The 71700-nt window shown below is 33.3% G+C and overlaps 7 protein-coding genes across 12 annotated transcripts in view; 4 read left to right on the forward strand and 3 right to left on the reverse strand.

The window, feature by feature from the left end:
- LOC132055299 (uncharacterized) overlaps positions 1 to 274 on the reverse strand; it is a 6699-nt gene extending 6425 nt beyond the window's left edge. Inside the window, exon 1 of the mRNA XM_059447036.1 lies at positions 1 to 274. This exon is cut by the window's left edge and continues 31 nt beyond it. The gene's annotated coding sequence lies outside the window, so the exon portion shown is untranslated.
- Positions 275 to 10519: 10245 nt separating this feature from the next.
- LOC132055300 (uncharacterized) lies at positions 10520 to 18129 on the forward strand. Its single transcript, XM_059447037.1, has 13 exons — positions 10520 to 11238; positions 12395 to 12547; positions 12664 to 12876; positions 12959 to 13048; positions 13218 to 13334; positions 14023 to 14292; positions 14742 to 14898; positions 15125 to 15202; positions 16162 to 16262; positions 16375 to 16545; positions 16705 to 16779; positions 17046 to 17153; positions 17670 to 18129. The coding sequence occupies exons 1-13, from the start codon at positions 10864 to 10866 to the stop codon at positions 17988 to 17990; spliced, it is 2229 nt and encodes a 742-aa protein (XP_059303020.1). The 5' UTR covers positions 10520 to 10863; the 3' UTR covers positions 17991 to 18129.
- Positions 18130 to 21198: 3069 nt separating this feature from the next.
- LOC132055301 (sm-like protein LSM1B) lies at positions 21199 to 24980 on the forward strand. Its single transcript, XM_059447038.1, has 5 exons — positions 21199 to 21569; positions 23210 to 23278; positions 23356 to 23471; positions 23562 to 23624; positions 24524 to 24980. The coding sequence occupies exons 1-5, from the start codon at positions 21509 to 21511 to the stop codon at positions 24599 to 24601; spliced, it is 387 nt and encodes a 128-aa protein (XP_059303021.1). The 5' UTR covers positions 21199 to 21508; the 3' UTR covers positions 24602 to 24980.
- A 2130-nt stretch (positions 24981 to 27110) lies between these two features.
- On the forward strand, positions 27111 to 31239 carry LOC132055302 (uncharacterized). Its single transcript, XM_059447039.1, has 5 exons — positions 27111 to 27310; positions 28209 to 29127; positions 29548 to 29643; positions 30223 to 30359; positions 30800 to 31239. Exons 1-5 carry the CDS (start codon positions 27111 to 27113, stop codon positions 30966 to 30968), a joined length of 1521 nt encoding a protein of 506 aa, XP_059303022.1. The 3' UTR covers positions 30969 to 31239.
- Positions 31240 to 32346: 1107 nt separating this feature from the next.
- LOC132055303 (exocyst complex component EXO70A1-like) lies at positions 32347 to 37450 on the reverse strand. Of its 5 annotated transcripts, none has more exons than XR_009414555.1 (4): positions 36811 to 37450; positions 35889 to 36103; positions 34207 to 35678; positions 32347 to 32690 (listed from the first exon to the last, which is right to left on the reverse strand). XR_009414555.1 is itself a non-coding variant. In XM_059447041.1 (3 exons), the coding sequence occupies exons 1-3, from the start codon at positions 37205 to 37207 to the stop codon at positions 34395 to 34397; spliced, it is 1896 nt and encodes a 631-aa protein (XP_059303024.1). In that variant the 5' UTR covers positions 37208 to 37450; the 3' UTR covers positions 34054 to 34394. The 5 variants fall into 5 exon arrangements, 1 of the variants encoding a protein (XP_059303024.1); XR_009414553.1 differs by having other exon boundaries at positions 34174 to 35678; XR_009414554.1 differs by lacking the exon at positions 32347 to 32690 and adding an exon at positions 32749 to 33400 and having other exon boundaries at positions 34174 to 35678.
- Positions 37451 to 49330: 11880 nt separating this feature from the next.
- LOC132055304 (pollen receptor-like kinase 3) lies at positions 49331 to 53286 on the reverse strand. Its single transcript, XM_059447042.1, has 2 exons — positions 51255 to 53286; positions 49331 to 50414 (listed from the first exon to the last, which is right to left on the reverse strand). The coding sequence occupies exons 1-2, from the start codon at positions 52555 to 52557 to the stop codon at positions 49702 to 49704; spliced, it is 2016 nt and encodes a 671-aa protein (XP_059303025.1). The 5' UTR covers positions 52558 to 53286; the 3' UTR covers positions 49331 to 49701.
- A 16340-nt stretch (positions 53287 to 69626) lies between these two features.
- LOC132055305 (protein TIFY 10c-like) overlaps positions 69627 to 71700 on the forward strand; it is a 2898-nt gene continuing 824 nt past the window's right edge. The window contains exons 1-3 of one of the 2 annotated variants that reach the window (XM_059447044.1): positions 69627 to 70120; positions 70802 to 70952; positions 71217 to 71671. In XM_059447044.1, the coding sequence (XP_059303027.1) occupies positions 70015 to 70120; positions 70802 to 70952; positions 71217 to 71671 (712 nt within the window). In that variant the 5' untranslated portion in view covers positions 69627 to 70014. Of the gene's footprint in view, positions 70139 to 70801; positions 70953 to 71216; positions 71672 to 71700 lie in introns of both variants that reach the window. The other variant, XM_059447043.1, reaches the window with a different exon arrangement.

Here is a 71700-nt window from a genome sequence, read left to right on the forward strand (position 1 = left end):
CTGGAACTATTATGGATTTTGATTTTGATTTTGCGTAAATAAACTGGAACATTTTTATTTTTTCGGATTATTAAAAACTTGGGACTTTTTGCGCATTGGTTTTATTTAAATCTGGACACGTGGATTTTGGGGGAATTAAAATACGCCCAAACAGGCTAAATAAACCGACTCAACCAAGGAGTTGGTTGACAATGGGAACGGATTCGGAAAGTAATTATTTGGGATGCATATCGAATAATTAAATCATATTTCTAAATAGAAAAAATTAGTTGTGTTTGGATAATACTTAGCATTGTGTTTGGATTAGGATTTGTTTTTGGCCAGAGTTTGGTTTAATTAGAACTAAAAAGATTTAGATGTACGCGATCAACATGTCAAGTTCAGACAGTCCTCGTAATATTATGCATTTATAAATTTAATTATGTATAAATATTGATCGATAAAAATATACCCGCTATATTGAACAAAAAACACTCAACAAACATAATTACTTATATCGATTTCAGCTTATTGTTAAGGAAAGTGGCTAACTTATGTACGTAATTGGCGCTTGAGAGCGTGTGCAAAAACAATTTCAATTTTTTGGGTCGGAAGTATCTAATATGAATACTTTATGATATAGACATGTCATAGTTCGAGTGTTTAAATGAAATTTAATGAGAAATCTTAGGGTTGTCGATTTAATTGGCCTTATACCATCGAAGAATAATTTGTTTCAAGTAAAACATTTATAAACTAAGAGCACGTTTGGTTGGGCTTATGTCAAAGTCAAAAGCAGTTAGGAATTCTAACTTATTACTTTTGGCTTATTTTTGTTATTTTGGCTTAAAAATGAGTGCTTAAAAGCACTTTTTTTATCTTATCCAAACACTATAAAAGTGCTTAAAAGCACCTAAAATAAGCCAATCCAAAACAGCCTCTAACTTGGACAATTCTAAAACTGAAATCTTAATATAATAGATGGGGGTTACATGTGAGGCACATTAGACTAGTAAACAGAAATATTCATAATTTTTTTTAATACGAGAATCCGCCACATAAATTCTAAAAATGAGACAACAATACTAAGAGCCTGTTTACTTATTTTAAGTGTTTTTAAGCCGAAATAGCTTTAAGCACTTCCGAAGTGTTTGGGTAAAATATAAAAATGCTTTTAAACACTTATTTTTAAGCCAAAATAACAAAAATAAGCTAAAAGTCATAAGTTAGAATCCTTAACTTATGACTTTTGGCTTATAAGTCATAAGCCCATCCAAATAGGCTCTAAATAAGCCGGTAGGGACATTAGCGGAAGTTTGAAGGGAAAAGGACATTGAGAGGCTACCAACAAAAACAAAAGGCCCCATTTTAAGTAAATGACCCGAAATAACCCCTAAGTCCAAAATAAAGACAAGCACTAGCCAACTTTCTCCCATGTTTCATCCGCCTCTCACGTTCTCCTCTATGTTTCTTTGACTGATGACGGAAGTGCGACGGAACGCGGCCTCCTTCACAAGTTTCGAGGCGGCGGACAACTCCGCCGTGGTCACCGGAGCATCTCTGTTATTCGCTAATGCCATTGACGAATAAGACGACGTCGTATCCATTCAAATCACACAGATCTGACCGTGTTTATGTTTTTCGGTGTTGCTCAGCCTTTTTGTTGTAGAAGCAACGCCATGGTCCTTATTCTCCCACTGGCGACCTTGTTTTTACTAGTTCATGTCGATATACGGTTGTTGGATACAGATTAGGCCGATCAACGGGTCTGGTCTAAACTTAAAGTGGGCCGAACCTACTTCTTCTACTTTTTCTTACACGGATTTCCCTTCAAAAGCAAGCACTGGTCTTTAATTTTTGGCCCTCAAATTGGTGGTCTTTAATTTTTGTCTTTCGCCTGATACCCCAAGGTTCTGGGTTCAAACCCCAGCTCAGTAAAAAAAAAAAAAAAAGGAATTTTACAAGGCAGAGGTTTGAATTCGCAAGGCAGAATTTTGCATGTAAGGTAGAGTTTTGGCAGAATTTTGCCTTCAAAATTCTGTCTTGTAAATCCAAACGCTACCTTGCGAATTTTTTTATTTATTTTTGACTGAGCGAGAGTTCAAAACCGAAACCAAGAGATTTTTAGCAAGAGATAAAAGTTAAAGATTTCAAATTTGAGCGACAAAAATTAGAGATCACCCCAAAATAAGGACATTCGTGCGAATTGCCCCTTCTTCTAAGACGGAATAGGGCCCAACATAAGTGGATCATCAACTGGGCCTAAGTGGGTTGGAGAGACCAACCATCTAGGAAGAAATGGTCAAATAGCCACTTTCTGCGCGGTTAGTAAAATTTTCGTCACCATTTCAAAACTAACCAACATTTATCCACTTTTTAATGCAAAAAAAGATATTTGGACAAACATATATTTATCAAAAAATAAAAATGCGCTGTGGTTCGAAAATTTTACTAGTGAAACTCCATCACGTTGTGTTGTGGTATAAAAATTCCCTACAAGTGAAACTCCAATACATTATTTTAACTCTTCTGATTGAGAAATAGTTCCGTTGATGCTTAACTTGTGTGAATTTTAGAGATAGAAGGCTTTATTATCATTTTCTTCACAAACCTTTTTTCCTTGATCATAGCTTGGAAAAAGGCTACTTTCCTAAACAAACTCAGAATTTTTTTTAGCGCCATGTGGCTCTTTCCATCAGGTGGTGTGATATTTTTCAGGCTAATATCTACAGTTGGGCTAATTTGGAGAGAAAGTCAAGTCATTCGTGGTCCAGTGTCCCAAATGTCAAATGCAGCAATTAACCATAAGATAACCAGCTAGCTGGACTTAAGCCCTTCATATATCGTTTCAGGCCCCAACGGTTTCCTTTGTGTTATAATTAGTTGACAATTTTTTTTTTGGGTACAACGTTAGTTGACAATTGAATGCTACGATATTCTACTTTAATTTAATTATTTTTTTTGACAACAAAGCAAATGATATTTCATTTGTTTTAATTTACGTGAACTTATCTGATTGGGATGAAGTTTAAAAAATAAAATAAGACTTTAAAAATGTTGGTTTAAAACATGTTATGCCCCAAACCATATTTGTGGAATCACATTGAGTCTGTTGTTGTAGTTATTGTCGAATTTAAACATGTCATATCATTTGTGTGGTCATAAAACTTTTGAAATTTGTAGTCTGAAAGATACTGTAACGTTTATGTGGTTCTAAAAGCTTCTCTTTAATAATAACATTAAAAGTTTAAATAAAAGTATTTTTAAATTTAGAAAGTAAATATTCATTATAAATTAAACTAAAAAAAATATGTAAACATAAATTTCTTGAAACCTTATCTCAAAATCAATTTAAGTGACTGGGAACTTTTTCACAATATATATATATATATATATATATATGAAGGATGTTTGGTTTTAATTTTTTTTTTTTTTTTTTGAGTTAGAAATTTGCAGTAACGTGGGATCCACTGAAGGAGATATGATAGATCTTATTTTGAGGTTTTCCATTATCGGCATTAGCTTTCCTCATTGCTCAAATGTAAATCTGTCAAACGGGTTGAACCAGCCCGGAATTGGCACCGGTTTGCCCAACCAGCCGGTTGGGGTGGAAAAAAGGGTCTATGGCCAACGATTACCAGTTAACCAGGGCCAGTTAGCCGGTTGAGTTTTTACAATTCGTAACCGGCCCGGTTTGATTTCAAAAAATCGGTTAGCCGGTTGGGTTCTAAGTATATAACTTTTTATTTTATAACTTAAATATAGTATATTATAAGTATATTGTAGGTATATATGTTTAAGTTATATGTATTATAACTTAAATTTTATATTTACTAATAACTCATGAGTATTATAAAATTCAAGATTGTATATTTATAAATATATATAGTTACAACTTTCTATTTTATAATTTAAGTAGATGTATATTATAAGTATATTCTAGGTATAAGTAATATAAACTTGAAGCTACTTCGGATTGTTTCAAAATATCCAACTCCACCAATACTTTGTTTGTATAATTGCAAAATATAAAATTGAAACTTGAAGAAAACTTTATAGTGTAAAATTGAGAGAAATTGTAATTTTAAAGTGGCTAGTTGTTGCAAAATAGCTATAAATTGAGAGAAAGTGTAGAGAGAATTGGTGTGAATAAAAATAAAATAGAGAGAGGTTTATATAGTAGTGGGGAGGGGTTAAAGTGTTAAAAATAAAAGTTTGAGGGTGGTGGGGGGCCAAAAAATCAGATTTTGGCTGTTTCCAACGGCCATTTCTACAAATTGGTCCGTTGGGCAACAGCCCAATAATGGCTAGTTTTGGCTGAATTAAAAAAAAATATTATTATTCGGTCGGTTGGTCAACAAGCTGGGCTGGTTGACCAGTCCACCGATTTCAATTTTGTCAATCCGTAACCGGCCCGTCTCAAACAGTGCCGTCAACCAAGAATCGAGAATCTGGGTCCGAATCCGTGACCAATTTAATTGGTTTCTGTCACCGGTTACAATCGGTTCAACCATCCCGATTGACAGGCTTACTCAAATGCATTGTTTTTGTTTGCACATGGTTCCACCAGAAAAAGGAAAAAAAAAAAAAAAACAGAGATTCCAATGCAAAAATTTGCATCTGTAATGCTGTAAAATTCACATGAACAATGCCCTATGACAATTTATGTAGGAACTTTTGGATGAGCTTTGAGCATTGAACCTTAGGACATGTTTAGATGGCACAGTTAGACGTACTAATTTTCACATCACAAACGTGAGTTTCATGATAATTTAATACCTTTTTTGCGCGGATTGCCCTTCATTTGGGGTGGTCTTTACTTTTTGTCCTTTAAATTGGCGGTCTTTAAGTTTTGCCCCTTAAATTGGTGGTCTTTAACTTTTGCCTTCGGTCTTTGCAAATTCTGCAAAATTCTACCCATCCAGAATTTGGGCCTTAAGGCAGACTTTGAATGGACAGAATTCTGAATTGCGAATAGCAGAATTTGCAAAGGCAGAGGGCAAAAATTAAAGACCGCCCCCAGCGAAAGGAAATCCTGCAAATTGCCCATTTAATACGGTTCAGCTTAGGAGGAAGGCCCGAATATATTTCAAGAGGATTCTTTTAGATACTGATTTAAATGTTAGTGTGGAGAGTAGTGTGGATGCTTGATTAAGATTTAGTAGGCGTCTAGCCAAATTTTTTTTCACTTTTTTTAGAATTTTGGAGTTGGAGTTGGAGTTGTGTTTGGCCATAGTTTTTTAAATTGTATTTTTTTTGTTGAAGTGTACTTGTTTTGTTTGTGAAAAAAGTAAAAAACTTGAAAAATAAGTTTTTTTTGTATTTTAAATTCCAAATACAACTTCAGGTTGTATTTAGAATTTTCATGACCAAATGCTGATTTCGAGAAAAATGAAAAAAATTTCTGAAAAAAAGTGAATAATTCTTATGGCCAAACGGGTCCTTAAACTCATCCAAGGATTTATATGATTGATCAACACATGAACAGGGCAAACATTTTTGCTGGGTCAAATATAACCTTCTTGAGATTAGTGGTTCTCCCTCATCATACGTTATGCTTAGTTTAAACTTTAATATAATGGGGACAAATAGATACTGCCGGTCCCTCAATAATGTTGATTATCAATTCACATTAGCCACGCTGAGACCACATGATTTCAACTACTACCACTCCTATTAATTATTTAATCAACTAAATGGTACCACATGCGGTCCCCACGTCACCTCCCTTTTTATTTTAATTTTCTGCATGGTCCACTTTCCTTATTCCACATTTCACACATTTATTTTTTGCTTTCCGTCAACATGACTTTTAGTAGGCGTTGCCGTGCGTTTTCAAACTATAGTTTAAAATTATGACCCCAAATTAACATTTGGATATATATTTTTATTCATGATTTTAAATTCCAAATCATTCAAAAAGGCATAATTTGAAATTTAAAATTATGATTTTAACTTTTTTAAATATAAAATTTAACTTATAAGTTTATATTTATAAAAAAAGATCCATAAATTGATAGATATTTTTAATAATTACCTCCATCAATCATTTACCAATCTCATTAACTTTCGCCAATCTTTATTTATGTCTACCAACCTTTAATTTATGTGAGAGGATTATATTAAAGAGTAGTTACATTACTATTTATGTAAAGTTTTCATTTTTATTGAACTAAAGTTTGATTAATTGATGTTATATTTTTTAGAAAGGCCTTCTAGTAGTGTATTAATTTTGTTATGAATTATGACTTGTTCATTTGATAAGATTGTATAAGAATTGAGAATGTTTTGATAGTTTTCACAATTTGTGAGATTTTTATGTCTATAAGAGAAAATACAACTTAAAATATTCAAATTACATGTCTAAATATGATTTGAAACCATAATTTGAAACCATGTCCAAACGGGGCCTTACTGATGATGATTTGATCTGTCCATTAATGGGTAAATTTGTTCTTTTCGATTTGTTTCGTTTTCGTGAATGTTGCTTGTTTGGAGTAAGACACTTTTGGATATCTGGCACCATTTGATCTCACCGTAAATTTTCTTCGAAACTTTTCATCCAATGGCCCATACTTTCTTGGTAGATTAGGTTACAGAATGACAAACGTTAGTGCTAGGCTAGTCCCACTCAATCCCATTTAGTGATAGGCAAGCCCAACTAGCCTGTCCCAATTGATCCTACTGTCTGGTGACCACTAATATTATGTTCTCCGAGTATCTTGTTCATGAAGAGCTCATGTTCATAGAAAAAAGAAGAAAAATCAGTTTAAACCCTTTAATACATACAATATAACATAATAAGAATCAAGTATTCTTTCTGATTAATTTTTTATGTTTTATTTTGCCTTTTTATAACGGAAATTTACTTATACAATATATATATATTATACTGGCGTAGTCTTTGCAATACTAATTAATAACAGTCATACTCAAACCATGCATCAGGTATTATATTGCCACGAAAAATTGACTGCAATTATTGTAGATTTCTTCTATTAAATTTCTTAATTTTTAATTTTCAACTAGTTATAAAATACGCATGCGCTTTAGAGAGTTTGATTCTTTGTAGGTTATGAATTCATTAAAAATGTATTAGATTTAAATATTTTATTTCCTTTTATAACATAAAAGGTTTAGAAAAAAACATTTTAAGTGTAATTATTATTTATAACAACTAAATAAAATCTAAACATTAATGCTATTATGAACAAAGAGACAGATTCAAGATTTAAAATTTATAAATTTGATTCTAGTCGTTTAAAATTATTGAGTTTTAAATTAATAATTTATATATATACAATAATTTTTTTAATATAAATACAAGTTTTCAACCAAAACTTATTCGGTTGAACGAAGCACTATCTCTGCCCCTATTTATGAATAAATATATAGCAATTATTTGATATAGCACCTAAAAAATATCCGAATAAATGACATGAGTTCAGAAAGATCTAGTCGCATTAAGTTCTCCAGTAACATATCCTATCAGGTAATTTATATTCACCAGCATGATATGACTACTTGCGCCATTTATTACGGTGGTCGGTGGGTGAGAAAAGAACCTCCAATAATTTGAAGATGTTGGCAGACATTAAAATGGAAGTAGTCTAGATCTTACTATTTCCTTTATTTGACCCCGATGAATATGCTTATCTTTAATCACACGTACAAAGGCCGCTTTCACACAATTAGAAGTTTATCCATTCAACAGAAAAATGCTTGTCCTTTTCTGGTTAGTCGCCCAAGACAATTTTTAATTTTTAATTATTTTTTTTACACATTAGTCGCTTTGATGTTGAATAATTTTTTAGCATGAAATTTCGATCACAAAAAATAACATAGTGCTTGATTTGTAACGTAAGACAAAAATAATAGTTGCTTAACTAATATACCCCCTTCATCCCAATTTATGTGACACAATTTGATTTGACACGAAATTTTAGAAAGAAAGAAAAACTTTTGGAATGTGTGGTCAAAATAAGTCTTATATAAATATGTGGCTGTAAATTATCTCATAAAGTTAAATTATTTTCAAATATAGAAAGATGATATTCTTTTAGAGACAGATAAAAAAAGAAATGGCGCCACATAAATTGGGACAGAGGGAATACTATTTAATTGACGATATTAAATAATATTTGCATAATTATGTCAGAACACGTGTGTGTGCGTACACACACACACACTAGCAATATATGCTGGTGCGATGAACGGGCCGAACATGTCTATTCACTTTAATTAGCCATTCTTTAAGGTTTGTATTTTGAAAATAACTTTTAAAAACATTCTAATTGTTATTATATATAGCAACATATACAAAATGCATTTTATGTACCATCACTTTAGTTATAATTAGAAAATGGAGTTTAAAAATTAAAAACATATGATGGAATAAAGTTTTTGAGATGGAAAGAGTCAAACTTTTTCCTCATTGTTATGACAATTGTTCATCGATGTGAAAAAGAAAATTAGTAAGAATAAGAGGGAAAATTAATATTTTGATTCTAGAATTTTTCTTTTAAATTTTTTAATATCTTATATGTATACAGACAGGTTGATATCCCTCTCAATTAACTAACTATTCAGATCCAAACATAAGAACCATTGTTGTATGTATTGGATTTTTTAAAAGAAAAACTAATAAAATATTTTTATTAAATTAATTAAAAAATATATTATAATTTTTTATATTAACAATTATAGATAAAAAGAATTGCTACAAAAAAATCAAAATTAAAAAAATATATTTTATATCGTAAATCACCAAATTTTAATTTCGAAATGAAATTATAAAGTAATACATTTTATCTCTGTGCCATATTCCTTTTATTTGGGTGTTCATATGCCCTGTTAGACCATTTATTGTTGTAATTCTTATAATGGTGGAACAAGAACAACACATATACTGCCAAAAAAAAAAAAGAGAGAGAGAGAAAGAAGAGTTGCAATCAAACACTCAATTGTAGTTTGAGAATGGATAAGGCTCAAATGGCAAACTTCAGAATTAGGAAGGCAAGAAGAAGATGAAGGACAAACATAAGAGGAGGCTGAGAAGATGCAAGCAGGAAAAGAAGGAAGGAAGCAATCATAAGCAAAGAAAGGAGCGTGAACTTTTGTATAAAATATTTTGTTGGGCTATTGGTAGCACCTTCATTAGGAATGTGGTGCAAGTCCACTGTAAAATGTTCTTGTATTATAGTTATGATGTCCCTTAAGTGAAAAAAAAAATAAAAAATTGTAGTTGTACAAAGAGGATTGGGCTTGAGTGACTTACTTTTTATCAAGGCTTTCATTGAGTTGTAAATAGAATGAATCCGAAAGAACCGCAAACCACTATATGTACCTTTTGTGGCTCTTTGACTCATAGACAGTAAAAAAGATTTATCGCAAACAATTAAAAGATCCGTTCTACCTAAAAGAAGGAAATTTCAGCTTTTCTTAGGATTTGGTACTTTGGTGATTATGGAGTATACATGGGAGATCACGCATAAAGCACATCTACAGGGTAGGCAACATAGCTGCAGATGGCTTAGCAAAGCAAGGTTGCATGATGCAGACCTTTAAAGGCAATAAAATCTATGATTTTCCTCCATCTTTCGTATTAACAACTTTTGAGAACGGCTACTTGGCAAATGGCAACTAGTTAACCAAGAGACTACAAGCAATGTAATCGTGCGTAGCATTAATTTATCTTTAGGACCCAAAAAAAGTTCACTTTCAAATCTTGTTGATAATGCAATATCTTCTGGGGTATACTCTCCCATCATATGAAATATTGATTATGTCTGTTAAACGCCAAGGCACGTCAGAGTTTAGGAATTACCACGACATTACAAGATACAAGCAAACAATGATATGTGTTTAATTAATATGCACACGTGTATACATGAGAAGAGTATAAATATTCAGTACTATGACATATGTTCACGCGGGATAAAAAAATAATTAGTTGGTTAAAGTGTATAATTATATAGCTTTTTTGGTACAAGCATTCATTGCTGTGTTAGTTCCTCTTGGACACTTATATATAATAGAAATATATTACTTTTTGCAATGTAGAATATAAAATAGAAATATGTATATTAATTATGTGGAAAAAATACAATTTAAATATAAAATTTCTCTCAATCTCTTCGTTGTTAGTTTCCTTATTACAATTCAACCATCCGAAAGATATTTGTAATATTTTCAACACATTTTCCTCTCATTTGATTATATCTTTTATAAAAAAATTCACTTGATGTTTATATCAAGTTTGTTTTATAAGCATACGTTAGTATTACTTTATCATGATATGTTTTATGTATTTTTAACTGTAATTTGTAACTGCTAAAATTAATACCAGCCCAACTTCTATAACCTACATTAAAATATGCTACGTTTACCTGTAATTAGTGAACATGCTTAACTTGTCTTCTTAAAGTTGACCACCAGGATTCCATATGTCTTAATCAAGTCCTGCTTTTTTTCACAATTATTTGTACCTTTTATTCAACATAGAGCTGATAAGAAAATTGAATTCATCCAACTATCATCTTCCACATATGACATATCTTAATCTCCATTAATGCAGTACTAGACTTTCTACATAGCCTTCTGTTCTGTTTTTTTTCCTTAAAGATTTTTATGTTAGGTATTTTAACAGTTATGAAGGTGAAATGAATAGTTGTTACTTTTCTAATAAGTCATCATAACACTACATTTTGTTGGCTATAGCCTATACATAGGTGTCTATTCTTACTTACGAAAATTCTGATCGTCCACCTGTTCAGTTCACGTACTTACTGCTACGCTGATGAGTTAATTTATTCTATCCGGACAGGATATATTTCATAAACTTGCATACATTGTGGGAATAATTTCTTTTACTCGCCGGAAAAGATGGCTGATGGCTTTGCAACGTCGGTAGAAATGGGACTACAGTTAACTAAACGAATATACTACGGTAAAATTCCACCGAAGCCGTTAGTAATGGAGAAAAAATCATCTGCGACGCTACCGACGGGACCTATGGTGTACGCTGTAGTTAAGGACCCTACGATTGTGGATAATCCTGATATTCCGAGTTATCAACCGTACGTTCATGGTCGTTGTGATCCACCAGCGATGATTCCACTTGAAATGCAGGGAATTGGAATGGAAGTTGATTGTTATATGGATACTGCTTTTGTAACGGTCAACGGTACTTGGCGCCTACACTGTGTTTCTTCTAGTAGATATTGTGATTGTCGAATCGCTGTACCAATGGGAGAACAGGTTTTGTACCTATTGTTTATTTGCTGTTTCTTTTCTGGAAATTGTTCTGTTTCTCTTTCGACGAACGTTGAACTTTTGAATTTGAAGTTCGATAATTTAAGTGTAAGTTGAAGTCACTGACGAAACGAAGAGTCGATGACTGACTTCCCAAATTCCAAAAGTGAATGAATTTGGTTCTGGTTCCATCGAAAGCTCCTTTTTCATTTTTTTTTTCTGTAAAAATATGGCGCCTGACCTAACTCAATCTCAAAAGCTAGTTCGGAGGACTGCTCAAGTCTATATAAGCAAATTACCGGTCAATTCCCCAACAATGTGGGACTCTAACCCACTCTTAACATTTTCATGGTAAATAGCACAACTGGAGCTAGGATTTCAACTTTGTTGGTTCTGGATTTTAAAATGAAGACTTCAAGTTAACTGGGTTCTAAATTTAGTATGTTACATATTTAATGAATTGCTTAATACGAGTAACTCTTTGAGCAAAAACTACTGAGTTCAGCTGAACTGATAATTGGGCTTATACCTCCGCCCTTGGCAAATAAAGCTAGCTACGAGTTTCCACTGTAGAGTTAATGATGGGTGGAAAAAATATCAACAACATTACTCTTGTGTGCAGGAAGCAAGAAACGAGCATTTAAGGAATATACAGTATTTTCTTCTCTTGCCCCCTTTCCTTTTTTATGTCTTTAAATGGCTTACTAATTACTACCTTGGTCGGGCATTTTAATTCTGAAAGTTAGGTTGTTTGATTGCATTAGCTAATTGCCAAAAGAAGAAGAACAAAACTGACTGTCACTTTGTCGAGCATTTTCTGTTTAGCATGTAGACATTAATTTGACGGTATTTAATGTTTGTAGTTACCTACTAAGATTTTTCTTGCCATAGAGTGAGGTTTTCTAAAGTAAACTAATTGACTGGCTGAATGTGGTGTACACCAGGAATTTCTTTTTGGTCAGAATCAAGTTTGCCATGAACCAAAGTGGTCTATTAATATATTACTAGGGTTTTTTTGTGTCACCTTTCGAATTATGGGCATTGAGATAGAGTTTAAGTATTTATTAGTCTAGCATATGCTGCTGCTATTGCATAGTAGATTCTTCTTTATTCCATGTTTGTCATTCTGTAGTTCTCAAAAAGAGAATCATTTGTCTAACAGGGTTCAGTTCTAGGTGTGGAAATTGAAACACCATCAAGATCGTATTCTACCCTGTTGATTGAATCAAATGACACCAAAGATGCTAGTTTAATAGCCAATGCTAAAGATGGCTTCTTACTAAAACGCCAGATATACACATTAAAGGTCCCTCAGGTGACTACCATCTCACACTGGCAAATTGATTGTATCTCTCTTGCTTTGACTCTCTTCTTCATTCCTGTTGAGTTTCAAGAAAGGGGCTATAATTGTCTACTTTTGGATCTTTCAAGGTTGCTGGAGGTTCTATTCTTTCCATTAAAGTGCGTTGGTCACAGAAAATACTGTATCAAGATGGTCAATTTTCCTTAAATATACCTTTCAGTTTCCCGTGGTATGTCAATCCAGTTGGAAATCTATTGTGTAAGAAAGAGAGGATTCGGTTGAACGTGAACTCTGGTATGGGGACAGAGATTTTATGCGAAAGTTCTAGTCATCCTTTCAAGGTAAACCCTTTTCAATATATCTAGTCATGAATATAACAATTGATTACTGTTTTTTTCAAACCCCTTTTGTTTTTCTTCCCAGGAAACAAGACGTTTGGTTGGTAGTTTAGGTTTTTTATACGAGAGTGATGTTCGGGCATGGTCAATGAATGACTTGAGTTTCTCGTACAAAGTAAGACCACCACCTTGGTTCACTTTTTGGCTTCCTTTTACTTCTTTCCTTGCCCTCAGTTGGACCTGCTTATGAAGTACTCTTTATTGTTATTGTTCATTTCTTTTTCTTCATTGTTTATTTTGATGAGCTTCACAAATCGTCATTAATAGATGCTAATTATATTCAGGTCCATTCAAGTGAGATCCTTGGGACAGTGCTTCTGAACTCTCCGTCTATGCTTGATTTTGATCAGAGAGAAATGTGTTGCTTCTATCTTTACCCACCGACTGTCAATACGAGGAAGGTTTGTTAGTCTTGTTACTTAATAGTTTGAACCCGATCTAGGTTTTGATCAAAATGTAATTTTGACCTGTGATCCTTGAACTCTAAAAATGTTTATGTTTTGTTACACTACGTGTTCAACTTAGTGTTGTTCTTGATTATTCCCATATTAATCTAACATCCAGCCAAACCAGGTTAAGCCTGCCAAACCCGAAAACAACAACAACATACCCAGTGTGTGATCCCACAAGTGGGGTTTGGGGAGGGTGGGGTGTACGCAGACCTTACCCCTACTTTGTGTGAAGGATCCTTTTGTTAACCCTTTGTTTCTGTGGGCTTCATCACTGAAAAACTATGTTTTATAGGACATCTAAACTACCCTATGATCATGTCTACTTTTGCATGTGTCAATATACGAATGCAACTTTTGCCTTCAGTTTTGCAGCTTGAACTTAAAGCTCAAGCTCAACTCTGCCTCTCATCTTACTATACGTAGTATGTTTCTCTTGTCATCTTGGCTCTGTCTCTATTATCCCTTCTCTGCAAAGCGCTTTTGGGGTTTTAGAGTATGACTCATGCACGATTTTGATCGGTCTTCTCTCTCTCCCCGTCATTTAATTTTATTATATACATTTAGAATTTATTTACTTGTTTGCTATCCCTCCTGGGTACTTAAATGGCATATGTACTTCCTTTTTGTTGATTTTTAGGTGTTCAGGAAGGAAGTAGTATATGTTGTTGATATTAGTGCGAGCATGCAAGGGAGGCCTCTTGAGAATGTTAAGGCTGCACTACTGGCTGCCCTCTCTAAACTCAGTCCAGCAGATGCTTTTAACATCATAGCTTTCAACGGGAAAAGCTTATTGTTCTCAACGTCCTTGGTGCCGTCAGGGAAGGAGTCAATTGGAAAGGCAATTCAATGGATTGACCAAAATTTTGTAGCTGAGGGAAGTATTGACATTTCCCTGCCTCTGAACCAGGTTAGAAATGTGAAATTTCTTTAATATGGACTGGTATGATACTGCCTAGTATTAAAGCAGAATTACGTAGAACTTCTATTTTGGTCCTTGTCGACTTAGTTACAAAAACTTTTTCTTCTTCCTGTTATTTTGACCTCTGACTATGTCTAGAAGATACATGTACAGAAAAAATTGAATAATAAGTTGCACGCGGATGATGCATCATTAGGTCATTTCTTAATACTCATTTGATGCAGCGGCTTAGAATGGGACTTTTGCAAGTAGCTCTAACTATTTGACTGTTCTATTCCTTCTATTTTCAAAGTCAATGTCCAATTTTTCATTTCAACAGACATGTAGAATTATGTTGATTTACTTGATAAAAAAATTGCGGTAACATTTTGATTTCACATTTTTTGGCACATTTAAGTAAGTCTCATAATATGTCCTTGCAAATTCATCCAAGTCAGGCAATAGAGATGCTATCGGAAAATGGTGATTCAATTGCTCTTGTTTTTCTAATCACCGATGGGTCTGTTGGAGATGAAAGAGAAATTTGCCAAGCCGTAAGGGGACGGTTGATGAAGAGAGGTTTGAATGCTCCGCGAATTTCGACTTTTGGCATTGGTAGGTTTGTTTTCCTCTTACATTTCTAAATGAATTTCTCTCCCATGCTTCAGTAGAAATCCTCAACACTATCTTCATGTGCTTAATTATACATCAGTTGGGTCTTTTTATTGTCAGACAATAAGGTTGCTTTACTTGATTGTTCCATCACAGATAACTAACTTTGCACTTGTGCATTCTTTATGCCCCTTTCTTGTGCTCACCTCATGTGTTTATGTCCTCTCAGGTTTATACTGTAATCACTACTTCTTGCAAATGCTTGCTCAAATCGGGAGAGGTTACTACGATGCTGCATATGATTTAGGTGCGCTTAATTCTACAATTATGCATCTTAGTATTTCTGTTTATCTATAGTAGTTAATGCTCCTTTCTTTCCGGACTGTTCTACCATGACTTTCTCGCTTTTGTTATTCCTTGTTTTCATATTGTTTTTGATATGCTTGGCCCTGTTTGACCTTTTGTCTTGTTTTCCTCTCTTGAGCCGAGGGTCTTTCGGAAACAGCCGCCCTACCTTTTAAGGTGGGGGTTAGGTCTGCGTACACTCTACCCTCCCTAGACCCCACATGGTGGGATTCTACTGGGCTTGTTGTTGTTGTTGTTGTATTAGTATTTCTGTTTACTACGACGCAAGTGCATGTAGCTGGAAAGATTTTATTTTTCTGCCCGAGTTTCAACAAACCTACTTCTAGAAACTCTCTGACAGTTACTGAGCTGTTGTAAAATGCCATTCATAGATTTGATTACATTTGAGGTTTTTTTTTTTTTTCAATTTAGGATAACAAACTTTAAAAGGAAACAACTACGAATGGGATTACTTTCGTCTTTTAAATGCTCATTTGGCTAAAAACATTGTCAAAAACTGCTAAAATGTTGCTGATGAAAGACCAAGCCATAACGTTGAAATATCAACAAGCATGCATATGTTGAGAATATCACAAGGAGCTTTGCGTGGCATGAAGATCAACTCTAAATATAATAATAATAAGAAGATAGAAGAAAAACACTCTGTAGCTTCTTTCTTAGAAGAAAAACACTCTGTAGCTTCTTTCTTCACTAATCCCATCTTAGATATCTCAACATGTTGATGGAGTATTCGTTCTCCTTATGTTGTGGTCTTAGAAAGATGCTTTGAGATAGCTGCATGTTATCTTCAACGGCCCAGAAAGTTATTATTGTTAACTTTTATTTAACACAATATCAGATTGGAATTTTTTTGAATTGCGAGTTATGATTTTAGCTCTTCACATCAATTTCCATGAACAGATTCAATCGGTTCTCGGCTGGAAAGACTACTTAATGACACATCATCAGTTATTTTAGCAGACCTGAGAATCGAAGCTCTAGAAAATCTTGATTCGTTTGAGGTATATACACCTTCGGATTCTTTAACCAGAGGAGAGAAAAGCACGTACACAGAAGTATAAATAGCTAATTTTCCCACTTATCTGACAGTTCTAATCAATGTTCTTATTGCAGCTATATCCATGTTATCTGCCAGACCTGTTATCTTCTAGACCACTGATTGTCTCTGGCAGATTCATTGGGACCTGCCCTGATTCTGTTAAAGTTAGCGGCACGTTAGCAGATTCGACCAATTTTGAGGTTGATGTCAAAGTACAAAAAGCAAAGGACTTTCCTTTGGAAAGAGTATGGTTTTCCCTCTTGTATTCCTTACAGAAATGCTAATTAATCAAACAGATAACACATTTGTATTTTTCTTGCCTCTGCATGCTTACATTAACCTTGCTGGAAATGTACAAATCTGCAACCTTCCACCATTTAACTTATGCTTGGTTCCTTACGCAGGTTTTTGCAAGGAGACAAATTGAAACATTAACTGCCAATGCCTGGTTTTCCGGAAGCAAGCAACTAGAGGAGATGGTATGTTCTAATGAATCTTGAGTTCTTATTGTGCTGCGTAATGAAGTTTGACAAATTATTAGTGATTGCATATCCTTGCAAACATTAAGAATTTGATATTCGTTATAGGCCAGTCTTTGGGAGTTCTTGTGTATTTCTCTATTCTTTTGGTGCTTTTGATCCTAATGCTGCAACATCTTTGCACTATTGTTACTTCTGCTAGTAATTATCATGATTACTTTTTCTTTATGGTAATTAAATTCACTAAACTATAATTCTGCTTCTAGGTTGTGAAATTGAGCTTGCAAACAGGGGTGCCTTCAGAGTACACCAACTTAGTTTTGGTTGAAAATAAAAAGGAGAAGCAGACCTCTAAATTAGAGGCAGTAGATGAGGTATGTTTAACACTATCCATCTTCTGTGATTAGTGATTCATGATTCGTGTGCATCACTTCCTAAAAGTAAAATTGTGAAGCAAAACATGCATATCAGATAAAGATTTGGATTCTGAGGATCAAAAGCTCATTATATGCTTTTGGATGTTTGAAATGTATAATGACTTGTACACGTTCTAGAAACTCTCTTGAACTCAATTGAATTGGCATAATCTCCTGATTAACTTATCTGCACAACCAGTTTACATTATCCATGGACAACTAAAGTTAATAAGGATGCTTCTATATTGTAGAATAAGCGGAGATAAACTACGCTCCGTTCATAAGTTATTTTGACCAGTATGAGGTAATTATATATCTGAACAGACGTGTAAATATAAACTAGCATTCTTGTACTACTGAAACTGCCAGAATGCATTTCTTAAACTGCAGTAATGCATTCTTTTTAGCTTACATGTGGACTTAGTTAATGAAAATAAAAGCTCTCACATTGATTGATAACAAATGGATATGCAGAAGGCCTCTGATCACTTGAATGTCAAGAAGATCATATACCTTCGAGCACTCGGTGTTGGTTTTGGTAACTTGAAGGCCACTGTAGACAATCTTCCTGTGGAAGCAGCAGAACCAAAGTTGCATGAAACTTCAGAAATGGTATTCGCTGCGGCTTCAAGCTTATGTGGCAAACTATGTGATTGCTGCTGTTGCATGTGTTTCATACAGTTCTGTTCTCGGGTTAATGATCGATGTGCTGTTACGTTAGGACAACTCTGTGCAGCGCTTGCTTGTTTTGAGTGTATTAATTTTTGTTTTGAAGTCTGTGGAGAATGCAACTAATATATCAGCAACTGCACAACCACATATGTATCAGAAATGTGACTCTGGCATTACTTTTATGTATAGCTGTATATATCTATTTCATTCCAGATGTAGCAAACTACTTGTAATAGAGTAATAGAGGAAACAAATTATACAAGCTGGAGTACTCACTTTACCAAAGGCAATTCGCTGGAATGCCCTTATTTTGGGGTGGTCATTAATTTTTGCAAATTTAATTGATGCTCTTTAATTTTTGCCCTTGAACTCCTTGATTTCGGGTTTGAACTCCCACTTAGTTAAAATTTTTTTTTTTTTTTTTTGCAAGATAGAGTTTGAATTCGCAAGGCAGAGTTTTGGCAGAGATTTGCCTGCAAAAGTTTGCTACCTTCAGGCCGAGTTTGAATTCAGGTAGAGTTTTTGCCTTCAAGCATGCAAAACACTGCTATACTTGAAGACAAAATTCTGTCTTAAGGCCTAACTTTGCTACAAAATTCTGACTTGCGAAATTTTTTTTTTAATTTTTTTTTATTGAGTCGGGATTCAAACTCTAAACCTCACGGTATTAGTCGAAAGGGACAAAAATTAAAGGACACCAATTTCAGAGGCAAAAATTAAAGACCAGTGCATTTGAAGGGCGCTCTGCACAAAAAAAAAAAAAAGATCTTTTATTGTCTTGTTGGAGTATAATCTTTGTCCATGGACCAGCCGACATATGGATTTTACTTGCATAAAATGACAATGTAAGTAATTTTGTACTCTTAACCTATTACAGTTGTTTTTTACACTATAAGGTCGTTTGGTGCATGGTATAAGTTGGGATATCCCGTGTAATTTTTTATATATGTTTGATAGAAAATTATCTGTATGCCAAACAAAGTATAAAATAAATCTCATGATATAAATTTTGTGATATACCTTCTTATACCACTTATCCTGGGACTATTTTATACCATCTAGGAGATGATATAAAATAGTCCCAAGATATGGGATAAATTAGTTCCGAGATTATAATCTCGGGATAATTTTGGCCATGCACCAAAATGTATTCTTACCTTTTGTATCTAGCTACATGTCATAAAAGATCAAACCTCGCAATACTGAAGTTCTTTTTATTAATACCAACGACATATTTTTATCCATAGTGAAAGAAGGTCTGAATAGCTCATATGCACGACAGGCACAGTTTCATGTTTGTGTAGCTTATTTGAAAATTAAGTGTTCAACTTTATTGTAAAATGAAATCTGTCGTTGACCAACATTCGTATATTTCTAAATGCAAGTGATTAATTTTGAAAGAAATATCCAATAATTACTTGTCTAGACCGGTGTTTTAAAAGGTTGGGGCGTAAGGCGAGGCGTTTTACGTTGCCTCAGCGTACGGTTCGGGCGGCTATTTTATAAAATTTAAACCATATCAATTTTTCGGTTTTTTGATTTTGTAGAACCAAAATTAGATTTTTGGAAACCGACCCATCATGTCGGTTTCTCTTCGGTATCGGCACGGTTCGGTTAATTTTCATTTTTTTTTTTTTAAACATCATGTTATAGTCACTAGTAAAAGGTAAAGCCATAATATCATGCATATTTCTATAGGACTTTGGGACAAACTCTTTAGACATATTTACCATTTAAAGGGGATGAATCAAGAAAACATGAAAGACGACAAGAATAAAGATTGACCTTGCTATTTTATGATAGTGTACGATACTGTTAAACAAGGACAAAAAGTATAATTTAGATGACACGAGGGGGCAAAATTTAATCAAGATAGGACTCGAGAACGGAGCCTACTAAGATTAAGTATCCAATAAGATAAATTTAAAATCATAGGAGAAGAAAGATATCTAATAATTTGTAGCTTTCTATCCAAGATCGTCGGCATACCTTGTAGCTCATAAGCTAATTACTACTCGAGACGGTAGAGCTAATTTAATTTTAACAGGAGTAGTATAATAGATTTCAACGTTGGAACTTTAGGTATTAATTATGTTGTCGGTTTGTAGTCGTTTTCATCATCCCGAACCCAAGACAAAATATTTAATATTTTATTATTATATAGATTATATTTTACACATATAAACTTATTTGGTACGGTTCCGTATTTTTTTCGATTTATTTTTATAAAATTAAAAATCAACCTAATTATTCGGTACGGTTATTAATTTATATAAAAACCGTCAGTTTTGTTAAAAAAAATCTTAAAATTGGTTCGGTACGGTACGGTTTGTTCGGTTGGGTCGGTTTTTTGAAAACCATTGACACCCCTAGCGAGGCGTAAGCCTCATGAGTATTTAAATTTTTAGTATTTTATAAAATAATATAATTACAATAAATGTTTTTAAATAGGTAAATTTGCATAAAAATTGAAGAAAACTATAAATAAGTGAAAGTATATATAGATATGTTCCATCCCCACAAAAAACTAATCAAAACAACTTATTAGATGCTACTTACAAGCACAAGTGACTATTCGTTACTTTTTTTGAGATAGTAGAAAAAAAGATAAAGAATGGGAAATAGCATAATTTAGGGCATCTAGCAATTAAAAAAAAAAGGTCTTGACTTTTATATTTAATGGTTCAGTTCCTTTTTAAAATATAGGAATTATTATAAGTTGACATTTGAGAATCTGAGTATTATATTAAGTACTTATTTAACAAATTTCATTTTAATTTTGAAAAAGTTTTATGGGCTTATGCCCCAACACAAACTTGTCTCACACGCCCAGGCGTACGCCCCAAATTGTCGGGCATACGCCTTTTGAGACATTCACCTTCCACAATCGCCGCGGGGCGTTTTTGATGCGCTTCGCTCCCGAGCTCGCCCCGAAAACGCCTTTTAAAACACTGGTCTAGACAAATAAATCAGTTTCACTATTTAAATCTTATTTTTCTATATGTGCCAAGTATAAGGTACAATCCACCGAAGAAAATATAAGTCACATAGAATTTACTTCAAATGAACATTATTAAATTCACTAATTAGATTATTATTTTATTCATATATTTAGTCAATACACTTGTGTTGAAATATTTATGTGACAATGTAGTAAGCAATGCAATACAATACAAAACAAAACAAAACAAAGCAAGTCCAGTTTGATTGATTAAAAGAAAAGAAAAGAAAAGGAAAAGAACGGAATAATGTAAAAGGGAGAGGTCACACAAGAAATACGATCATATTTTAAGGGGTTAAATATAAATAACTTTGCAAGAGAAGGCCCTGGCACTTTTTAATTTAGTACTCAGCAGGTCGAATGACTCTTGAAATTGTATGCGCCTTTGCCCCAAATTTGGGGATTGGCCAAATTTAGGGTTTCTCTCGATTAAGCAGCTAAAAGTCAACAAATTCTTTTGGGTTTAGGTTTTTTCTAATTCTTCATTTAGTGGTAGTAGAATTAGGATTTTTAATTTATATTATATGTTCTCAGTGAAGCTCTGTTTGGGCACTATAAAGAGGGTAATCTGAGCTACCAATGCAAATTGAATTGAAATCTGAATTTTTTTGGTTATTTTTGGGATACTGAAATCACATCAATGTCTTGGGCAAGTCCAGAAGATATCTATACCTCTACTTCTCTGGCAAGCTATCTTGACAGTCAGTTTTTCTTCTTCTTTTTTTCTTTTTTAATCAATTATATGGATCAAGTTGTATATGTTATTACAATTTTGTACTTGTTGTGTTAAAATTTTTGTTCTTGCTAAATCGTGGTACTGATCTTGCAAGGTTCGTTTAGGCTGTTTAGTATTGGGATGTTTTCCTGATATTTATTAATCAAACACATATCATTGTTTGCTTGTATCTTGTAATGTCGTGGTAATTCATGAACTGTGATGTGCCTTAGCGTTAAACAGACATAATCAATATTTCATACGAGGGGAGAGTATACATTATCTACAAGATTTGGAAGTGAACTTTTGGGTCCAAAAGATAAATTAATGCTACGTACTATTATTACATTGCTTGAAGTCTCTTGGTTAACTAGTTCCGAAGTAGTCGTTCTCAAAAGTTGTTAATACGGAAGATGGAGGAAAATCATAGATTTTTAAGCCTTCAAGGGTCTCCATCATGCAACCTTGCGTTGCTAAGCCATCTGCAACCATGTTGCCTACCCTGTAGATATGCTTTATGCGTGATCTCCCATGTATACTCCATAATCACCAAAGTACCAAATCCTAAGTAAATTTGAAATTTCCTTCTTTGAGGTAGAACGGATCTTTTAATTGTTTACGATACATCTTTTCTACTGTCTATGAGTCAAAGAGCCACAAAAGGTACATAGTGGTTTGCATTTCTTTCGGATTTAGTCTATTGACAACTCAATGAAAGCCTTGATAAAAGAAAGTCATTCAAGCCCAATCTTCTTGTACAATTGAGTGTTTGATTGCAACTCTTTTTTCTCTCAAGCCCTTTGTATAAACGAGTTTCTTTTCTTCTTCTTCTTCTTTTTTTTTTTTTGGGAAAAAAAAGTTGCACTCAAGCACTCAATTATACAAGGGGCTTGAGAAAAAAAGGTTGCACTCAACAACTATACAAGGGGCTTGTGCTTGAAAAACAGCTTAACAATCACATTTTAGTAAGGGTTGTTGAGGGTAATCTTGAGATTTGTGTAAATTGTAGAAATAAGTGGTTTGCAATTGGTTTTTTGCATCCAAAGGTATGATGTAGTGGCCAATGAAGTGTGTGTAAATCTTGAAGTCTAGGGCTCAAAGCCCAACAGAAACAAAAAACACTAGGTGATTTCTTTCAATGTATCTAAGCTTTAGTGAGTAGATTTTCCTGATACCTGTGTTGGTGGGAGGTAGCAGGTATCTGGTGGAATAGTTGAGGTGAGGGCAAGCTGGACCAGACACCACCATTATAAAAAAGAATGATTTTGACCCTTTTTTCTTGTGCTGCTCATGTGTTCGCATCTTGGCTGCTTGAATGGTAGAAACCACAATCATTATACAATTATTGTAGGTTTATGTGATCCGTAAGCTATGATACCTCCTATTCTACGTTAGAGGCATGTTCCTGTAAACTGAAGAATTAGTTGTTTCTGTCTCTGCAGCAATTAGTTAATTAATGGAATGCTATAATACTTGGGGTGCTAGTTAATTAAAAAAATAATTGGCGTGCTGAACTTTTTTTATGTAAGTCCGTGTGTTCATAGATTAATAGCAATTACTAAACCTGTTTATAGGTTTACTGGCTCTATTTCTTGATTTTCTGAGTTGACTTAATATCTTTCACAGAGAAGCTTCTTGTGCTGCTGCGAGACGGGCGAAAGCTTTTAGGAACACTTTGTTCTTTTGACCAATTTGGTAGGTGTCTCCTGTCATTACTTTTTGTTTAACGGCAGCAGTTAACCAGCTGACAAAAATTCCATCTGTTATTGTAGCTAATGCTGTTCTTCAAGGTGCATGTGAGCGTGCTATTGTTGGTGATCTATATTGTGATATCCCATTAGGTCTTTATATTATACGTGGGGAAAATGTTGTGTTAATTGGTGAACTGGTATGTCTTGTTTTCTCTCAATACATAACTTTTTTGCTATCCCATAATCTTATACCCTTTGGTTTATACAATGTTGTTATGATTGGTCAGGACGTAGATAAGGAGGAACTTCCTCCCCATATGACACGTGTTTCAGAAGCTGAGATACGAAGGGTAAGATCCTGTTATTATTAGTTCCACTATGCTTAATGGACTTGTGGCAGGCACATGACTTGTGTAGTGTGGGATGTGAGGCAACTTATGTATAGAAGAGACTATATCTGAAAATTGGTGAAAATTTAGAAGAAAAAAAAAAACTGAAAGTGTTTTGCCAGGTTTTGGAAATTTAGGGATGAGGGGGAGTGGAATAGATAAAGATGAAGGTATTATGCCAAGTTGCATAAAGGATAGCTTTTACATGCCCCTTTATTAATGAAATTACCCTTGGTAAAAAAGAAAAGGATAATTGAAAGTAGGGGATTTGCCTTCTGGGTCGAGCTTGTCGCACATGGCTTGCCTAGTGCGGTTTATCTCTCTTGTGTGGTTTGTGGGCTATTGCACAGGAGCGGGGTTTATCTTGTGCGCACCTAAAGGGTAGCGGCTGGGGTTCCCTAAAAAAAAAAAAAGAAAAAAAAAGGATAAGCTTTTACGTGAAGTACAGTATGTAGCCTTTTCCCCTTTGCAACACAAAGAAAGAAATTATAAAGCTGAAAAAAACCCAGGAATCCTCCTTAATAGAATGCAAGTTGTATATAACTTATATCCTTTGTGTGTGCCTGTTTTCATATTTTTTTCAAAGAGGAAACATGTCCATCTTTCTAGTTTATAAATCTGTTCTTTCAAGTGCAAAATCATGGTTAAGATGAAGCTAACCATTTTTAAATTGTTGATCAGTTTGTCATAGATAAGACAAGATGTTATTAGTTCATATAAGACTAGTACACATTATAGAATATAGGAACCGGACCAATTTATTTGATGCTTCTTGTGTATTGTCATCATTGTATATGCTATATTCCTTTTTGAGACTTCTGATTTATTACTAATAATGCATATCATCTATACATCATCAGGCGCAGAAAGCAGAAAGGGACGCCACAGATCTTAAAGGCTCGATGAGAAAGAGAATGGAATTCCTTGATATGGATTGAGGTTTCGTGTTGCTTGTATTGGAGATTTTGCTTGGGATAATGCCATGCCCTCTGCAAATATTATCGCCGTTGCTCTGCGGTTTTCTGGGATTCCTCTTTTCTCTTTGGCTTGTGCTCTCTGTTACATAATAGTGTTCATTGTAACATCTGCACCGTAATTGGATTTTTCTTTTATGGTTATATGTTTGAGTAAGTGTGAGCTGGTATTTCACCTGGTGATGGATCATAAAGATGGTAAAACAAGTCTTGAGTTCTTCCAGTTTCTTTTTTATGCTAGCTGGAGGAACTTTAGTTTTGTGGTACTGTATATGCTGTGAGAAGGGAATTTTAGCATTTGCCTTTTCAGATAACAATTACTGCTACGTAGTTTTGTTATTTACGTGTAAGCTCATTGCTCAAATCTGATACTCAAAAGGTAGAGGTAAGGTTTGTATGCACCGTACCCTCTTAGACCCCAGTTGTTGGATTACACTGGGTGGTGGGTATGTTGTTGCTCAAATCTTATACTCTTTATTTTTAGGTAATGGTGGTTTATACTGTTTTGGCACGATCAAATTTGTGGTAAATTATTGAAAAAATTAGTGTAAATTCGGCTCGTCCTAAAGCAACAACATAGAGCTGTCATTTACTCTGAAGTTGGCAATTCCAAGTGCAAGTTCAATAGAGATTGTACGATTATTGTTTGGTATGAGAAGAAAGTTGAGTGAAAGGTGTAACTTGGGGACTTGTGATCATGTGTACGAGCAAGAAACAATTGCCAATTGCCAGTAGCCCAGTAGTACTGAAGAAGCATCAACCGACAGAGCCGACAACGACTGTGTTTATCTTTTACTAGTATAAATTAGGGATGTTCATGGTTCGGTTTGGGTCGGTTATTGGTTAAAACCATAACTAAACCAATTTAGTCGGTTTTTAAATATCTAAAATCATAACCAAACCAAGTAAAATAATAACCACCGGTTTGGTTATTGTCGGTTTGGTTCGGTTTGGTTCGATTTTTCAATTTATGACTAGCAATGATAATTCAAATATTCTCTCTCTACATTCTTCAAATTTCTTATAAGCTTTTTTCCTCCAATACAGGGCGAACTTTTCTTGCGTATTGAGGGAAAGACATGCGTGATGGCAATGTAAAATGAAAAAGAGATAGTAGGGTTTTTACTTTTTACCCATATGCTTTGACTTATTAGAGTTGAGGCTTGGATTGTTGGACTTGACATATTCTTTTAAGACATTTTTTAAAAATACGTAGACCAAAAATTAAATTAATAATTAAAAGGTATAAAATATCTTTAATTATTTATGAAAAGTTAATATTATACATATAAATAATTATAAATTTTATGTATATAATTATCGGTTTGGTTCGGTTATTTATTCGGTTATTTTTTACTATAACCATAACCAAACCAAATATTATCGGTTTTTCAAATTTAAAACCAAATCAAATCAAACCAAACCAAATGTCGATTTTTATTCGGTTTGGTTAAATTTTCGTTTGATTTTGATTTTAACTTAAAATCGTAACAATGCTAGTATAAATAACAATTTAAACTAATCTAGGCAGTAAACTGGAGTACGGGACAAGTGACAATTAATATTGATGATGATAGTGACTTCGATACGGAGGTAAACTGAGGGTAGTTTGGTTCGTCTTTTAAGAGAGTTAATTCGTGTATAAAATTCAGTATAGTAGAGTACATTGTTTGGTTGGTGTTTTAAGGAGCGTCGGTCTTTGCATAAAATCTTGCATAACATAATGTAATGTTTGGTTAGGATTTTACTTCTCTTTATGCATAATACCTGCATAAGTTAATCAATAAATTTATATTTAATTTTATGTGAAACAAAATACAGAATCAGTATTGTCTGTGCTTGGATCGAATTAATAAAATGAACAAAGGTACACTAATTACTTATGATTTAAAACCTTTTCAATTCCTAAATTATACTAGGTATGTATAATGAACAAAACATCCAATAAAAAGTAATTATTAGATCACTAATTTATGCATTACAAACCTCACATTATTATCTTTTATAAAATTAATCTTTTTGTTACTAATTCATGAATGATTAATCCCTTAGTTTGGCTTTCATCCAAACGACCCCTTAATTATATCAAACAGATAAGGATGAGCTGAGCCTCTTTTTTCACCTTTTTCTCTATTTTTTTTTTCTCACGTTCCTTATTTTTAAGGTACACATGCCAGCTATAGACATAGAAATTCAATTTTATACTACTACAGTAGAGAATCTGCCGCCGCGGTATAATAATTTATTTTCTGATTTTTTTAATAATATAAATTAAAAATAAAATAAAATATCTTGTTGCATTTAAATGGTAACTGAAAATAAAGAATCATTTGATGGGCGTAAACATTACACAAGCTATACCTGAATTAAAGGAATATTTATTTAGGAGTGAATAAAACGTAGTCGCTGGTGGGTCTGTGGAGCAAGAGCAGCAGATCTACTGAGCATTTGCACTGATCTGTGAATTGGGCAAATGTGGTCAATTGAAGCATTAGGAGTAGTATTCCTTGTATGGTTGCTCCATGTCAGTGAAGCTTCAGTGCATGACTACAGTGGGGAGAAATTCGTGAGCAAGGGCAATGCTTTTGTAGTCCATGGAGGTAGCGAAGGAATTTACTCCTCTCTTCCTAACCTCACTCAATCATCTCCTTCTAACACCGACTCTTTCATTCGGTAATAATTACTCTCTCCACTCATTTTTTAGATCTATCATATGACGAATAGTTCAATGTATGTAGACGTAAAAACTGCTAGTACTAGTTAGTAATATTCACCATCTTATGTTACTATCCACTTCTTCATCCGGTAATTTACGATGCAATATATCGAGATCTGTTGTCATGTCATTTTTCTTTAACTATCTATGTCGTATAACTCTATGTTTTAAGGTTAAATTGCAAGGATCAGAGATTTTTACTTAGATAGTAAAGCTACTAGTGTTGTTCTGCTTAATTCGGGTATGTGTAAGTTACCTAGTAGGATTGCGAAAGTATAAAATGTACTGCTACAATTGAAGGTAAATTTACATTGGATTTCTGCTGCTAAAAACATAGCTAGCTCAACCATCAATGTTTATCTGCTCAATTTGGATTTGTGTAGTTACCTAGTTAGTAATATTCTCTAAGTAGGATGTGATGCATCACGAAAAAGCCTAATTTTTAGCGCTACTATCAAAGTGGTGTCGTCTTTTATTTTCTGCTGCTAAATGCAATTGTAGCTCAACCATCAATGTCAAATTCTTTTTGTTAATTCAGATTTTATGTATGAAAAAATCCATAGTTGGGTGAAAGTGGATAAATGAATTGTGATCATATTAAGTAGTTCGTAGGCCGAATACAACAAGATGGATATTGAGCATGGATTATTTTTAAAAAAAACACTTTTGTGCTGCTTCTTCTTTTCTTTTTAAAAAAAAAAGAAAATTCATGCTCAATGAAAATTAATGAGCTTGTTCGTGCTCTTATGCATTTTCTGGTTCATGCCAGACTCTGGAAATGAATATGATTGTTCATGTTTTTACTCAGTTGCGTGTAGGGGTCTGTAGATTTCTGACCTTTCTCATATTTAACAGGTTCGAAAAGATTGTATTTCGGAGGCCAAAAGAATTCTCAAACTTTAGCTCAGACCCAATTCATGCAATTGTTTTTGAGGTGGATGATCGAGAGACAATTGGGGGCTCTGCCTATGGTGGCCAAAGAGCTGTTTGTTGCACAGCAGATCTTGCAAAACTTGGAGTTTGTACACAAGGGCAAATCATTCACCGTCCATCTGCTAATAATCCCGGATGGCCTAAAGTTTTTAGTGCCTCATTCAGCAATGATGGGGTTGATGTAGCATTGCAGTCAAGATCAATCCCGATTACAAAAACTGGGATGTATAATGTGTACTTTATTCACTGTGAACCAAATCTTAAGGAAATTACTGTTGAAGGGAAAACCATATGGAAGAATCCTACTGGTTACTTACCTGGTAGAATGGCTCCTCTTATGAACTTCTATGGGTTCATGTCTCTTGCATTCGTGTTACTTGGGATCTTTTGGTTTTCGCAGTATGCAAGATTCTGGAGAGAAATTATTCCTTTACAAAATTGTATTACACTCGTTATAACACTGGGCATGCTTGAAATGGCATTTTGGTACTTTGACTATGCTGAATTCAATGAAACTGGAGTCAGGCCCACTGGTACCACTGTATGGGCTGTGACTTTTGGTACAGTGAAGCGCACAGTTTCACGTTTGGTCATTCTGATGGTCTCTATGGGCTATGGTGTCGTTAGACCTACCCTAGGTGGTCTCACCTCAAAGGTCCTTTTGCTTGGAGGAACATTCTTTGTGGCTTCTGAAGTGCTTGAACTGGTAGAAAATGTTGGTGCTGTCAGTGATTTATCAGGAAAAGCAAGGTTATTTTTTGTAATTCCTGTGGCATGCTTGGATGCTTTCTTTATCCTTTGGATATTCACCTCCCTGTCGGCAACTTTGAACAAGCTTCAGGTACATTGGCGACTTCTGTTTTTCACTTTGATTCCATTTGCTAGTTTAGAGAAGGTTTTTGTTTCTGTACTTCTTACTAGCTTCAGGTCTTACTGCGTGAGCAGAGATCTATAGGTGATAGAAGTTCACATTCTTACCATCTGTGTTGATATTAATACACTTCTGGCTGTTAAGCTAAGTAGCTCTATGTTATATTGCATATTATTGCAATCATGAAGTTCGTTCGAAAAGGTGTAGTACTGGTGGCTTTTTGTTGGGTGTAGTGCCTAATTCTTGCAATAAAGGAAAGCTTTTCTCCTTTCCTTCTCTTGGGGCGTTTGGGGCTGGGGTTGATCATGATATGATGTCATTCGGTTATTAGTATAATTCAATTTAAGCTCCATTAGTGCTAATTCAGTTGCTGGATTTGGGATCTGACAGGCTAGAAGGTTGTTGGCCAAATTAGACATTTATCGCAAGTTCACAAATGCATTGGCTGTCGCTGTTATTGTATCTGTTGGATGGACGTGCTACGAGGTAATTTTCAATTTCTAAATGATGTGGCTGGTTCTTTAGTTAAGTTACTTTTGTCAAATATCTTTGTTGCCTGTTCGAAGAGTCCGACTTAATAAAGGGAACCTGTTATAAGGACCTTATTGTCAACTGGTCTGCTTGAAGTGAACAGGGTGACTTTTGTAGAATTACTTAACATCAAACAGAGAAACATGTATAATCCACCAAATTTGGCCTGCAATGCAATTCTCTGGAGAGGGCACCTAAATTTCCAATAAATTTGGAAAGTAAAAGCATAACTAGGCCCTTCAATGTTGAGTTGCAATCACTCTGTTATTCACGTTCATTTTCATATGTTTTAGGCCAGGTGAATGTGTCAAAGCATCATAAATCAAATTGTTTTTCTCCTTGAATTCTTTTTAGCTAGTCAAGAAAGAAGCCTTGACAATCTATAGATTCTTAGTTTGCCATTTGCCTCAACTCCATGTGGTACCTTCGAGAGAAAGGATACCTACTAGAAATTAAGTGTAATCACGTCTATAGATTCTTAGTTTGCCATTTGCCTCAACCCAATAACCATTTTTTTTTTTACCCTTTTGGCAGCTATACTTCAAGTCCACTGATGTGTACAATGAGCGATGGCAAAATGCCTGGATTATTCCTGCCTTCTGGCAAGTGCTATCTTTCTCTCTCCTTTGCATCATCTGCGCTCTTTGGGCGCCATCTCAAAACTCCATGAGGTATTACCCAGCTTCTATCTTATTATGCACATATATGCATTTTACAGAGTTCTCACAGCCTGGTAGAATAATTATGATAAAAGCTCTTGATGTACTATTTGTTACACTTCTAGTTCCAATCATTTCATCATATCTGCCTCTGAACGTGGTATCCATGCCAAGTGTTGACTTAATCAGTGTGTAATTTGGTGCCGCTTTATATTTTTGGGTTTCTTAGAAACAAGAAAATGGGATCCAAACCTTCATTGTTTATCTTTTCCTGTACTATTCTGTTCAAACATCTCATAGCATCTTTCTATTTTCATCACTATAAGAAGTCAAAATATCCAAATGGCGAGTCTTACTTACGGTAATAGCTGGCTATAATGGCTTTATTTTTGGCAATATTCATTCTATTGCTCAACACTAACTGGTTTATTTTATACGCATACACATAACAGATACGCCTACTCCGATGACGGTGAAGAGTTCGACAAGGACGTTACATTGACGCTCATAAAGCCCTCTCCTCTGCTGCCAAAGGATGTTAGAAGCCAACCTGAAGTGAGGCCAACACTGGGTAACAATGAGTTATCTAATGGTGATGAAGTAGAAGACAAGACAGAGTAAAGCAAGACACAATATTTGGTAGTATGGTAAAGAAAGGTACCGTCAGTTGGGTAAATTGTTGTTAGAATCATGTAATCGGTGTTGTCTGTATAAAAAGTAAGAAGGTTAATCAGGAGAAGGCCATTAGTTAAAACGAATTTGTAGTTGTTGTTCCTTAAAAGTCACGTTCGTTAATCTTATAAGATGTTACATCCATGGTACAATTAATTAGATAATAGCTTGTCTATCTTCCAATTATATTCTTATATTTAAAGAGGTAATACTTCCCCTACTTGTGGACCAAAACCAAATATTAACTCTTTTTTTCCTCCTGTATCATCAAAATGGCTTCAATAAATTGGAAATTTCACTTATGGTCGACGTCTGGCGGGTCCCTGATTTGGGAATCAAAAGAGATATTCTAGATCTTGGATGTTGATTTTGACTTGGATTTGCTTGTTGATATTAAGCCTCGACGGTCCCATTTGCATCTTTTATTGATTTTTTGGTACTAGACTAGGAATTAGCCCTTGAAGGTAACATAACTACGTGGCAAAGAGATATCCAGGAATCAGCTATGATTTTTCATTGGAGTCTCAAAACATAAAAAATTACCTGAGCTTGGTGTTCATATTAAAACTATATTAACTTATTATAGTTGAGTGATACAGCTCAAGGTACGTTTTTTTTTTAAATTGAGGCTGGGGGAAGGGGATTACAAAGTGGAGAATCAAATCTTCACCAACAAAGTGAAATTCAGGTAGAACCAACTATGCATCACAAGGTCATGTACAGTGGATAGCCTTCAGTTATTTCACTTTATATGGTCACTTGTTTTTGCTGTCTAAGTTAGCATACTTTCTGTTACTGGCACTCGTTATTGATTTTCGGTGATCATGCAAAAACCTCCTCAGGAGTACCAGAAATTGATACCAACTTTTTTTCGTCGTTGTTAACAAATTGCTTGCTAAATTCGCCGTCCTTGGAATCCATAGCTTACTCTTTTCTTTTTTAAACATTACAACAATTTTGTTGTAGCGTGAAAGAACAGAGAGAATATAAGACCAACAATGTTATATGTGAGTGAATGTTGAGCCGTTAAGTCGTTCATTTACAAGATAAGTGTAACAGAGATGCAGAAATTAAGATGCTATGTGGTTATTACGAGATAAAATAATATTAAAGATAATTACATTCACCAGAAAGTGCAAGTAGCACATATCAAGGATAATACGACAGAAGGTTGCTTGAAATGGTTTGGTTATATAGGCGTCAATATCCGGTTGCATTGTTTAGTATATGTGAAGCTATGGTGAGTGAAAATGTTAAAAGATAAGATAGACCTAAAATCACATGAAAGGAAGTTATCTCGAAAGACCTGTAATCTTTTAGAATTTATGGAATAAAAAGATCTATATAGGCGTAGACCAATCAGTTGGAAATATGTTCAGTCATGTTAGTAAAGATCTATACTAGTTGGGTATAGTGGCGTGATTGTTTTGTTGTTATACCCCTAAAGTCCAAAGGTTATACAGAAAGGCACACCCCTTATTATGGTTTCTTTTTTACTTCCTTTGGGTCCATTGTGACCCTTGGAGCTCATTCAATAATGGAACATGCAGGCTCTTTTCTAAGCAGACAAATAAGGACCCACGAGAATTGAAAAGTAGGAAGAGATGTCAAATAGATGGCAGATGAAGCATCACACTAGTTGAACTTCCAAATTTAAAAGATCCAGTTTTCCTGCGTTGAAAAAGACACAAATTAGGTCTCTATCACTTTTAAATTCAAGTCAGAGGAATAGACAACACCCACACTCAATCTTCCTATTTTCTGTTGAGACAGAAGAATGAACATTGAACATGGCACTGAGACAGAAGAATGAACATTCAACATGGCACGAGAATTATTAGTTTGAAGAATCTTTCGTAGTTAACTCATCATAAATGAGAAGGGTCATTTTACCAAGTACTTTAAAGAGGCAATATCAGCCAAAGTGGAAAAGAAAGAAATGGATCTTTGTAACAGATACCCAAGTTTTGCAGTATTCAATCTACAAATGACAATTGAATATAATCGAAATTAAACATCTTGATCTGAAAAAAATCCGACATTTCTTGCCATTAGGTAAGAATAAAAGAAAATTTCTACAGTGGACACAGATTACCACATTTGAGGATACACAAGGATTCAAGATCCTACAGGGATCTACCAACAAGCTAGCATGTACAATGAATAGCTAAGAAAATGAATTGTGTCTCCACAAAAAGATTCTGCACCCTTGACTTAGTTCTTTTTCCTTTATATAATACATTATATGTTGGAAATGGATAATTAGAACGGGGAGTACATGGTGAGTGAAGAGGTAGCAAGAAGATGTGTAACATTGGAAGGCACACCTTGTAAGTTTTGACCCTCAGATACAGCAGACTTCAAAGTTTCAAACAGAAGGCCTGTCGAGATGAAACATTTGGAGGACAGACAACAAGGATTGCATGAATCTGTTGCCTTTTATCTACCGGATTAATGAGATGCTCCTTGTCGCTTGTAAGCACAGATTAGCCACTTCTATCATGCCAGTGTAGCAAATGGGGAGTTTTTTCTAGCTTACAAGAACAACATTCATGATATATGTCCAGTTCAAACATTCCATGATTGAGAAAATCATGTCAACGAAACTAATTATTACAGTAGCTTTTACCCAAGACAGCTAAATAAGCACCACTGCACCAGTCGTCTTAGCTGAGAAAATAAAATAAGTACGAACTAACAGTAAACACTACCAAGGAATCAGCAATGTCATATATCAATCAGTGAGACAACTATTCATGCCCCACGAATTTCCAGCGTAAAAAATTGAAAATGCACGGAGAGTTGTTTCATTTCACTTAGAAAGAAAAGACTTGCAGACAATTAGAAGACAGCATTAAGCAGCTATTGCTCAATTTCAAGTCTTTAAAATCGTAAGACCATGATTTTATTTATCTTTGAGTAAGAAGTTCTATCACATTCTTGATTTAGGATAAACATAGAAGAGGATATTCCCACGGACAAAATCCTTAACACTGAAAAAGTCATGCAAGATAAACTAAATTCTGGACTCAAGTTAACAAAATCATGATTATGATAAAATTTTCAAGAAAGTGAACCAATACAACAATTCAGATATGGACAAATTGAAACAAACTCTAAAAGTATGGAAGGAATACAACAACAGCATGCTTACAGGGCGGAGCACCCAGAGGCAGGAGGCACTGACCCTTCTTGATAGATACAGCTGATCTTCCCGAAGTTTTCAGCAGCCCATCACCCTGGAATACTACAAATGAAAGCACAAACTCGAGAAACACCAGAATGCCATAACCTCAGCCCCTGAATGACTCTATTAAAAAAAAAAAAAAATTCAAAGAATATCCTAAAGTACTAATTCTTGAAACTAATGTTCTTTCACTGAGATCTTCTCCTCAAGTGCTGTGACACAGCGTACCCCTCAAAGAAATCCAGGACAGCATTCTCTAAGTCCTCCACAGTATACTTGATATAGTTTTCTGGATGCCTTCCGCTTTCTATATGGCTCCTGAACCGTCCAAGAAATGATCTATAGGCAGGAATCAACTTTTCGGATATGGAAATACGCAGCTCCTCCCTGAGCTGTGTATCTGGTATCAACCATGTGGACTGAGTCCTGTGAACCTCTTCAAACAAGGCGTTGAACGACTTGAACCGCTCTCTCAATGCGCTCTTGGACACCCCTGATGAAAAACTGCCACTCACATGTAATCCCTCATCTCTCAAACAATGCAAAACCCTCACCCAGGTTGCTCTCTGGTAACAGGTAGCAGCTATCCTGAATTTCCCCGTTAATTTTCTTACGTAATTATCCGCAATCATTTCCCCCAACTCAGGTGACCCTTTAATCTTCTGAACAATATAATGCACATTGTTCATCATGAATAAATGAGCTAAAGAGTTATCTCTATAGTGCTTAGCCTTACCTTCCAAATTGAACTGCAAAATGACAATAATCCAAATCAAATGAAGCGCTAATGGAGTCTGCCCTTCTAGCTCCCCGAAATCCATATCAGGGGTATTAGGATCATTTGAGTACCTTGCTCCCGTCGATGGCTGTGAAACAATCAATTCACCCATTGTCTGCTTATAGTCCGAAATTAGACTTATATAGTTCATGACATACCTAGTTAAGGGATGAATCGTCCCTCCAGGGACGGGAACTTTCGAAGGTTCACGAAGCACTGCATTCTCGAATTCCGATAATATCCCTCTAGCAGCCTCCCCTAACCTAGACAATATCTCTACTGCTTGAACTCTAATAGATTCTGAAGATTTTGACTCGAAAACAACTTCAATATCAGGGAGTAAATCCGATAAAGCATCATGAAGATCCAATATCTTAAACAACTTCTCAGGCGATCGCCTGCTAATGCTAATAGCTTCTGCGAAATTGAACAGCTGTATTGCTGGTCCTTTAATAGTCTCCATAAAGCAAGCATCATCAGTCGCCGTGCCCAAATCCTCGAAGATTTGCTCACATAGTTTCTTCTCGCTAGCAAAAAGCATGCGAACACATACTTTTGCAGCTCGTATCCATCTTCGGATCTTCGTTTCCAGTGTCTCCCAATCAAGTCTCTGGATATCTCCAATGCTCAGCTTCTCTATTCCAAGCTTTCGGAAGCTCGAATCCACGGCGGACTTCCGTACACTACCGTATACCTGCAAGAGCGTCTCAAAAAAATTAGTGGCTAAGGCCAACTTTTTAATCTGAGTCCTCAAATATATACACATACACCAAAAAATCAGTATTTGCCTATTTGTTTTTGTTTTTTCGTACTTGTTGTTTCAATGCAGCATTCTTAAATTGTTTGGGCTTCAAAATTTCGGAAGCCTAAAGCAAAGGCTTCACTAGCCTCACCCTTGAATTACCTGAATACACTCTCGGAGATATCCAGCAGAAATCATTCGCTCGGCGATACTTCGGAGATCATCTATTGCTTCGGACGGCATAAGATCAACTTCGCGGATACTATTAGTAGATCGATAGCTGCTAGTGCTACTCTCTTGATGATCCAACTCCTTAGTGAACGAATCATCGTCAGTGGAAGTCAGAGATGGATCCAGGATTTGAAGTTTATAGCTTCCTACAGTAGTCTCAAATTAATTTACAATAATAACTGAGTTCACAATCAAATGTTTATAAAATTGAGATAATGGTCAAAAACCATCTAAACTATCACTATTTCGTGAGTTTCCGACCTGAACAATCAGGTCCGTGAGTTTCTTACCTCAACTATCACCGCCTATTTATCAAACACACCTCAACTATCAGTTGTTCAATTTTTCTACGTGGATCCTTGAGATAGGAAAAGTGAACAACTTTCGTGCCTAAACTATCACCTACTCCCTCCGTCCCAAAAAGATTGTCTTTCTTTCCTCATTAGTTTATCCCAAAAAAATTGACACATTTCTATATTTAGAAACAATTTGACTTTATGAGATGATTTATAGTCAAACAAATATTTAAGGCTTATTTTGAACCACACATTTCAAAAGCCATCCTTTATTTTTTAAACTCCGTGTCAAGTCAAACTAAGACAATTTTTTTAGGACGAAGGGAGTACTATTTATCAAAACACAATTCAACTAGCAAAAAGTAAACAACTGATAGTTGAGATGTGTTTAGACAAATAGTTGTTAATAGTTCATGTAGCAAACTCGCACAGCTGATAGTTCAGGTAGGAAACTATTAGTGATAGTTCAGGTGTGTTTTTGACTAAAATTTTAATTGAAATTTTGAATACATATACAGAGTAGGAGCAAAAGTTACTAGGTTCTCAGGAACTGGTACCTGAAGAACTGGATCTGCCCTTGGTAGGAGTTTCATTGTAATCTTCTTCAGGCAAATTGAATTCACCAGAGTTGACTGAAGAAGGAGTAGGATCAATTAACGAATCAGCTTCAATTGCACTTGTATGAGCAATAAGTATATTACGAAACTCATCTTCAAGTCTAGCCATAGCGATCTGGATCGCACTATTTGCTTTATCATGATCGTTGGATAATGTTGTAGACTCCATTGACCGTTGGATTTCATCAACGGCTTGTAAATAACGATCGATCTCGTTACGATCGCCGTTAAATATCATTTTTTCTCTTGCTTCTTCTGATACTGTTGAGTCCCATCGGAGAATTATTTTTTCAGCTGATTCGAATGCTATTACTGTGTCGTTTTCTGGTGGTTCCATTGATAAGAATTTTATCCAATTTTAGAAATATGTGAAAAGGAACAAAAAGGATTTTAGCTTTTTGGTGAAGAAGATGCAGAGAACTGTAATGATGAAGAATCAAAAATGGAACCCCGAGAATTTTATCATATGAGTATTAATTTATTAGTTTCAGGCAGGGGTAATAATAGAAGATTAGTTACTGTACTGTTGTTACTATTTCTCGGGTTAAAAGTTTAACTTAGGTGTTTTGTCTGAATTTAGACTAAACTCGACTTCATTGCGAATGGATCTTTGAAAATTCCAATAGCTCAACTTATGTTTAATTGATAACAGCACATATGGTATTTCGATTATTGATAAATTCTTATTTTATACATTTGATCTTCAATAAATTGAAATTGTTTTTTTGGCTCCTTTATTTAGTAAATATATTATATTTAAAAAATTTAAGAAATATATTTTTATCATCTATGGAGTAAAGAGAAAATTTTAACATAACACGTGAATAATTAAATGGTGGAACAATTGGTATCTATTGTAAATTTGTGAATTTTCACAAACCAATAGTTTAAAAGTACATGGTTCAATTAATTTAAGATCAAATGTATTTTGTCAAATATCGCAACGACTAAAATCAAAATTTATCAACAATGGAAAGACCAAAAATGTTAGTATTAACCATCTTATATTTTGTTTTTTCTTATTTTTATCTCAACGTAATAGTATGGTTGAACCTTTATTTAATTTGTCATCTATTCTATGTCAGATTAATAGTTATTTAAAGTACGACGAATTCATCTCGTAATATGGATGTTTGTGATTTTAAATAACAGATGTAAACAGCTACTATTAATTATCAATTGTATTCTAATTACTACATGCAAAATAAGAGGTAAAACAAAATGAAACAGAGTAGTTGAGTTTATCAGATAGTCAATAAGTTGAAAATTTCACCAAATTTTACGAATAAAATTAAGTGATTCATATAAGCTAGTAGTAACACATTGTATCTGGTTGACTTAATTTTGAAAAATTTGAGAAGGTAGCAATTTGTTGACCTGAAGTTACAAATATGCGATTAATTCAATGTGTTATTTTGAAAAATATGTGACTAATTTTGTCATAAACCAGTCCAAGTTGCGTGCCTTTTGTGTACGACTGGTACTACCCATATATCATGAAGAAGTAAGGGCGTGAATGAAGGGGAAAAGCCTACATTCCTATTAAGTAATTGTATTGACCTAAAATAATTGGCAACTGGCAATACACGTAGAAAGGCAAAAGGCAAAAGCCAAAATTAATTAATGAGAGTAAATTAAACCATGAGCAATTTAATGAAGTCAACTTTCTACGTACGGACTGTGTAGCATTCACGTGCGTGCATGCTCGCACGTTAAACAATTCTTTCACATAAAAACACAAATGATAATGGCGGATTTAGCTATGGCTTCAACATAATTCAGTGTTTCAGATCTCTCAATATAGAAAAACTAAAATTCTAACCTTCATGTCGAAATCTCTAGGCCAAGAGATCTTGATGGTCTCAAGTAAACAGTTTCTATGGAATGCAGGCCTCCCAAAATAACTCATTTAACGTTTATTTTAAATCTATTATTGATTATATATGGACTTTAGGCACACTAAATCAAAACAAGTTTGGCTGGCCTATGAATTAAGTCTATATATTGGGATTACTTGGGCACACATCTCGTTGAGCTGCTTCAGCAAACACCCATTTCAGTTGATTAATTTTAGGATAAGGAAGCACTCGCTGGTGTACGTGCATGTGTGATGGAGTGAGTGAGACAATTATGAAAGCTGGAATTCATTTTTTTGTTCGTGTGAAATGGAAGCAATATTATTTAAAATGCATATGGTGTAAAAAAAGAGGAATCTAGCTAGCTAGCTAGTTCTATGTGCTTGGGTGCACTCACTTCTCCATTCAATGATTCAAATTATGTGTGCAGCAAATTAAAAGCTGTTCCTTAGCTGGCAAACAATCTATGCAAAGCAAGTCAGGATCACACGAGTGCTGCAATAAACAATTTGGAGTAAGAAATTATAAATCAATCACCTCAAAATGTGTGTCCTAATATGAGTATAACTTTATTACTAGTAACGTCAAGTAGAATAGTTTAATGGATCAATTTTTGAACTCCTAAATTTGTACATTGTTGTGGTGTTCAGCTCAAAAAACAGCTCATACGTTTACAAAAACCAACCTGTTTGGCTCTGTATTCAGACAGGTTCTGGAAACAACTAGTTGCACTTTCTAAGTGTTTCCAATGTGCATTCACAAATTAATATGTGTGATGTAATGCCTTCATTACAAAAAGTGTGATATTGTTGTTTGCCAGACTAGAAAAAACCTTGGCGTGTGGACATTTTTGGTTCTTTCATCTCCAGCTGTAATGTGTAATTCACATATCATCAGTGAGGCCCCGATTCAACCAACCGTACATACACATACATCGCCAATGGGAGATCCACCCATTTCACTAATCTGTTAGGGGTCGTTTGGCGGTAGGACGGATAAGGATAATAATCTTGAGATAAACTGTGAGATTATTTTATATGTGTTAGGATGAAACTTTTGTTTTGATATAAGTAATTTCGGCTTATTGATGCTAATTGTGTATGTTTAAAGAGAGTAATAACTTTTAAGTGGTTAACTTGTCTACATAATGAGTGCGTGAGAATACGCGCAAAAGTTTTTCCAAAATTTTGAGTCAGAAGTGTCTAATACGAAAGACTTTATCATGTATCGGAATAGACACTTATTAAAACAAGTTTTTAAATCAAATTTACTGGCAAGTTTAACAAACGGTGTATTCTGCCTTGAATTTATCATGTTTTAATTGTGATAACTACTAATGACTACCCCTTGCAAAACATTACTTCTATATATAAGTGTCAATAGGTTTTTTTTTTTTTTTTGTAGTCCTCACATCCTATAAGTACCGTATAGGAATCTTACATGTGGGTGTTGTGAATTATCCTTGTATATTTTCATTTTTTCATTTTTGTCTCATTCATTACTAAAGGCCACTTCCCATATGGGCTTTTATAATTGGTGTGTTGTGTAACTTTTTTAAAAATATCTTCTTGGTGCTTATTAGATTATTCTTCTAATCCATATTATATGGTGGTTTTAATTTGTATATTTAGTTTAAAATAAATAATTATTTATATAACTAAGCAAATATTATTATTATTTTTTTAAAATTACCCGTATTTCCGATAAGTGAATTGTTACATAAGTAATAAATATTAAATTGATAGCATTTAATTAAAGATATTTTAGTCTAGGGGTGAGTGATTTTTTAAAGGGTGTGATCAAACTAAAAACATCATATAATATGAACTGGGGAAGTACCTAAACATCATATAATATGAACCGGGGAAGTACCTTGTAAATTATTTGTTCTTAAACTGGTATAATTTAGGTAACTTTGGCGCCAAATTTTCTTTTTCAACTGAAGCATTTATTAGGTCTTGTTTTACATTTAAACATATCTTACATAATATATTCCTCACCAACATTTCCTCTCTATTATTTTAAACTTCCAAAGTTTTACTTCTTTAGTGCAATCACATATGCTTACAAATACAAAAAGTAAAATTTATTGAATGGTGTTGTATATTATTGAAGATGAAGGTAGCATTATCAGTCAAAATTGAATTAGCTTTATAATCATGTTTGATTAACTAGGAGCTAATCCTTTTAAGCATAAAGTGTATATGAAGAATTAAATTAATTCTTAAGAAGTGATCCTTTTAAGCATAAAATAAATTACGTACGACCCTTTGATATTTGCTAATTTTCATACCAAACTTGCTTTCTCATAAATTATTTGTTTGTTAAAAATTATCCAATTATATGACGAAGAAACTTTAATAAATATGAATGGAGAAGATATGTTTAACCTGCAATTACATTAAATTAATTATGTAGTAAACATATGTGACACAAATTATAATTATTTGATAAAAGTTACGTGCTATTCTTATATTTTGAGGGCCTACTGCAACTAGTTATTCTACTATATAATAAGTGTGAGCCCATGGACGACCAAGGGCAAATCCGTCATTTAGCTCAAGGGCAAAGAGATATTTAGCTTTTCTCAACATAAAAATTCCAGAAGAATCTTTCCACTTCTTTTATCTTTTTGTTCCAACTATGGAGAAAATGGGTTGGACTTCGTACTTCTTTTTCTCCAAACTTTCAACGATCGCTCTTCGACTTCATCTTCTCAACTGGATGTGCAATTTTAGGTTAGTTTTTGTCTCAATCTTTGCCCTAATCAGATTTTTCAATTTCATAGCTAATGTTATTCTACCTAACTCTCTCTTCAGTGTTCGTCCGAATTCATTTCATTCCTTTTGTTTCTCAATTTCGTCCTTAATCTCTTGCAGAATCTGCTTTTGCCTTGATTAATACTACTTTGATTGACTTTTCTATATAGGAAATATCTCATAGAGATTTTATAGATTCAAAATTTAGTCAGGTGTAGTCTCTGCAACAACCAATGATGGGTTTTCTTTTTCGGATTTTATGGTAGTGATATGTGTGTGATTTATTTATTATATTTGTTTCAATTTTGTTTTCATGCCATTTATAGCATTTGGAATGCTGGAACATACATTTTCACATTAAGAGCTCGACTATTTTCCTTAACATTCAACAAGCTAGACACATGTAAAGCTTATATATCAAACCAAGAAAGATTCTGGTTTTGTTTGCATACCTCCTCTGGACCTCTGGTGGTTGTATTCTCTTATGTTTCTCTTTGTTCTTGATTCGCTTGATGTTACTTCTATGCATAATCGAGGTGTTTCATGGGGCAATTTGTTTTAATTTATAATTTTATGCAGGATTTTGGGATTTGAACTTAGGTTTTGAAATTGGGGGTTTCTATGTGTTTACAACTGCAAGATTTGAATCTTAGACGTGAATATTGATGATTCCATCTGAACCGGCAGGGATTAGATACGAATGTAGTCGATTATCCAATTTTTTGGGATTTAACTAGATAAGTCCTTTTCCCCTTATGGATATGATTATAATCAACTATGCGTATCTCTTAGTTTCTTTTTGAGTTTCAAAGAGATAGAACTATGAGCGTGGAACTCATTCGAACTTCACTAGATATCTTCACTCATCAACATGGATAGCTACGGACAAGTAGGGAAAGGGATAACTTCTTAGTGTTTCTTCGATTTTTCACCATGCATTTGTTATTTTACAGTTAAAAACACCAATTGAACCTCCATATTGCAATTAGTCCTTATGAACGTTGTTTGGTGAAAATTTAATACATGAGCCATTACCAAATATAATGCTCTCAATTTTTTTATTTCATAGGTCTTTGAAAGTGGAAATTGCTCGTGCATTGTGGGGAAAAAGGGACAATGCTTCAACTATAAGAGGTAATTTCTATACTCTTTTATTATGATGTTATGTGTTTATTTACGATGTTAAATTGTTGTACTTTATATTTTTATGCATATTGTATAGATGTGTCTACTTTAGAAATAAATTAAATGCTAGCTTAAGATTACAAAATTTAGACTTTAATATACAAATATTATGAAACGCGCGAGATTGTTTATGGTTGTATTATTCGTGTGATTCAATATAGTTATTTCGATTTTGTCTTTCATTCCATTTTAGCGTTCTGAGGAGCTAAATTTATGGATGTTGAGTCTAGCCATGTGCTCTATTTGGAAGGAGTCACTATTACGAAGAAACATTGTCTAAGGAAGCCTAGCCTACTATCCCAAAAGAGGAGAGGGAGACGAGAAGAATGTGAATGCAAAAGGAAAGGTAAAAGTTCCGAGCTCCAAGCAGCGAGTCTTCGGGATCTCTTTGGATTTACTTTCTTTATCATTTATCTGTTCAAGTAATGTTATTCTTGAGATACCTTGATGAAATTTACGGTAAGGAGCTATTGTGGTAAGAAATTTTGGTGTTAAGATGTCTATTAAGGTACCCTAATGAAAATGTTTGGTAAATGTTTGTTGTTATGTCGCGTGTTTATTAGACCATAATGCCATGATGAGAGCCTATTTGTTTACCACAAGGGGGTAATCTACAAGGAGGTTAATTACATAAAGATAATACGTAATTAACCTTATACAAGTTACGTCGCCTCTGAGTGGTTTTGCTTTGTTTGTGTGAATAAGGTTGTTCTCCAGGATTTGTTCTTTACCATTCTCACCAGAGGGAGGTTTATTGTAAATGAGTGTGTTTTCATAATCAGTTTTCTTCAAAAATTCTGTTGAATGAGATATATTTATCACACATTCACGATTCACCCTTCAGGCATAACACTTATGTTCAAAATGAGCTCACAGGATGTCCGAGGAGAATAGAAAGGTTTGTGTATTATTAGTTGCATCAACGTTCAGGGAAGTGAATACTAAGTTAAGCTGTAAAATTATGAGGAAAGGACTAAGAGAAATTATAGAGAAAAGAGATTCCATTAGTGAAATGGCTAAAGTGCTTCGATAAGAAACATTTATACTGCACCGATTTGATAGTCAATGTATCAAGCATCATAAAGGCGAGAGGTGCGGGAATGTAGCCGTGGTCGAAGTATAAAAGTTTCTATGTCGTACTTCCCTAATGATTCACAAAAGAAGAGCCTCTTAGACTTTTAGGCGTTTTGAGTTTTTAAAGTACATTTCTGCTATTTTCCAAAATATTCACTTTTTTATTTTTTATTTTTAACGCTAAGTGCATTGCAGTACATGAAGAATTGAAATGGTAATGTCGATTTTTAGCCGGTACTAGATATATAAACTCCTCCGTAAGGACTCTTTAGATTTTCTTTTCTTAGTTTGGGCTTAGCAAATAACCTATCACATTATCGCTGAATTCATGGGACATTTCACAAAATGAATGTGATAATAATTTTGTGTGAGTGTTCTGTCTAATAAAATAACTGGTAATAATCGCTTTGATAATCAATCTTTGTTTTAGAATTATGGAGCTTCTTGATAGTGCTCGGTCAAACTCAAATTCTACTCAGGCGCATCATCAGTTGAGCATAAAGAGAAAATTTACTGATGTATTCGTGCCTTACTGCAGGAGAACTGAAAATCTAAAACTATAGATTGGCTGCAACGATGTCACTTTCTGCATTCACAGGTTTGTGTCTCTCTTTTCGAGAAACATCATGAGGTACATGGTACATCTACAAATAATTTTTATGTCGTGTTCTTAATTTTATTGGTTTCATTGACACAACAAAGACAGGGAAAGAACTAAAAGAGGACAAAGCTTTGTTTGCTTTTCAGTAAATGCTGGTAGACTTCCAAACTACGGCCCGTGAAAGAGGTTGATGTGAAGAACCATTGGAGTGATTTATGTAACGACATCAAGTTAGCCACAAAAGGTGAGTTATAGAAGGATAATTCTATCTTATCTGCACATGGATGTCTGAAAATAGATGATCGGTGTATATGTAGTTCTATATTATTTTTATTACCGATCGGTGACGCCTTTTCAATTTTTGGCACTAATTAATTACATCGAAATCGATATGCCCATGCAAAAATCATTGTATCAAGCTTGTTCTTGGTTACTGGTTGATCTATGTGCATGTGCAAGTTTTCCTTCTTTATTTGTAGATGCAAGTTTTGAAATATATGCCTAGATGCATGTTTTTGGTTCTACAAAAATCAAAATGGTATTTGAGTATGAAAATGGGTCCTTTACGGTCTTATTGAGGGTGAAATTGGTGTTTAGCAATACAATCTATTTTGGGGGATAAATAACCATCAGAGTAGGTTAGCGTCGGAAGAAATTGAAATACATTCGTTTGGAAATGATGAAAAAAATATTCTTTCTTTTCAATAGCACCCAACAGCTTTAATATTAATCATTGGGAACAAAGAAGTCCCAATTGTTGAAGTGATGCAAAAAAAAAAAAGTACTTCCTAAGATGAACACCCCCTAGGTTTCTGAAATCTATGAAGTGGTCAGTGGTGTACCAACAAAAAGCTTGCAATGGTGTTGGCCATACGGTAAGAAGAGCTTTGTAGGTGTCGAAACTATGGGATGGTATTGGCCATAATAGGAGTATTCCTAATATTGATGTAGGTGATTTCTGTCCTTTAAGAAGTGCGAAGACTTCCCCGAGAAATTGTTACAAGGGGGTTTCTATTTGGTGGTTTCTCAGGCATATGCATTAAATGGACGACAGTGGTGGTTAAAGAAATTTGCTTATATTGACTAACTCGAGGTCGGTAAAATAATTTTGTCCTCTTAAATAAAGAGAAATTACCCTTTTGAAATAAATCATAGTGAGTGGGAAACTGGGAAGTATCTTCAATTGTTTCAGCTTATGTACAGAGGATCTTTACAATGTCCTTTTAAGACATCGTCTGGTCTGTTGATCTGTTGATCTAGGTGTAAGGGAAGCAGCTTGAAATACTTTAGCTGGTCATAGTAGTTCCAGAAGAATTTAAGATTGTGCCTAAAGTAATCAAGAAGTTGGAGATTTCATCTTTATGCAAGAATATGAAGGCAGGTAAATTTTGGATGAACTCAAGGATACTTTTTACGAAAAATCAAGTATGTATATTACTAATTTAGATCTCCTCCATTTTTAGTTCTTTTCTGATCTGAATAATACTTGCATAGCTTTGTGATTTGGCAACGTGATACACAATTTTTATGGAGCCAAATCCTTTTGACATTGCAAGAGATTTAGTTATGCCTACACTCAAATTGAGAAAGGCACAACTGCTTGACCATTATAAGGCAGTTTAACTCGAAAATGTATCCTCTAATTTGTAACAATAGTTGTTATTATTTCTTTGTCTCACTACCTACTGATAGTAACTACTGTGTTATAATTTTGAAGTCAAAATAGGTAAGAAACCAATCAGAAGGAAATTGTATTAAAGCCAGCTTTCTGTATTTTAGAGCTTTCACCACATATAAATTACTACTCCCACCATCCCAATTTAAGCGATACTCTTTACTTTTTCGTCAATCCTAAAAAGAATGGCACCTTTCTATATTTAGTAACAATTTAACTTTGAACTTCCCATATCAACAATTATTTTGTAGGGAAATAAAGTATCTACTCATTTTGCTTCTGACTTTTTGTCGTGTACATAGACGTTTCAATGACCTCAAAAGTCATGGAACAAAGGTAAGAAAATTTACACTGTGACCTAATTTAACCGCAGTTTTGCAAGTTAAACTAATGCTTTTTTGACAGCATAATGTCATCTTCAGCTGGAATGTCGGTTCTGTATGTTCTAATTGCTGATTGACCTATTTTTCTTCGATTGACCCGGTAAGCTCTCATCTCGATTTAGTTTCTTCAGTGTTTCTTGTACGTGAATGACTTATTTCTCTGAAAATCATGTGCAAAGCTGAATTTATTTACAATTGTTGCATATATAAGGGTTATAAAAGCAAACCTGAAACTATTGGACTTTTCTAAGGCACCTTTAGATTTGACTTTTGTTTGCGAGGTAGCTTTTTTCCCTTATAAGAGATGGAGCACATGTGGATGATGAGGAGGAGCACAAGAAAGGATGCGGGGTGCTTGAACAAGCTTTAGATGAGCCTAGCATTAGTTGATGCTTGTAAGACAATGCTCGGATGTAAAACCACCAGGTGTCATTAGCCACTTAAGATATTCAAGGCATACTCCCTAAATACGTGTGCTCAAATTTGTGAAGTTGGCTGCTCCTGATGCTTCTTTAGTTCCTTGGTAATTTTTTTGTTAGATTAACTTTCGGATGGATTCAATGATACTCATTTATGGAAGAAGAGTGGAGCAGCTCTTTAGCTTCCAAATTTATCTTAGGAGTTTGGATTGGAGAGTTGATCTCCTAAGTCAGCTTCTTAAAACATTCTTCGAGGCTATATTGACAAAGAAAATTCTTTCTTACTTTATAGCCCGCATGTCCATCGTTACACATGTACATTGTTACTTTTGCGTAAACAAACTTCTAATTTTAGTATAGCTCGTGTCTCCCATCTTTATATTCTATCAAAATTAAACTGACGGAAACGAACAATAATTTGGGCACAGGCCCGTGCCTTGCACGGGCACACCCCATCTAGTAATAACTATATATAAGAGGGAATGTAAGTTTTTTGTAGTCCTCACGGGGTTATTTTTGTCATTTCCATCCCTTACATCTCACAATGAAGAAGTGACATGTGTTGAGTTGTACCAAACTTTTAAATCTTGGGCGGTCCCTTTAATCACACGTGGGTGTTGTAGTGGTTTGCCTTCATTCATTTTATGAAGCCCACTATCGGCATGGGCCTTTTATAATTGAATCTGTAGTATAATTATTTAAGGATCTCCTCTTGCTCCTCATTGATTATTTATCCAGCTCATATTATATATTATTTTTAGTTTTTAGGTTTAGTTTAAAATAAATATTTTTTTATATAATCAAGAGGGTATTAATATTATTATTTTAAATTTACTTTTATTTTGATAAATGAATTTTACATAATAAAAAAATATACTAAATAAATCTATTTAATTAAGTATAATTCAAGAAAAATACTTGTTTACTTTCTAGAGGTGAGTTAATTTCTTAAGAGGTGTGTTAAAAATATTAAATTATTTATGCGGTAGAAAAGTAATTGAATTATGTGTCTTTATATTATGATCAACATTTATAAATCTACTCAAGTAACGTACTGATTTTCGATCTCAATCTTAAAACGTGATTGAAGCACCTAAGAACCTAATATTAGATGATCAAGAAATTAAATATTTAATTTTATTATAGATCTCCAAGATTCATGATCTCAATATTACGAAAATAATCATAATAAATAGCTTGGAACATCATTCATGGTCCTCGCATATGCTCTATACCACGCTTGATTTTATTCCCTTTTCTTTTCTTTTTTTTTCTTTTTTTTTTTGGGTATTGCCGGCTAATTATATATTACAATACATGCTTCAACAGAAAAATTTGAAACTAATTAGTAATTGTTAATAACTGTATCCTGAATCTTAATTTATGGAGAGAGGATTGACCAACAACATATATATAAAGAAATTAATTTCACATATCATAATCGATCTCAAACAACTTAACTTTACTGCATGTTAGGCGGGTCAACTAAAGTGTTCCTAACATCGAATTAATTAAGAATTGAGATCGAGGCACTGATACCATATTATAAAAAAATAAATCTTGAGTCTAACTCAATCACAAATTTAAAATAGCTCATGCGGTAAGATTGTCCAAGACCGTAAAAGAAACCAACTCAATAGCTCACAATTAATTGGGGATAACTTAAACTTCCATGACAACTTTTTCCTGCAATTATTGTTCCACAAATTAATTTGGAAAAAGACTAATTTTCAACAAACAAAACAAGACCAAAACTAAACGAGCTGATTGGGTAGATATAGTGAATTGGCATGGAGTTGATCAAATAAAAGGGACAAAATTATATGAGGGTGTTCAAAGTACGAGGATCAATCCATTTAATTTTGACCATGAATTTGAGTATAGATTCTATAAATAATTTAAAATAAAATTTACATATTCTAAAGCTAAACGAAAAACACTACAAGTCCACGTAACTAATGATTCAAAATATTTTTTTAAAATTATAATCAAAGGACACCCGAAATAGTAACACCTTCATATAAATTGAAACGAAGAGAGTACTATTTTTCTATCTTGAGTTTGGGCCCAAGCTTAGCACGGGCCTCATGCAACTAGTATACTAATAAGTGAATAACTTGCTGGGCATCAGAAATTAAAGAGGAAGAAGCAGAAAAGAAAAGAAAAAAGAGAAAAGGGAAAAGAAAAAAATCTGAAGACCCAACTCTCGTTTTCTCAGGCTAAAGCCCAATAGAAAGGGTGATCTTTGGAATCAAAGAAGCCCAATACTTCATTAGTGGCACTTCAAAACGAGGCCTTTGAAAGGTTATAATAGTCCGACGCCTAAACTTTGCAAGAGCTTTTGTCCCAACAATTCAACCAGTGTCACTACTTTGAATTGTGTTGTAGTTATCGATTCGGTGTTCCGTACTTCTCTATTTATTATGTGAAAAAAATAAACATGCAAATACTACTATGCCTCGATCCCAAAAAATTAGCGGCTGTATAAATCCCTATTGTCCAGTCACATGAGAAAGTAATTGTATTTCGTACTTCAGAAATTTTTGTTGTACAAGAGTTAGTACTCGACATGAAATAGAAAGAGGAAATTGTATTGCATTGACATTTCTAAAGCAAGCTTTAAGCTCTTTCATCTCTCCACAGGACGCAGCTGCTCCTCTCATTTCTTGTTCTACAAGGGGAGGTAATGGGACATCTAAAAGAGGAAAAGAAAAAAGAAGAGAAAAATACACAAAATGAAACGAAAACTTAGTAATATATGTACTATCCCTAGTTAACGAACCTTAAAAAGAAGAAGAAAAAAAACTATCAGTAGTCTGACGACCATAGGAGAAGCTGCAACATTAACCACGTCTTGAATTACCGGAGTCGCCTAACTCCTAATTATTAGCTGTTCCTTGTTGGGATTGTGACAATGGTATTTCAGCACATCCATCTTTTAGAGATGGCACTATCTCAATCGTTTGTCCTGTTTGAGACTGAGGCGTTGTTGTTTGGCCTGTTTGGCCTTGAATACTTTGTTGTTGCATTAATTCTTCAATCCTCCTAATGACTTCTCTAATAGTTATCCTCTGTTGCGGATTACTCTCTACACAAGCTGCACCAATATGAATCAGTTCCTTCATTGAACTAATTGAATCTTTCGCGCTTACTATTATATCTGGATCATATAATTCAACTTCTCTTCCCTCAGCAATTGCGGATTTCACCCATTGCACTATGTCAATCCCTCCTTTGCCATTATTAAGATATTGGGACGGGAATTTACCCGTTACTATCTCGAGAATCACAATTCCAAGGCAATAAACATCGCATTTGGGTGTCACTTGGTGATTTTGTACTGCCTCTGGTGACTTGAACGCGATTAGTGCTTGAACTGCGTGAGCGTTGTTCATTAAGGACCAGAATCCGTAACCTGTGAGTATCGGCTCGTGGTCTGTGTTTATGAGTATATTACTCGATTTCAAATCGCCATGAGGCAAATCAGTAGAAGCAAGTTCAGTGTGAAGATAATTTAATCCTTGAGCGACTCCATGTACAATCTTTAGACGCACTGACCAGGTGAGCTCAGCATGGGCAAGCCCCCTATCACCTGTGATCATTTATAAAGAATGCAGCAATCTTTATAAGAAATACTTACAAGTTACATCACAAAGTAATCATGCACAAACTAGTGCGAAGAAAATGAATCTTTGGCCTAATTAAACCTCAAAAACTAGTTCATGAGGTAAGGATAACTCAAATTCTTATAAGGAGACAACAACATATTCGCTCAAGTCTTCAACTAATATGGGACACTTAACACTTCCACCCAAGACTTGACATCTGGTGCATGGAGAATATAACTAGACAGTTGTAAAAATGACCTTTTTGAGGTATAGTGGGCTGAATCTTCTTCCTTTTTTTTTTTTTTTGGTTAAATCCTCTAAGCACTTTTAAAGGAGAAACTTAGCCCACTGTATTAACGTGAATACAATTCAAAGAGCGGCATTGTAAAAAGCATATAGTTTGGATAATCCCAATATAACATGAAGGCCCTATATTGGGAAATCAAGAATGAAGACGAGTCTGACACTGATAACTTCTGAAGCAAATGGACCATGGACCTTACTTAAAAGATAGCTCATGGATGTGTAGATCGCCTAATACTATACAAAGAAGACTACTTCCCATTCCCTCAAATAATATGAAACACTCTAACAGCTAGACTACGAATACATTGTTAACATATGACTTGTAGAAATTTTTGGCTTCTGGCCTCCTACTTCTATGCACATGCACAAAACTATAGAATGATTCAACTAAGTTGCATCCTATAAGCCATGTCTAATCTGGCGTACACAGGCAAAAAACTTTTAAGAGATACACTACAGATATAGAAAATATTGTAGATATAGTGTGATTTTATAAAATTAAGAGCTAGGTACTTTACCGTGCAATATGTACAGCAAGCTGCCTTTTGGAATGTATTCATACACAAACAACTTCTCTTCCTTGCGATAATGGTAAGCCAAAAGTGTTAGAACATTTTTGTGTCTCAATCTTCCTAAACGCTTAACCTCAGCATCAAAACCATCTTTTCCTATCTTGTTCATTTCTTTAATCCTTTTTACCACAACTGTCAATCCATTTGCCATCATGGCCTTATAAGATGAACCCAATGGCCCATTCCCTAATACCTCTGCAGCAGCTTTCATCAAATCTGCTAAACCAAACTCACCCTTATCATCATTCACCATTGTTAAATCACCAACACGTTTTCCAGTTATCGACCCTCTGCGTATCGAGCTGCCACGTCGACTCAACTCGAATGATTTTTTGCTATCACTTGAAATTCGCCTCCCGAGTGATGGCTCCTCAAAACTTTCAATTGCAGCGCGGCGACTTTGTTGGTACCGGCACATGAAGTATATTCCTATGATCATGATTATTAACAGAACAATTGATGATATCATGATCCACATTGATATGCTTTTCGAATTGCTATCCGAATTTCGACGAATTTCATTTGTGTTATTATTTGTGGTGGCCTGATTACAAGGTTTGCTTAATTTCTCACCACAAAGCTCGGAATTTCCTTTAAATGAACTCGCGTTGAATTTTGATAGTGTAACCGGGATTTCTCCTTTCAAGTTATTGTTGGAAAGATCCAGTGAGAGTAATGTCGACTGGTTCAAAGATGGTATTGAACCTGAAAACTGATTGTTCTCAAGATGCAATTCAATGAGATGTTGAAGTTGCATTATTGATGATGGAATTTCACTAGTAAATTTGTTGCCAGATAGCCATAACTTCTTCAAAGACTGCATTTTATCGAAGTAATTCGATGGAATTTCACCAGAAAATTGATTTGCAGATAAATAAAGGCCTTTTAAAGCACCCATTCGATTGAATTCAGGGATCGGTCCTGAAAATGAATTGCTTGCAAAACTAAGTGTTCGTAGACCAGGTAATTTTGATAATGCCTCAACGTCTATATTTCCAGATAAATTCATTTCTCCAAGAAGAACTCCACTAACAATTTGTTTCTGACAAACGACACCCGACCAACGATTATTTTTGTCACATGGATCTGTCCCAGGTTTCCAAGAATCCAAGGCCTCCGCATTTGTAAATGATTCTTTCAGCTTCAATAAGGCTTCAGTATGCGTAACCGAAATTATTGTCGCGGGGTAATGGATCAAGAAAACGATACAAAAAAGGCATGTTTTGATCATAACACGAAAAATGTCCATACTATTTCAGGAAAATCGTCGTCCCAGTAATGGAATTTTCCGAGTAAATTTCAGGATTTTTCATTTGTTAACTGAGGAAAAGAAATTTACTTGTTTGGTTGATTTCTGGTTTTTGTGTCTTTTTCAGTATTATTATTATTATTATTTTTCTCCTTTTTTGCAAGATTGGGGAATGAAAGTGGCAAGGTGCAAAAGAACCAGAGAACCAAGGACCGCATGAGACTTGTAGTGAGAAGCAATTGGAAAACCGTTAATATCGTTGAGTTTGTGTCAACGTGGAGACATTCAACCGAGAATAACTGAAATCCTCGTTTTTAACAAGTTTTAACTCGTTCTCCTAATGCTAAGTATAGCTGTTTAGTCATCCAGACATTTAATATTACAGTAACAATTAATTATAGGAATTACTAATTTGGAAACTAAATTATGTGAATGTGTAAATTTAGAATACTTTCTAACTAAGTAGGTGTTTGGACATGCGATTTCATTTCTGATTTCATCTCATGAGATGAAATCCCAAATCATCCAAAAAGGCATGATTTGGGATTTGAAATCATGATTTCAAAAAATATAAATGTAAAATTTGACCCATACGTTTATATTTTGTAAAAAAAGACCCATAAGTTGATAGATATATTTACCAATCATGTTTACCAACCATCTGTGTTAAATATTAATCTGCAAGTTGGTAAAATACATTTACCAATCATGTTTACCATGTGAGAGGATTGTATTAAAGAGTAGTTACATTACTATTCATGTTAAATTTTCCTTTTTATTGAACTAAAGTTTGATCAATTAATATTGTATTTTTTAGAAAGGGCTTTTAGTATGGCGTATTAATTTTATTATGAACTATGATTTACTCATTTGGTAAGATTGTATAAGAATTGGGAAAAATTTGATGATTTTCACAACTTGTGAGGTTTTTATGTTTATAAAAAAAACTGCAACTTAAAAAATTCAAATTACATTTCCAGACATGATTTGAAATGAAATCATGTCCAAACAGCTCCTAAACCAAGGGAGACACCCAACAAGAGAAAAGAAACGAATCGTGCCAGCAAAAAGTGAGGATGCCATTTACACCGTCGATGTAGTAAGTTACCATTTTTGTCAGGTTACTATTTAATGTTTTTTCTTATAGATTTACCTATAATTACCTTATAAGTTATTTATGGTTACAAATGGAAAGAATAATACTCCCAAAAGACTACACAACCCGGTCTGCTTACAAAATTCTTGCTCTGTACTGATATATTTATACCTCATTTATTTAAAGGCATAAAAGGTAATTTCCTATACTTCTCTTAGCTATGGTTTGTGGATGCAAAGACATGAATTCTGTTTTCAGTTACCTGTAGACTTTTTGTACAGCAAGTTTAGAAATAATTGGAGCAGCAAAATCACAAACAAATACAGCAAACAAGCAAGAGTCAGTCCATCAACAACAAGAATAATATATCATTGAGGAATATTGTGATAGGATGGACGGAATACTAGAGGTCTCAGAGTTAGAGTTCGAGTTGAGAATGGAGAAATTCCTGATAGGGAGTTTTTTCGCTTTAACAAACTCTACGCAGCGAAAATCTAAATTAGGCGGACCAGATACTGGATATGGTATCTTTTAAAAAAAGAAAGGGGGAATATATTCTTGAACTTAATTCTAAAATGCCCCAACTTGAAGTAGCCTTATGAACATTTGGCCATGTTCTTCACTTTTTGTTATCCCATGAACTTTCCACATGTTTACATTTCAGAATGTAGGGTCCAAGCATCCTCTTCCAAACACGTCGCATTTCGTATCATCCTGCCACTAGTTAGCTAGATTAAGTTACTAATTCGTTGAAAAACTAAAGCACCTTTAATTGTGCTATAACTTTTTTTGGCACATGAAGAATGTGTAATCCGGTGGTTGGAGCTAGAGGCATCTTTCTTACTTTGAAAGGAAAAGTGTTGTCACATTCCTTTCCCTCAATTTGTTTTGTTTAGTTCCGCGAAGAGATTTAAAAACACGCACCTCAATTATTCTGGCTATGTGCATTGAACGACGGAAACTTCATTTCATACAGCAACTTATGCAAAGACTAGAAGGACGCAAGGTGTTTTGGGTGAAAAGAAGTTGGGAAGATCATGGTTTCTTAAAATACTTAGAAATTCAGTACTCTAAAATTCACTCAATTATAAGCAGAAGCGCGGTTATAAATAAAATTAGTAAATTTATAATGTATGAATTTATTGTACATCAGATAGATGAAAAAATTCATGTATATTAATATGATTTCTAAATTTATCAACAATTTATTAAATAATAAATTTGAATATATTTTTATTAGATGAACATCATTTTTCATTAGCATATAATTAAAAAAAGATAAAAGAAAGACAATAAGTGTGCATGTATGTGTAATTTTCATATCTACATGAACGTTTAAATCATTAAAAAAAAAAGTTTAAATTATTGGGAACTCAAGTTGCAGTATTTGTCCATTGAATTACATTTCTGTTTTCTATATTTTTTCCTCCCCCCTTTAATTTTCTTTTCCTGTCATTTCCATTTTTTTTTTTTTTTACCATTTCTATTCCTTAATGCCTCCCTAAAATCTCACTGCCTCGAATAAACTCCTATTCCAGAAAAGGCACATTTCTTCCACTATATCCTTTATTATTTTTTCTTCTCACCTTTCAGTGTCTCAGAGTATCAAATAATCTAAATTACTAATATTGAGCACAATAAATAATCATGTGTTATGATTTTAAGTAAAAAGGAAAAAATGGAAGATTGGGGGTTTTTAAGTTTCGTGTATAACAACAATCGGTCAATCAAGAAGGCATTTATAATACCGGTAGACAGTGTAATTAGCCTACGATGAGCCTCTTTTAGCAAAATCTTAAAATTAATTAATTGCATTAACCTCTTGTTATAAAATTATAGAGTTAGTTATTCTATAACTTTAGAATATTTCTACATGTAGGGACATGATAAATGGTTAGAAAAAAATAAATTATATAATTCAAAACAACCATAATTTTTATGCACAAAGCACGTGAATCATGATAAATAGAGCTTCCTCTATTACACAATCTATATTACTTATAATATCACTTTCTAATTTAAAAAATTAAGAGAGTAATTCTTTTAATAGTAACATGATAAATGGCGCTCGTTTAGCTCTACAACTATTGTAAATATACTTAGAGTGATAATATTGAATTCTTTCGGTATCTTACCAGTAATGTCTGTCGGCCTCTAAGAGTTCAACAAATTGTTCAAAGTACTTAATTTTTCCCGAGCTATTAGTTAATTTAATGGGCAAGGGATGTGGGTGTATTCGTGCAGAGATTTAATAGGGAAGAAACATGAGAATGAGCAATTACTCGATTTAAACAACCAATTATTTACTTGTTGATCATAATATTCTCCTTTTGTTTTTCGTTTAACATTCATATTGTTCATATGTTACAAAGTTGTGAGGAAAAATAAAATTATGATGACAGTATTCTGCAGGTTTTTGAATAAATGTGACTTCTAATCGTCTTATTCATAACTTGAGGTTAGAAAAATCAAAGTCTTGAAAATCAGAATACTGGGATGGTAATCAGACTTAAGGCATCCCATGAAAAATTTCTCCTTCCAATTCTATTCAACGCATTTGTTTGTTTAAATATCATGAGAATTTTCAAAAAAATTGATAGGTTTTAAAATCGTGGCTTTACGCACTACTGAGAATAGTACTATTTTTATGTTGCGCTTTTAGTTTTTCCTTTCGTTTTCTTAATTGGAAAGTAGGAGCTTATGGGGTTGTATTTTTTTAAAAAAATTATAAATTTCTACATGACTTAGCGACTTGATGATTCACCCGTTTGGTTATGATCTTCTTATAGGATCTCTTCCTCCAAAGCTTTACTTACTTTTTTTAATTGCTCTTTATTATTATTTTTTATTTATTTTCTTTACTTTTTTTTTTATTGCCCTTTTACATTTTTTTTTTTTTAACTATATAGAAGCATGGGTTTAGACCCATGTTTCGTCGTCCGTCCATTAAAAAAAAAAAAAAAAGTGTGAGCCCCATATTAAACACCAACTAATATTTAAAAATTAACTATATAGAAGACCCATGCTTCGTAGTCCGTCCATTAAAAAAAAAGTGTGGGTCCCATATTAAACACCAACTAATATTTTTTTTTAAAAAAAGTTGAACCCACCATTTTCAAACTCAAGGGAAAAAATAAGGTGGACCCCATATTAACAAAATCAAGCAATATCAAAAAAAAAAAGTGAACCCCATATTAAAAAAACAAATAATGTCAAAAAAAAAAAAAGTGCAGACTTTGTATTCGTAGCAAACACTAATATAATAAAGTTTTAGATACGGAAAGACAAACTACAACGTTATATTAATCGTGTTTTGAACATAGTATATATATATATATATATATATATGCATAAAAACAGTGCAAACTAATAATGTCCAAAAAAAAAAGTGCACCCCATATTAAAAAATTAAATAATATTTGTGTAATTTCTAAAGTATCCCATTAAGTCAATAATGATGGATTCATTGCCACATGCGTATCAATCCATTAGTGGGAGCAAATGAAATTATTGTACAGCAAAAAACATGGACCTCATATTATTGTTTTTTTTCAAAAGGTTAAGTAGTCAAACCATACGCTTTTCTTTCTTTTTTTATATTAGCGATCTAATCTGGATATTAATTTGTTGTATTTGTTATTCCGCCATGTCATTTATTTGTTATGTTTACTAAAATAAATATACTTAAAATAGTTAATATTTTAAAATAAGATAGAATTTAATTACTTTTTTATTTTTATTCTTACTCTAATAAACGTGAAAAGAGATTAATGTCGTAAAAAAAAAAATATCAAATGGAGATCAAATAATGAATAAGGCAAATTATTCAAATTATAATTCTAATCAACGTTTTCTTAAAAAACCATGCAAAAGACAACATGACAAGTAAAATGAGCTAAACCGAAAATATTTACCAAAAATTAAAAAATCGTATTTCTTCGTTTAAATAGAAAATCAATTTCTACTTTATTTCGTTTTAAACATGTAAAATTAATTTAATAATTTGAATTAGAATTATCCAAATCAAAATTTGATAAAAATAATAAGTATTTTACACCTTTAAATTAATCGAATTAAAATTGAAAGTATCAACTGATGATTAAATATTGCTATTGTTTTATCTCAAAGAGAGGAAAATAGTTTTTTTTTTTAAAACAAATCTTCTCTTTTAAAAAATATTAATAAATTTTTGCCGATTTCGTATTCGTAGCAAACACTAATTTAATATAGTTTTAGATACGGAGCACAAACTACAATATTATATTAATCGTGTTTTGAACATAGTGTGTGTATGTATATATATATATATATATATATATATATTATCACTATCCAAACATAACTACATACACATAGATGCACTATAATCTAAAGTGTTGGCCCCCGTGCGTAAACGCGGCAAAGCCCGTCTAGTACAATATATATAAGTGCCACGGGGGGGGGGGGGTACGAACACGACTCGATAGATGTACCATGAGCTTCACAATACACGCAATGAATGCTTGTATCCTAAGCTATATAACTTGTACACTTTATCCAACTATTTTTATATCCCGCGCAGACATATGTCATAGTACTTAATATGTTCCTTCTCATGTATAGACGTATGCACTTAAATTTTAATTCTCCGACACATTTATTTTCTTCGTGCACTTTTACTTAGACGTATGCAGTTCAATTTTAATTCTCCTACACAAATTTATTTTCTCCGTGCACTTTTACTTGTTCACTTTTGACTTTTCATGTTCTTGCTATATATTTATTCTCTTCTCATGTATACATGTATGCACTCCAATTTTAATTTTTCGACACATATTTATTTCCCCCGTGTACTTTTACTTGTTCACTTTTGACTTTTCATGTTATTTAAGAATTAACAAATGAAGTACTCCCTCCGCCCCATATTAGTTGGCCACATTACTTGGCTTTTCACGTTCTTTAAGAATTAATAAATAAAGTACTCCCTTCGTCCCATAGTACTTGGCCACATTACTATATTTGACTTTTCACGTTCTTTAAGAATTAGTAAAAAATGAAGTACTCCCTTCGTCTCATATTATTTGGTCACATTACTAAAAATATATATTTTTCTATTATATATAAGCGTGGAGGAGGGACGAACACCGCTCCTCCAACTTGTACCATGAGCTTCACAACTTATACATGCAATGAATGCTTGTACCATAAGCTATATAACTTATGCACTTTATCCAACTATTTTTATATCCCACGTAGACATATGTCATAGTACTTAATATTTATTCCCTTCTCGTGTATAGACGTATGCACTTCAAATTTAATTCTCCGACACATTTATTTCCTCCGTGCACTTTTACTTGTTCACTTTTGACTTTTCGTGTTCTAGCTGAATATTTATTCTCTTTTCATGTATAGACATATGCAGTTCAATTTTAATTCTCCTACACAAATTTATTTCCTCCGTGCACTTTAATTTGTTCACTTTTGACAGTACTGAATATTTATTCTCTTCTCATGTATACACATATGCACTTCAATTTTAATTCTCTGACACATATTTATTTCCTCCGTGCACTTTTACTTGTTCACTTTTGACTTTTCACGTTTTTGCTGAATATTTATTCTCTTCTCATGCATATATCCATAACTTTTGGTACAAATTTGCATTGCTATTGTTCGTTCTCTTTTCACGTTTAAAGAATTGAGAAAGAAGGAAAAGGGGGATAAAAGTCACTCCCTCTTATCACGTTCTTTAAGAATTAATAAATGAAGTATATATTTTATCATAATATCCATATTTATTGCTGTATAGTCTCAATAGCCTTAGAAAATGATTTGAAAATAAGTAATTAATGTAAAGAGTAAAATAAGACGAAAATTTCTTTCTCTTGATATGTTAACGTAGACAATTACTTGTATCCCCGTTTTCCTTCTTTGTTAATACTTTACTTATCTTACTCTCCTTTGCATTCTCTAATTATTGTTCCTTTACATTTATAAAATGTATTACTTTATATTTTCATTTCGGAATTAAAATTTGGTGATTTACGATATAACATATATCTTTCTAATTTTGATTTCTTTGTAACAGTTCCTTTTATCTATAATTGTTAATATAAAAATTATAATATAACTAATTTACCCCTTATTAACATATTTTTTAATTAATTTAATAAAAATATTTTTTTAGTTTTGCTTTTAAAAAATCCAATATATACAACAATGGTTCTTATGTTTGGATCTTAATAGTTAATTAATTGAGATGGATATCAACTTGTCGGTATACATATAAGATATTAAACAAATTTTAAAGAAAAAATCTAGAATCAAAATATTAATTTTCCCTCACCTTCTTACTAATTTTCTTTTTCACATTGATGAACAACTTTCATTGTCATGACTATGACAAATTTTAAAAGTTATTTACAAAATACAAATCTTAAAGACCGGCTAATTAAAATGAATAAACATGTTCGGTGCACGGGCATATATGGCTAGTCATTATCGAAATGGTTTAGAGTGAATTTACGTTTTGTTTGAAGGAGTACATAGTGAGAGTAATGGACAAGTGGTTACTCAAAATTAATTGACAAATGAATGCTTAGAACGGAATCAAAAGACTTCTCTCGATATGGGGTTTGAAATGTTTAAACGCCTTCTTTTTCTTACATTATAGACTTTTGGGTTTTAAGCAGGTAATTAAAGAGTATTAATTTGAGTTCTTAAAATATGTTGAATGAACAAAATGAAAGAAATAAAGTTAAATAGGACAAAAGATAAATAGATCCTTGGCCATTGAGATAATTTTATATAAATATAAATTAGAAATAGTTTTTATTTATAATCACATATATAATTAAGAAGATGAATTACCAAGTAAGAACCAAATATTTTTAAAAAAAATTGACATTTTATTATTAATTGAATCTTGATTACATTTCTTGATCTCTCTATCAAGTTCATCATGTAGTTCTCTTAGTGCTTTCTCATCCATAATCAAGTTTGCCAAAATATATATAGCTCGTTCAATGATTGAAGTAGTCGTATTTGATCCAGCTAAATATAATTATTACAGAATAAAATAATATAGCCAAGTAGCTCCATCATTATTATGTTTTATTTTTTAGGTTACAAAATCGTTGCTTTACGCACTACTTAGAGTAGGACTATCTTTATATTGCGCTTTTAGTTTTTTCCTTTCGTTTTATTAGTTGGAAAGTAGGTGCTTATGGGGTTGTATTTTTTAAAAAATTTATGAATTTTTTTGTTTTTGTATAAAGTCGGCGCTCTTAGATAGAAATTCAACACTAACAAACACGTGCTATGTTCTTATTCTCTTTTTGTTTTCCCTTTTCTTCATATTTCTTTCGTTTTCGGTAAATGTATCATTTTTATTCTTATTAACATGTTAATTCTACTTTTTTGTATATTTTTATTATCAAATTCATTTTCTTGGTGAAACAAATGTTTAAATTAAGTGTAGGCGATAGTATTTATACCTTTATTTTACTAATCTATTGATAATTTTATTTCATATTTGTAAGATATTTTTACATTTTATAAACGCGCGAAGCGCGGACCTATTCACTAGTTTTAACGTATGATATTAGTTAGTTACCAACTTACCATTTGTATCAGGTAACTAATTATAATTACTTATCTTGTAGATATATTTTACGTCCACACAGTCGATGCATAGCTAGTACGTGATTACAAATTGAAAGAATTCATGGACTACATATATTCATGTACTTCATTTAAAGGCATAAAAAGGTCAATTTTCCTACTTCGTCTAGCTATGGATGCAACTTGCAAGGACTTGGATTCTCTTTCTTAGTAATTCAATTTTATCTATTTTCCTTCGGAGCCTCTGTGGTACAGCAAGTTTAGAAATTAAAGAAGGAACAAATGACGAAACAAAACACAACTAACAAGGAATTCGACAGGAATATATTATTGAGGATCCGCCGTCATAGCGGCCCCAGAAGCGCCGAGTTGACACTTGTAAATAGATAAATTCTTAAGGGGAGTGTCAAGTGTGTCCCCTTTAAAATGCCTTATGTTGTGTGAATTTGTATTAGTCGGATCAGTGAGTGTCGGATACTGGACAGTTACAGAGAATCAAAACCATAGGGTAATATTCTTGAACTTCTAAAATGCTCCAACTTGAAGTAATTAACATTATAAACTTTTGGTCATGTTCTTCACTTTTGTGTTATCCCATGAACTTTCAACAATTTTACATTCAGCATATATATCGGTCCAATGCATTCTTTTCCCACACGTAACTCAAATGCCTTTTGCATCATTCCACGATCACTTTAAGCACTTCTGATTTCGTTTCTATTCTTTTTTCCTTTATGTGGCAGCTCGAATAGAGTGGCCACGTCCCAATTATTTCTACATTTCTTTGAATATTTTCCCTGGGTTTTATGAATTTTTTCCCCATAAGATTTGTGCTAATAACGTGAATTATCTTTTTTAGAAAAAGTAACTTGAATGAATGTGTTATAATTATGACTTTTTATTTATTGGAAAGGATACTTGCATTAGAATATAAATAAATGACAGAATTTGGAGCCATGCTCCGAAATTGTTCAAGAGTGTCAACCATATTGTCAACAATATCGATTGAAATAGATCTAGAATTAGTATTCTTTCCGGTTACTAAATTCAATTTAGTTGTACTAATTAATGAGTACTCTCTCCGGTTAGTTGTCATGTTTGCCTTTTGTACGTCAACTTTCACATATTGAAGCCCTAAGCCTAAGTTAGAGAATAAAGCATCCTTTTTCAAATAATTAATTATTTTATTGAAAATGACGGGGTTGATTCTCATATTGTCACTTAACTAATAGTTATTATCTCGAAAAGTCACCGTTTTTCTTGATTTCAAATTCCTTGAACAAAAAAAGTGACTTTTTGAGATAAGAACCATTAGTTGAGTGACAATATAAGAAATCAAACTTTAAAATGACACAACTTTTGTGACCAAAAAAAGACGTAGCCTTTTAGTTATTTTATAATATTATTATATGTAACTAGTCAATATGATTTTTATGACTGGTGTTATGAACCAATTTGAACTTGAATGGTCAGCAAACTTTGGCATCCTAGACAGGAGCCTAAAAGTCTATTATTGAATAAAGGCCCTTTGAAGTTGTCAAAGTTTGGCAACATATAGTTGGGAACTGACACGTTTAATTATTGGTTAAAGATGTTTAATTTATTTGAAACTCCTTCTTACTTTTTTGAAAGTCAGTGAGCAGTAGTTTTAATTCGACTGAATTAACTTTAATACTTGTAATCAAAATTTAGATATTTCTAGGAGTTAGTGGCATGGATGGTTACTTAGTAATTGGTCACCGTAATCACTCAAATTTATTGTGACTTTCAAAAGTCACTCAACAATGTGTAGTTAGCTTTCATGGTCATTTTTTCCGGAAAAGCAATTTTCATACTTATTTAATGACGTGGCAGCTGTAAATTTTTTAGAAAAATTAAAATTTAGATTTATTTAGGACCCAACCCATCCTAAACCCGACCCAATTCTTGATCCGACCCCCTTAATGAGTTGACTATATAAGAGATGTCTTTAACTAACATATAAATAAAAGAACACGATTTTCCTTCAATTTTTAGACAAAAAACAGATAAATTATAGCTCTGAGTTTAAGTTATTGAGTAAACGCTGAACTCATCGGGAGACACATGAAATTGACACGATTTTCCATTTGGACACCTAAACTCAAGGGTGTTCCTATTGAGCACTTATACTATCTAAAATTTGTTCTAATTAGACACTTTTCGCTTAATCAGTAAAATTTACAAAGTTTATGCAATACACACGCTGCTGACGTGGCGAATGATGTATAAAATGAGGACATGTGTCTTTTGGAGTTAAAAAAAAAAAAAACTATTCAATAAAAATAACATTAAAAAAAAAAACTTAATTTACACCTAATCAAAAAAGGACACATTATTAAAAAAAAAAAAACATTAAAAATTCTAGAAATCAATACTTATTCTTGATATTCTTCACCATCTTCATGTGTGTTCTTGTTTCAGCCACAATATTAATCCAAATTTTTAAGAGAAACTCCTCCAAATTTGTTATAACTTCGACTAAAGATTCCCCATGAAGACCCAAAGACAACCCCCAACCTTAATTTCTCAAAATTTTCATCAAATCAAGTAACCCATTTTAAACCTTCAAGCTTTCCATGGACCAGGTTAATGGTGTTTCGATCTCAAATGAAGAAGACGGTCTCAATTCAGTTTCAATCAACACGAACAATTGTTGGTTCATTTATTTCGTCAATTATTTCTTAAAAAGTTGTGATAAATAATAAACTTACAAACAAGTAAGTTGCCACCCAGACTTACTTTTTTAAAGGAAAAAAGAAAAAGAAAAAGAAATGTAACACTGATTTCCAGACGAAATGTATGTAATACATTCTCTACAGGGATCGTTGTTTCATTTGAGCTAAATCAATGAGGCACAAGAATGGTGAAAATGGAGGAGGCAATGGTGGAAGTGGTGGTGAAGAGAAAAAAAGAAAAGAAGAAAGAGGAAATAAAAAGAAAAAAAAAAAAGGTCTGTTTTTTGGGCTCTTCAGTCGCCTATATTGGGTGAAACTCACTTCATCTACCAACTCAGCAAAAAATGTTTAATTGGAACAAATTTTGATAGTATAAGTTTTCAATGAAAACACCCCAAGTTTAGGTGTCTAAATATAAAATTGTGCCAACTAAAAGTGTCTACAGATGGGTTCGCCTGTAAAGCCACTTTTGAAGTATGTTCAAGTTTGGCAACATATATTTCGGAATTGACACGTTTAAATAAAAGATGTTTTAATTTATTTAAAAGTCCCTTCTTACTTTCAAAAAGTCAATGAGCAGTTGTTTAATTAGACTGAATAAATTAGTGATACTTTGAAATTAAAAATTAGATATTTCGCGTGGCTTCCATGAATTAAAAGAAATTGATATATTGTCTCTTAGTGGAGCAATGAAACGTGTTTACTCCGGTTGCTATAATTGCGTGGCCTTAATTTCCTTTTGTTTCACATCTATATAAAAAAAAAAAATAGTAGTTATTGTCCCTTCTGCAAGTTGGCCCCTTGTCTGAAACTACAGGCTCATTTTGCCATCATTCATGCTCCACAAAGAAATAGCGAGAAACCTATTTTTCGATACTATTTCTATAAAGATAATCATTATTAGGGAGGTTTAAATTTCACAAATAAAATTTTATGTTATTGTGAATGTTACTTTAATCTTTTACGGGGTTGATTTCAATAATGCTTACTCAGTTTTTATTTTATTCCATCAAAGTAATTAAATTATTTTTATAACAAAAAAATCATTCAATGTTGCCTAAGTACCATATAAAATGATCTTTCCTCATAATGATTCTTATGCGAAATTGAATAAACTTTTGTTATAAAAATAGTTTAGTAATTTTCAGTGAGTAAAGTCGAGTATTTTTTACATTATAAAAAATAATTTAATAACTTTGATGCAATATAATAACATTAAATGACAATGAAATCTAACATACGTAGGTAGCATCGGTCTAATTAAATTGCACTGGATTTTTTTTTGTTCTTTTGTTTTATTTTTTATGAAAAGTTATTATTGTTATATAAGATCGTGGTTTTAATTATTTTTTAAAAGAATTACTTTTGAAACTGAAAAACTTTTCTTTAATAGCGTTTCATCAAAAAAAATTGAAAAATTCTTTTCTAATAAGAAAAGGAATGAAAAGATATATTCGCTTGTTTTTGGAACAGATGGCACCTTGATTATGTGCACCCGTGTTTTGTTATCACTTATATTTATTATTTATTATTACTACAACTACTACTAATGTTATTAATTTTATATATTTAACTTTTTTTTTTTATTTCGTATGATATGACTTGAGCTTAATTATTTTTTGTTTATTTTGTTCTATCTAAACTTACTTTATCAAAAAATAGGAGTCGAGCTAAGATATAGGTGTATTATTGAGTTCTAAAGAAACAGAAAAGTAAATTTAATGGATGAATCATGTTCATTAGCTTATATCCTTCTTCACCCTTAGCTTAGCTAGTTGTTTTGAATTCGAACTTCGAAATAAAAATAATTTTAGTAGGAAGGATTTTCTCTTTAATAGATCATACACTTTGTGACTCCGAATTAGTATGATTTTTAATGTACAATTATTTATAAAAGAAAAAAAAAAAGATGCAGCTTTGAAGTGCAGGAAAATAGTACTTCAGTTTGAAAGGCAATAAAACAAATGTGCATGTAGTGCGCCAATACAGTTTACTCTTGGTCTCAAAAATAAAATTATGTACTAGTATTTTTTATTCTTCAAAAGTCAAAAATGGTGGGTGGGATTGGAATAAGATTCCATGTTATCACACTGATGACTCAATGTTCTCCGCGTGCTTTATTTAAACCGAAAATAATAAAGAATAAACCAAGTTACCAGAAATAGCTGCTAAATGTCATTTTCGCCAGCTAGAGTAAATGTTAAGTATAAAAATTTGGTTGATTGGCTGAATCTCACAGTTCGACATTGAATTGATTTCTTTTCCCCTTTCAACTCTTTCTTTCGATTAAATTGAATTATATTATTTTCCACTTTTAAAATAAACCAACATGATTCTACAGTAATACCACTAAAGGAGTAAATGACATTGACCGACGAAATAAAACTAAAAGAGAATTTAACAATACACTGATAATTTTATAAGTGGTCATTCAACTTTATGTTATTGTACTAAAGTAAATTCAACATCAACAGCGTTAAACCCATAAACTTCATAGATCTCGTAATCCTTGGAAAATTTTTATATAAAAGCTTCAAATTACTCATCACTTAAGTATATGATATCTTTTCATTAATCCGTAATTCATAAAAAAAAAAGTAAATTTATATCCATCGCCGAATGTGTTACAAAAAGCTCATAATAACTTGTACGCATAGTGCTAGAAGGGTAAAAACTTCATATTCGTATGTAGTGTATCTGTTTGATCAATAAATACGTGATATGTGTTTATATATAGACTTTTAACACTTAATCATGGTTAATTAACATACGAATTTCACGCCGTTAAATCAACTTAAGCGTATAGTAAATTTATCTAATTTGATATAAATAACATGTGCGGGTAAATATGTACCAGCTAAAAGACGCTAACATTTTTGTGGCTATTACAAATTCATTTTTTACATCAACCGGATAAGGAAAATAAAATAGACAGGAAAATCTACTTTTTATATTTGTTTTGTAGTATATAATAAATGGAAATGGAGGTGTAACCATCGATCTTGAACGTGCCATACTTTCCATTTTTCGCATCCATCAAACAGAAAATGACAGAGTAAATATTAAAAAAGTAAAGTAGAAGCGCAAAATACGCTTATTAAGTTGTGGCCAAAGCATCCTTCTCTATTTGTTAATCATGCATAACGATTACTTTTAAGTGGGGGTCAATATCTGCTTATTTACAACGATGTCTCATCTCATTTATGACATGACAACATTTAATTGGTTACCCCATATAATTAAGTAATCTAATTAATTTTAAATTATGTTAATGGGATCGACCCACCTACCCGAACAAACCCGAGCCCAAATTAAATAAGGCTAAAAACGAAGCAATTTATCAAATTATCACTTATTTCTGCTGGAAACAATAAAAATTGTGGTACGCTAGTGCTTAAATCAAGCACTAAAAAAAAAAAAATCAAGCACTAATACCAGGCTGCATAATAGTTTATCCACTATTCGCTCAGTTATTCTCATCCAGCTAATAACCCTCGTATAACCTTCTAAAAGGAAGAGTAATTTAACAAAAACCAAAAGTAAAGGGAAAAAATAGTTAAAATTAGCAACAAAAAAAAAAGAGTTTAAATTTGGTGCTGTAGAGTCGATGAATAAAAAGATTTTACACTATCATGTGATTTCAAAGGTAAAGAACCACAATAATTTCTTAAGTAATTCTATTACCTTTTTTAATATAATTATAATTTACCTACAGAATATTAAAGGCAAGTTGAATCCTCTTTATACTAACTAAATTATATCTGCGTTGTACTCGTGAATTATTTTCTTTTCCATAGTTTTTTACTATTTTTGACGTTCTTTAGTTTTATTCTTAACAACATCATCAAAATCACTGATACGGAGTTTTTGTCTCTTTAGCTCATCGAAATAGAACCTGGTTTCATTAATCTCTTAGTTATAACATTTTTCTGGTTTGATAAGATTATTTCTATTTCTTAACTTCATTTATCTAATTCAGAAGCCCTACAGATAGCAATTATGAAGTAAATTTGTAAAAGAACTGCAGAAAAAGAGACAAACTTAAATCACATTGATAGTTCCATATAATCCTTTTGCATCTTTAGTGGAGGATAATAAAAGATTTCGGATGAACTAGAACATGCGGGTTACAAGAAGCCAAAGAGAGAAAATAGGTGGGTGATGATCCCTGTGATTTGTGAGACGAGAAAGACGACCCTTTTTTAAGGGATAAGTGAGAATGTAAATAGTAAAAATAAAATAAAAAAAGCAACGTTAAGAAAAATAATTAAGAATAGATTGACAACCTGCTATAGCAGATAAATGTTACCTGATAGTGTAGAAAAACTATATAGCGACGGTCGCGCTTATTCAAAAAAATAAAGCAATTTGCAATAAGTGATGGGTAACCATTTGCTTTCGCACTTACCAGTAAATACTTATGGTATACTTGGGGCGGGTCGGGTTTGTCGAATAGGTGAGTTGAGATCTGATCAACATAGTTTAAAATTAATTAGATTAGTTAATTATATGGGGTAACCAATTAAATGCTGCCTCGTCATAAATGAAATGAGGCTGTTAGAAATAAGGGTATATTAGACCCCTTAGGTGGAGGACAGGGGTATATTAGACTCCATAGGTGGACGGCAGGGGTATTTGGGAGTTGAAAGGTGAATAGAGGGTATTTTTGTAATAATTCTAATAGTTCGAGGGTATTTCAGGCCCCTTTTCACATTAAAAAAGTGGGAAAAAATAAAATGATAAAAGAAAAATATGAGTGGGGAAAAGGATTTCACTTACCCGAATGGAGGATTTGGCGTGGGAATTTAATAATGCAGTCCAGTTTTACCAAAAGTCCAATTTCGATTAAAGTTTGAATTCAATTTGACTCAAATCAGTCAAAGCTCGTATTGTGTTAGCTCAGTTAGACTCAATTAGCTACTCCTGATTTATAATATAAGTAGTAAGTTTTAAGTTTTTGACACATCCATTAAAAAAATCATTGATGATATTAATTAAGAGAGTTATTTGATTAAATTATTTTAATCTACTCATAGAGAATCTAAAGTAAGAAAAATGGAGAAAATATCTTTATAGTTAATCAAGTGGAATAGCATATTGGCCCTGAACTCTTAAAAATAGTGTAATTATACCCTTAATTTATATATTGGCGCAAAAATAACTTCATAATTAGCCAAGTAGAGCAGATATGCCCCTCCATTTTTGGATGCCGAAGCCTACTCCCAACATTTTTCCTCATAAATTTTTTGAACTAAAAAAGGAAAATGAAGTACTACAATGTATGTATAATAAATCAATGCTCTTTATAGAAGGGGGGCTAATGCTATATCTGATAAGCCTAAGGACTCGTCATAGCAACAAAAATAACTTCATAATTAGACAAGTAGAGCAGGTATGCCCGTCAATATATGGATGCCGAAGCCTACTCCATACATTTTTCCTCATAAATTTTTTGAACTAAAAAAGGAAAATGAAGTACTACAATGTATGTATACTAAATGAATGCTCTTTATAGTAGGGGGGCTAATGCTATATCTGATAAGCATAAGGACTCATCATAGCAATAAAATCTAGCAGAATCCACAAAGTTCAAATTTTAAAGCACGTGTTCCTATAGGCTGTCCTCTATGGTTCTAAAGTTGTCGGCAATGGCCCATTGCCGACCACTATATTTGAATTTTTCTCCTCTCCACCAAGTCCTTTCCTTTCAGTTTCCTGTAAAGTAATTATTACCCCTACCAATATTTTATTGTTTAATTTTTTTGAAACAATTAAAACGTGTTTAATATAAAGTTGTGGAAAAGTCTATTCAACATGAAGAGATGGCAGTGCTGTTTTGAAGACAACAAAAGCTGAGGGTAGTAATTTCCTTTATCTACCCTGCCTTATCATCTATACCATTACATTCACATGTTCCTTCCTCATGTATCCTTTTTTCTTTTCTTTATACCACTTGTCTTCTAACACACTCTCCATCTACCAGAAATAGTTGAACTCTCCATTTTTAGTTTCATATTACAATTTTATAGAATATTTGTGGGGATTTTCTTGTCGGAAAATATGTCAAAGGCGCCTGAGAGATCGAATTTTCTGCTGACTTGTAACTTGTTGAGTCAGTTTATTAAAGGGAAAGCTACTATTAGAGATCTGAATCTTGGAATCCCCGGTAAATCGGAAGTTTCAGGTAATTTTTTATGTGTTATGGAGAATTGATAGGGCTTGATTTTTAGATGGTCACTCAGCTAATAATTATTATTTCAGAAATTCACTTTTCTTCTTGATTCCAATTTTCTTAATAAAGAAAGTGACTTTCTGAGATAATTAAAGTTAGTTGAACGACGATATGAGTAATCAACTCAATTGATAGAAAGTATTTTTAGAAGATCTAGTTCGTTTAGAGAGTTTCCATATATGGAATGCTTTTTCAGTCTTTTTTAATCTGAATTTGGAATTATGTGGATTGAATAAAATATTTTGGGGAAGTGTGTTACAGGAAGATTTGGACTTGTTGGCTGTAGCTATCTTAATCTGATAGTAATTTTTAATTGGTGAAAGATATGTAGAATTTAAAAACGTTTTAGATGGGGAAAAAGCGAAAAAGAAGTCCAAATTTCTTATAAACTTCTCACTTGTACCTTAGGCGGATGTAGAGTACTAGTACCGGGTTCATAATTTCATTGCGGCGCATAAATTTATGTATAAGGATTTACGATAGATGCAATAAATAGTCTATATGGAACCATACCTTTAAAGTTATAATAGGTTCAAAGCTAAAAACACTAAAGATTGAACACATAAAGCTTAAATTTTGGATCCATGTCTAACTTGTACAGTACTCTTCTTCCAGGAAAAACTGAAACTGCAACTATGGATTTATTGACCGTCATGGAAAAACCATCTATTGATCTAACAAAAGAACAAGAACAACAATCCATAGATCCCGTTGCAACAGAGTCTTCTAGAGAGATGCAGGTCGCCGTAAATGAGCCCAGCACGAGGTTTGTTCCCTTATTTTAACCTGTTGTTACAGGCAATCTAGTTTATTATCGAGTAATTACACTTTTTATGAACAATTATGTTTTAGATCGTCTGATAGTGTGAAAATTCTTTTAGATTGTTGCTAGAAGTTGAAACTATTACTACTCCTCGTTTTCCTTTTTGTAGTTTGTTATGAAGTCCGATTGCGTATGTTTAACCGTTTAATACAGTGAATGTGTGGTACTAATTCCACATGCTGATTTGTGTTTGGTTTCCTTATTCAGCAAAGAGGCACCAAAGGAGCCTAAGGCGGCCCAATTGACTATGTTCTATGATGGTAAAGTGATCGTTTTCGATGATTTTCCAGCTGACAAAGCTAGAGCAGTGATGTTGTTGGCTAGTAAAGGATGTCCACAGAGTTCATTTGGCACTTTTCAAACTACCACCATCGACAAAATTAACCCATCTGCTTCTTTGACAAGTAATAAAACTGATTTTGTTGCACCACAACAGCCGCAGCAGCAAAAGCTCCCTGCTTCTTATAGTCAAAAAACTGATCCGCTTAAGCCGGGTTCTAGTTTTGCTGCACCGCAACAGTACCAGCAGCAGCCGGTCCATGTTTCTAATAGTACTAAAGCTGATCAGCTTAAGCCCGGAACGATTTCTTCTGCACCCCAAAAACAGCCGGAACAACACCAGAAAATCCAGTCACAGACTGCCGGAACTAGCAGCAGCTCCGGTGAGCATCCAGTCACTTTTTTTGTTTCA

The sequence above is a fragment of the Lycium ferocissimum genome, chromosome 5 (genome assembly GCF_029784015.1).
Source record: "Lycium ferocissimum isolate CSIRO_LF1 chromosome 5, AGI_CSIRO_Lferr_CH_V1, whole genome shotgun sequence".
In the NCBI taxonomy this organism is placed as follows: Eukaryota; Viridiplantae; Streptophyta; class Magnoliopsida; order Solanales; family Solanaceae; genus Lycium; species Lycium ferocissimum.

Coding starts and splice junctions, on each gene's coding strand:
- LOC132055303 (XM_059447041.1), bottom strand. CDS start 37,207: ATGGAACCACCAGAAAACGACACAGTAATAGCATTCGAATCAGCTGAA. Junction 36,104..36,810: donor GGGCAGATCCAGTTCTTCAG/GTACCAGTTCCT, acceptor AGACTACTGTAG/GAAGCTATAAACTTCAAATC. Junction 35,679..35,888: donor ATCTCCGAGAGTGTATTCAG/GTAATTCAAGGG, acceptor ACGCTCTTGCAG/GTATACGGTAGTGTACGGAA.
- LOC132055302 (XM_059447039.1), top strand. CDS start 27,111: ATGTGGTCAATTGAAGCATTAGGAGTAGTATTCCTTGTATGGTTGCTC. Junction 27,311..28,208: donor AACACCGACTCTTTCATTCG/GTAATAATTACT, acceptor CATATTTAACAG/GTTCGAAAAGATTGTATTTC. Junction 30,360..30,799: donor CCATCTCAAAACTCCATGAG/GTATTACCCAGC, acceptor TACACATAACAG/ATACGCCTACTCCGATGACG.
- LOC132055304 (XM_059447042.1), bottom strand. CDS start 52,557: ATGGACATTTTTCGTGTTATGATCAAAACATGCCTTTTTTGTATCGTT. Junction 50,415..51,254: donor CTTGCTGTACATATTGCACG/GTAAAGTACCTA, acceptor AAATGATCACAG/GTGATAGGGGGCTTGCCCAT.
- LOC132055301 (XM_059447038.1), top strand. CDS start 21,509: ATGTCTTGGGCAAGTCCAGAAGATATCTATACCTCTACTTCTCTGGCA. Junction 23,279..23,355: donor TTGTTCTTTTGACCAATTTG/GTAGGTGTCTCC, acceptor CTGTTATTGTAG/CTAATGCTGTTCTTCAAGGT. Junction 23,625..24,523: donor CAGAAGCTGAGATACGAAGG/GTAAGATCCTGT, acceptor ATACATCATCAG/GCGCAGAAAGCAGAAAGGGA.
- LOC132055300 (XM_059447037.1), top strand. CDS start 10,864: ATGGCTGATGGCTTTGCAACGTCGGTAGAAATGGGACTACAGTTAACT. Junction 12,548..12,663: donor ACACATTAAAGGTCCCTCAG/GTGACTACCATC, acceptor GGATCTTTCAAG/GTTGCTGGAGGTTCTATTCT. Junction 15,203..16,161: donor CGATGCTGCATATGATTTAG/GTGCGCTTAATT, acceptor TTCCATGAACAG/ATTCAATCGGTTCTCGGCTG.